This window comes from Rosa chinensis, chromosome 2 (assembly GCF_002994745.2).
Source record: "Rosa chinensis cultivar Old Blush chromosome 2, RchiOBHm-V2, whole genome shotgun sequence".
NCBI lineage: Eukaryota > Viridiplantae > Streptophyta > Magnoliopsida > Rosales > Rosaceae > Rosa > Rosa chinensis.
In genome coordinates, this window is record NC_037089.1 from 24,938,271 (window position 1) to 25,010,359 (window position 72,089).

General features: G+C 39.8%; 4 protein-coding genes and 1 long non-coding RNA gene across 5 annotated transcripts in view; 2 read left to right on the plus strand and 3 right to left on the minus strand.

Annotated features, from left to right (window-relative positions):
- Positions 1-13,125: 13,125 nt before the first annotated feature.
- LOC112185884 lies at positions 13,126-17,471 on the minus strand. Its single transcript, XM_024324214.2, has 2 exons — positions 16,645-17,471; positions 13,126-15,726 (listed from the first exon to the last, which is right to left on the minus strand). The coding sequence occupies exon 2, from the start codon at positions 15,670-15,672 to the stop codon at positions 13,405-13,407; it is 2,268 nt and encodes a 755-aa protein (XP_024179982.1). The 5' UTR covers positions 15,673-15,726; positions 16,645-17,471; the 3' UTR covers positions 13,126-13,404.
- Positions 17,472-25,254: 7,783 nt separating this feature from the next.
- On the minus strand, positions 25,255-37,486 carry LOC112185457 (linamarin synthase 2). The gene is made up of 2 exons (XM_024323712.2): positions 36,864-37,486; positions 25,255-26,467 (listed from the first exon to the last, which is right to left on the minus strand). The coding sequence occupies exons 1-2, from the start codon at positions 37,375-37,377 to the stop codon at positions 25,536-25,538; spliced, it is 1,446 nt and encodes a 481-aa protein (XP_024179480.1). The 5' UTR covers positions 37,378-37,486; the 3' UTR covers positions 25,255-25,535.
- Positions 37,487-48,862: 11,376 nt separating this feature from the next.
- LOC112185460 (linamarin synthase 2) lies at positions 48,863-51,708 on the minus strand. Its single transcript, XM_024323714.2, has 2 exons — positions 51,110-51,708; positions 48,863-49,897 (listed from the first exon to the last, which is right to left on the minus strand). Exons 1-2 carry the CDS (start codon positions 51,621-51,623, stop codon positions 48,972-48,974), a joined length of 1,440 nt encoding a protein of 479 aa, XP_024179482.1. The 5' UTR covers positions 51,624-51,708; the 3' UTR covers positions 48,863-48,971.
- A 902-nt stretch (positions 51,709-52,610) lies between these two features.
- On the plus strand, positions 52,611-53,659 carry LOC112185425. The gene has a single exon (XM_024323678.2). It carries the CDS (start codon positions 52,640-52,642, stop codon positions 53,657-53,659), a length of 1,020 nt encoding a protein of 339 aa, XP_024179446.2. The 5' UTR covers positions 52,611-52,639.
- Positions 53,660-72,070: 18,411 nt separating this feature from the next.
- LOC112183896 overlaps positions 72,071-72,089 on the plus strand; it is a 3,624-nt gene continuing 3,605 nt past the window's right edge. The window contains exon 1 of the long non-coding RNA XR_002929986.2: positions 72,071-72,089. This exon is cut by the window's right edge and continues 21 nt beyond it. This is a non-coding gene — a long non-coding RNA (uncharacterized LOC112183896).

Consider the following 72,089-nt stretch of genomic DNA (forward strand, 5'->3'; position numbering starts at 1 on the left):
CCAGGCGGCCTCTGGGCAAGCTACCCACCGAGCCACGATGGCACCTCCTCCGCCTCCGGGACCAGATTATGTGAGACATGATGAGGTAGAGGAGATGATCAGATTGGCAAACCCTAGAGCCCAGCCGGATGGGGTCTATGAGGGACCTTTCCCGCCACACATCATGCTCGCACCTTTCCCCCGAGGTTATAAGAACATTATTTTCTCTACTTTTTTAGGGGAGGACACTGAAGATGCGGCGACTCATCTGGCCAGGTTTAGGGTACAATGTGGCCAATACCAGAATGATGATGTCCTCAAGTGCAGGATCTTTGGCACTTCGCTGTCAGGCACTACCTTCAGATGGTTTTCTAAACTCAGACCAAGGACAATGGCGGATTGGCCGGCAATGGAACTACTTTTCCGTGAGACATTTGGGACTATTGAACCTGAAGTAGACCTAGCCTCTCTCACTCAGATGGCCCAACAGCCTACAGAATCGGCAGTCGCTTATCTTCAGCGCTTTCAAATCCAGAAAGCCAAACTGAATGTCATTCTGCCCGAGAAGGAGTTAGTCAAGTTGGCGGTCAAACGTTTGGAGCCCCGACAACGAAAGAAGCAGCATGGCAGCATGATTCAGTCGATGGGGGAGCTCATCACAGAGGTGGGCAGTTTCGAGCATCTCCTCAGAGAAACAGATGCGAGGAAGAATGCTTCCAGAGGGACGTACGTGCCAGGTAAACACTGTACTGTAGCGGCCCTGAGCTACCAGCTGGCCACCTACGACCCTTATTACCATCACAATACTGGAGAAGTGGCCCAGGACGATGAAGAGGACGAGGATAATGATATAGCAGCCTATGAGCTAACTGGGAAGAAGAACCCGTCCTTGAAGCAGTTGAAGATTTCAAAGGAGCCTGTTAAGCTCAAATCAATGGCCTTCACCAAGCCGGAGTTCGCGACATATACTTATGATGCCAATAAAGCTCACGAGATCCTCGACGAGATGATCGCTGCGAAGATGGTGAAGACTGATTTTGGGCCTTTTCCGCGACCAGAGCAGTTGAAAGGAAAGAAGTACTGCAAGTTCCATAATCTGTGGAACCACAATACCGCGGACTGTGTAAAACTCAAAGACCAGATTCAGGTATGGCTTAATAACGGTAGTTTGCAGGTAGAGGCTCCAGTCATAGCGGCGGCACTAGTTGACGTGGATCCCTTTCCTGACACCGGGATCAATATGGTCAATGTGGATTGGAACAAGCAGCAGCGACGGAAAATAATTCTTGATTTGGTTCCGAGCAAGCAGAATGATAGCTCTATCGCGGATGAAGCGCCAGCCAAGGGTAGAATTGAGTCAACCAACCAGGCTTCACCCGTGGTCCTATGCTCGCGATGTAAAGAGGAGTGCGGTATCCAAATACCGCACGAGGAGGTCGAGCAGATGTTTCACTTTGGCTCCTTACCACCAATCAAGTGGGCTTCCTCGTCACGGAACTATCAGCCTTCCAGTCCAAGAGAAAGGGAGAAGACAAAATCACCACCATCCCCCAAAGACTCCAACTTATTCATGAAGCTAAATGCAGCCGCGGTTGGTCCGAAACAGGAAGAGTCCAGAAGCGATTGCAAAGATATGCTGACCAAGCCCTATATACCACCTGCATCGGCTAACCCTATCAAGGAGGGCAGATGGTACACCAGGGAAAAGGGGAAGGCGGTGGAGATTAGCTCGTCCAGGAAACGAAAACTGCAGCGCAGGTTTGGAGAAGCCAAACGCGCTCTAAAGGCTTTAGATCAGGGCCTGATCAAACCTTCCCAACTGGTCAAGTCGCCCGAACAATACCAGAAAGAGATGGAAGCGCTGGCTGCTAAACCATTAAGACCTCCTTGTGGTTTTAACAAACAAACAGATTCACTAACAGGGGCCTCAAAGCCCAGTGTGTTTTGCAGGATTACAGAGGAGCGCTCACCACCTCTCGCGCGAATAGAGAGCTCGCCAACTCGGCATCCGCATGTTAGGCGCCGGCTATTCCGTGAAGCACCAGTGGTCAAAGCTTCAGTCTTTGATAGGCTGGGGGGCAAGGACAGGACTGATGACACCTTGCAGTGGCGACCTAAGAAAATCCAAAGTATGGTCATCTCTGCCTCAGAGGAGCGCTTGGAACCGGAAAGCGCTAAGCCGGTTGTTGTGGAGCAAGAACTGGAATCACAAGAGCTTGAACATTGCGAGGTAAAAGGCCTCACGGAAGAGTCGTTGGTAGATAGTTTAGCTAAGCAATTCCAGACTGATATCCCGGTCGAGGAGCCCAAGTTTGAGTTGGACGATGGCATGGAAGGGACCGAGACAGCTGACGTTTCTTGCAACATGGTTTATGTACTCCCCGCGAGATATGCATTGCCAGTTGCTGCTCAGGATTGCGTGGGGACAGAAGAAGAGGGTGTACAGCCATTGCAGGTCACTTCAGCAGCGGCAACACCTGCAGAAGATGGAGTCCAGCAGGAAACAGAAGAGATTCCGAACAAGGGGTCACTCATGCACTTCTCCAAGCCAACGCCAGCTATGGTCCAGCACAAGCGACCACTATACATTACGGCAGACATCAGCGGTGTCAAAGTTAGCAAAATCATGATTGACACCGGAGCAGCTGTTAATGTCGTTACTACTCAGACCATGCACTTGCTTGGGATTAAGCGGGAGAAAATCCAGTCCACGTCTCTTGCACTCAAAAACTTCGCAGGCACAGTGACAAAAACCTTAGGGCTATTGTTCTTGCGCATTAAGGTCGGCCCAGCAGAAGGGGTCTATGCCTTCTTCGTGACGGATTGCTATGCGGCCTACAGTGCCATTTTGGGCAGAGACTGGATCCACAGGAGTTACTGTGTACCCTCGACACTTCATCAAGAGCTGGTTATGTGGAATAGGGGAACAGATACGGCGGAGGTGGTCAAAGCAGACCCCCTTCCATTCCCGGTCTCCGCAAATTATGTAGATACCAGATACTATTTGGAGCCTATCACTCCATTGCAGGTTAGTGGCATCGATGATAAGGGCCGCCCCACAGGGGTGACGACCTCTGAACTGGCACAGTGGGGGCTCACGCTCGCAAAAGAAGGCTTGGAAAGGCCTGGCCATGCTGTGCCCAAACCCTTAACCGATTAACGGATTACGACCTCTCGGATGAGGGGATAGAGGCCTTCCACTCGATATATGAACGACTGTCATCATATATGGTGGAAAAAGAGGCTTATGATCGCATCGCGACCTTAGAGATCGTTAATGAAGAACTTTCAGATCCGGAGGGCGAAGATGAAGTCCGCATTCAACTTGCCCCGGCAGCACTGGACGATACACCTCCTAAAGTTAGAGACCCTACTGAGAAGGTCAATCTGGGCACAGTGAGCGAGCCTATGGAGGTATCTATCAGCGCTTACCTAGAGCCTAGCGAGAAACAGAGGCTCACTGACTTATTGCTAGAATTCAAGGATTGCTTCGCGGAGAAGTATGAACACATGCCCGGCCTGTCACCAGATTTGGTTTGTCATCAACTACCAACACTCCCTGACAAGAGGCCCGTCAAGCAGGAACCTCGACGAATGAATTCGGAGACCCAAATTCTCGTTAAGGAGGAAGTAGAGAAAATGCACAAGTCGGGTATTATAAGGGTCGCCAGGTATAATCAGTGGCTATCTAATATAGTGCCTGTCCGGAAAAAGAATGGCAAGATGAGAGTCTGCGTCAATTATAGAGACTTGAATCTCGCTACACCTAAGGATGTTTACCCCATGCCGGTTGCGGATATGTTGGTAGATGCTGTGGCAGGACATGAGTTGTTGTCCTTCATGGACGGTACTGCAGGATATCACCAGATTCCGGTCGCTGAAGAAGACAGACATAAGACCGCTTTCCGCTGCCCTGGCTTCGCGGGAGATTTTGAATATGTGGTCATGCCGTTTGGCCTGAAGAATGCTGGTGCGAAGTATCAAAGAGCCATGAACTTGATCTTCCACGACATACTGGGAAAGGTTTTAGAGATATATATAGATGACGTAGTCGTCAAGTCTCAGAAGAAGGAGGACCATATCGCGGATCTCAGGAAAGTATTTGAGCGCATGCGAAGACATAGACTCAAGATGAATCCGGCCAAATGCGTGTTTGGGGTCCAGGCAGGAGACTTTCTGGGGTTCATAGTTCATCAGCGAGGGATTCAGGTCCCTGAAGACAAGGCGAGCGCAGTTATCAACGCGTCTCCCCCGTAGACGAAAAAGGAATTACAGCATCTTTTGGGTAAGATCAATTTCCTAAGACGTTTTATCTCTAACTCTGCAGGCAAAATCCAACCGTTCTCGCCATTACTAAGGTTACAAGGGCAGAATGAGTTTGTGTGGGAGGCTAAACATCAAGAGGCTTTCGACAGTATCAAGGCCTATTTGGCAAGCCCACCAGTCCTTGTTCCACCCAGAGCCGGGATCCCATTAAAGCTATACATTTCAGCAGCTGAGGCCTCCATTGGCAACCTGCTCGCTCAAGACGATGAGGGAGGTGTCGAGCATGCTATATTTTACCTTAGCCGCACATTGACAGACTGCGAGACAAGGTACACCCCTATGGAGAAGCTGTGCCTCACTCTGTACTTTTCAGCGTGCAAGTTACGACACTACATGCTATCCTTTACCACTTGCATCATCGCTCAAACCGACCTGGTCAAATACATGTTGTCCCGGCCTATCTTGAGAGGCCGCATTGGCAAATGGGTATTGGCTCTCTCATAGTTTTCGCTCCAATATGTACCACAGAAAGCTGTCAAAGGGTAGGCCATCGCAGACTTTCTAGCACATCATCCTACGTTCGAGATACCCGCACTGAAGGAGTTAGAGATTGCCTGCACCAATACAACTCGACCAGATTTGGCGTGCATCCCTGAGTACCAAGCTACGGTCTCCCTGCAGCCTTGGGTATTATTCTTTGATGGCTCAAGAACGGACACACTGGCTGGCGCGGGGATTGTTCTGGAAAACCCGGCTGGTGACCGCTTCTCCTATTCTTTCTAGCTAACATTCTAATGTACTAATAATCAGGCTGAATATGAAGCTCTTATCATTGGACTCGAAGTCTTACTGGAAATGGGTGTACGGGACGTTCAGATTCGCGGCGATTCTCAGCTCGTTATAAACCAGCTCCAGGAAAAATATCGCTGTGCGAGTTGGTTGCTCGTGCCATATCTGAATCGCGCCATCGAGCTTCTGGACCAATTTACCGATGTCGATCTGGAACCACGCGAGCGTAACTTTGTAGCTAATGAGCTCGCTCAGTTGGCCACAGGAATCACATTGAAGTATGGAGTGCGCGAGCGCATTTTGAAAGTTGAGCGTCGCACATTACCTTCGTGGCTTGCCCGACCTGATCCACCAGATGATCCCGTAGTCGCGGTACTAGAGCCTATTGATGTGGATTGGCGAATCCCGCTGATTGAGTACGTCAAACAACCAGACCCCGGAGCTGACAGGAGGATTCGCTTCCTCGCATTGAACTACTTCCTTCGAGGAGATGAATTGCGAAGACGTGGGGAGGATGGTATAGATTTTCGGTGTGTCTATGGTCGCGAAGCTAAACGATTGATGTGCGAGGTGCACACGGGGATATGTGGAGCCCATCAAGCTGGACCTAAGATGCGTTGGCTTCTGCGACGTCATGGTTATTATTGGCCCAGCATTTTGAAGGATTGTATCGCCTTTGCCAAAGGTTGTGAGGACTGTCAAGCGCATGGTCCAGTCCAGCATGTTCCTAACATTCCGATGCAGCCTATTATTAAGCCTTGGCCTGCGCGAGGCTGGGCACTGGACTTGATTGGGATGATCCATCCTCATTCTTCCCTTCAACACAAGTTTATCATCGTCGCCACTGACTACTTCACTAAATGGGTTGAAGCAGAGCCTTTGAAGGAGGCTTTCGGTGCCACCATTCGCCAGTTCATTTTCCGTAACATTCTCTGCAGGTTTGGTATCCCTGAGGTGCTGGTTTCGGACAAGGGGGCAGCGTTCACGGGAGGCCCCGTCGAGGAATTGGTCAATGATTTCGGTATTCAATTCATACATAGCACTCCGTATTATGCTCAATCTAATGGTCAAGCGGAAGCTAGCAACAAGACAATCATCACCTTACTGAAGAAGATGTTGGTAGAGAACCCTCGACAATGGCATGACACTCTGTATGAGACACTTTGGGCCTATCGCACTTCTAAACGGAATCCCACCGCCACGACGCCGTATGTGCTTATGTTCAGTCATGACGCTGTCTTACCGTTAGAAATTAACGTTCATTCTCTACGCGTGCAAGAACAGCATCATTTGATTGGCGAGGATTATGTTCAAGCAATGTGGCAGGAGCACGACGATTTAAGCGAGCAGAGCTTGGCAGCTTTGGACAATTTGGTGATGGAAAAACAACATATCGCCCGCGCCTATGATAAGTGGACGCGTGGTCGTAGTTACAAAGAAGGCGACCTCGTCTGGAAGGCCATTTTACCCTTGGGTGAAAAGTTAACCGGTCGCGGTAAATGGACGCCGCTATGGGAGGGACCCTTTGTTATCCATCGGATCTTGGAGCGCGGAGCTTTTCACCTCAGAGACGTCGATGGCGACATCCATCGCAACCCTATTAACGGCCGTTTCCTGAAGAAATATTACCCAAGTGTTTGGGAGTTCGAAGATCCACCTGATCCTGTTCTTGCCCAGGCTGGGGGGCAACCTTAATCTTCATCGGCTCGCATCATTCGGCCTTTTCTCTGTGGCCTATAGTTCTTGTCTCTGCTTCGCCGATGAACATTGGGGGGCAACTCCATATCTAATAGGCCTTATCTGAGGCTTTATTATGTAACAGCCTATACATGAGGCTTTGTTTTATCATTATTTTATTCATTATCCAAGTTATCCCAGTTAACCTCAATTTTTTCAATTCAATTTGAAAGCGTTCTTGACAAAGTGTGTGAAGAATAGATGTGAAAAGCCTATACAAGAGGCTTTGTTTTAGACTAACAAATTTTTGCAGATTTCTGTTTAAAACAGGAATTTCATACATAAAGTGGCTTTGTGGCCAGAAGCATACAACAGAATAGAGCAATACAATTTTACATGCAATTACAAGGCCAAAGGTGGCTCTGACAGGAACGTAAAGTTTAAAAGTAACCGGATCTGGTTGCGAGGAGAAGGATCTGGGCACTACCTCAGAGCACTCTTCCCCCCTTTACTCAGATCCTCCTCCGATCTGAGTCGCCACTGCTGTCATCGGTACTAGAGGAAGGGGGAAGGAAACAATCCATCATATTCCTTCCTTAAGCCTTTCGAGGCAGGAGTTGGGGTCCGGAGCGAGCGCGACTCACAACCACATCTACCTCCTGGGGAAAAACAGAAGCCTCGTACCCAGGCCCCGGAGGTAGACCGCGGGAGAAGAACAGGTGGCCTCAACGTGGCCTTCCGCCCTTCTGCCCCATGCTCCTCGCGGACAGTCTGAAGAGACAGCCTCTTCAGAATCTGATTCTGCCGCGTTAGGAGCGTGGCGTGTTCTTCGGTTTAACTGAGACTGGCAAGTTCATCCAGATTTTCAGAAACCAAAGACATGCCACTGGACCTGAGATTAGGCCATGAGGCCTACCCAGGTCTTGAGATTAAGCCATGAAGCCTAAGAATTTGTGGCTAAGGTTGAAATCATGGAGGGAAGATTTTAGAAACTGAAGAAAGAGCAACAGATCTTGCGAGGGTATCTGTGGGAAAGACATGGTGGTTTGGTTATCGTTGTTCTTTGGAAACCGGTATTTATAGGACCAACTCTGCACCGCGCGATAAGCAGTTGTGGCACTTTCAACTCCATCAATAAGAGAATCAATGTAGTTAAATGCTATAATCTCGGAAATGGAAGATATTGAAAACGCGTGGGAAGCAGGGCAGTCTCCAAGGAGGTAACCGCCCAAATTGGGGTTATCTTTTCAACAGTTTTGCTTATCATTAATTGTCAGACTGTGAGTGATATTTGGGCCGAGCGAAGCGGGCTAAATATTAAACATTAAATGTTAGGTTTGTTCATACAAAGCAAAATGGGCCTGAGGTAAGAGGCCTAAAGTTTACGACCCGCATGGGTCAAGCGAAGTAAGTGTTCATCTAGACGAAAGCTAGCGTCAGCAGCAGCTCGCTCCACTTGACGGACTGCTTCGCGTGCTTGAGCCATGTTCTGAGTCATCGCTTCGAAGGCTGCTAAGGGTTGCTCTATCTGAGGTTCCTCTTGCTCGAGTTGGGCCGTCACCACCACCAACTGGGCCTTTGCTTCGATCAGTTGGGCTTGGAGGTCCTGAATGTGGGTCCGAAGGTGGTTCTGCGTGATCCGTGGGTCCCTGACGTGAATAGCTCGATCACCTAAGGAGTCGCGAGATGCCTCTGCTTGTTGTGCAACACCGCGATAGTGAGCCTGAACCTGCCTAGCCTGCGCGGCCGCGGTCGTTCTCTCATTAATCCGCGCAGGGAGATTTTGTAGGAGCTCGTATATCTCAACAAATTCAGCTTCGGTGATAGTGCGCTCGCGGCGAAGCACCATCAAATATTCTTGAGCTCTGGCAGGCACGCCCGGTAGTAAAATATCAGGACCCAGAAGCCGCTGCAGACCGTCCCTCGCTTCGTCTATGACTCCTGGAGGAGCCACTTCAAGTACGCGAACAAGCCTTTCCAGCCTGTTAGGAGGTTCGGAAGGAGGGACATCGGCAATAGCATTAGCGTCAACAGCGGCCGCGGCAGGGACTTCTTGGGGCTCGACGATTGGGGTCGCGACTGTTTCCTGTGCTACATTTATCTCAGCTCCTACTTCTAGAACCTGGGGGGCAGGTTCTTGAGCCACCATGCTTTCACCAGCGGGATCAGCGACAGCGACCTCCTCAGCAGGGACGTTACTCTACGATTGGAGAAAGTTTATCAGGATATACAGAGTCAATCAGCAGATGAGGCATGGATTTTGGAATAGGGGTTACCCGTGCAGCTCGAGGCTCGTCTGTAGTTGGTGTTGTTGCAGGTTCTTCAACTGCCACGGTGGGGTCAAGATTGAGCGATACGTCTGCCGGGGGTTGTACAGCGATCGGCTCCTCGGGCGGTGCATCTGGCAGGGGTGCATTCTCTTCCGGCTCGGGTGAACTGTCCTCTATGATCTGCACAAGAATTGAGGCCGAGTCGCCAACGGTGTTGATAGGAGGTGGAAGGTTTTCAGGGCCCACGGGCGCCGGCGCTTGTGAAGCAGTTGTTCCTTGATTAGCAGCTGAAGAGCCCTCCCCAGCGGTTCCAGACGGCCGGCGACGAACCTGAAAAGGAGAAGGTCATGGAAGTTTGGGCGAAAGTATGGATAATGCTTAGTACGAGCTTCTCGCTTCTTACCAATCGATCAGCCGGTGGTTCATCTTCTGCCCAGGGGTCAGCGCGAGGGTCCGAGCGACCGTGCTTGCAAGCTAGAGTAGCTACGACCTGTCAAAATCAAGGAGTTAGGACTTAACCCACAGAACGTGATCCTGAGGATAGAGGATTTCTTACGGTTTGTGGATCGTCGTCATCAGAAGAAGAAGAATCTTCGGCTGCAGGTTCAGCGAGCACTGCTTTCTGTTTTCCAGATTGTCCAGCGGCCGGGGAAGCACTGGTTGTGCGGCGGCCAGGGCGCGACGCACTCCCCTAGTACAAAGAAGTGTGAGTAAACGGAGTGAACAGTGAAGGAACTTGCAGAGGGTAAAGTTATAATACGTACCTCCGGCGGAGGTTCGCGAATTACGATTCCAGCCTGGGCCGGGCGAGGAACTCGCCGGTCGGATCACTTCAAGGGGCCGGGGCCCAGTAATGTCTTCAGAGAAGTGAGCGAGCATGTCAACATCGACAGGATAAGGATTCCTCAGCTCGCCAAAGATAGTTGCAAAGAGTTCGTCGTCTGGTGGGGTCCAGCAATTGACGGAGACTTCCGCCCACCAAATCTCATATCCTTCTTCAGTTCCGTCTACAGCGTCGATGACCTGGGCCCAATCAAGGAGATCGACTAGCGCGAGCGTGCTCTGTGCCGACAGGGGCCCTGAGGGGGGCCCGAATCTGCGCCAAGAGGTGTTGTAGTTCCAGGCGTCGTATAGAGGAACTGGTACCAATTGGACAAGGCCGAACTGACGGGCAAAGTGATTAGGAGCATAGAGCTCGTAGCTGAGTTCTTCGGCGGCGATCCTGATATCCGAACAAGAGATCGCACGGCGAAAAGCCAGGCGAGCGCGGTCGGAATAGCGAGGATCGCCAGGAAGAAAACCATATTCGAGCAAAGATGGGAATCTTCTGCTCAAAATTAGGTCACAGTACGGCATATCATCTAGCAAGTACAGATAAGAAAAACATTCAGAGTAAGGGGGAGATGAGTACTTGTCCTCACGGCAGAACCATCGACCTAAGAGTTGGTCAGCCGGTGGAAGTAGCGGGATATCTTCTCGGCGGAAGAGTTGAAAGTAAGTCTGGATCCAAAAATCTAAAATCCAGAAAGGACCAGATATGTTGGTCTCAAATGGATGCATCGTCGCCTGGTACAGCATGCGATAGAGGGCTCCCAGTACCGGTTGTCCGAGCCCAATGTTGCGGCCGTTGTAGAGGGCCGTTGCTAAGAAGGTCCAGGTGCCAGTGGGCTTACAGGAAGAGGTGCAAAATATGAACTTACACAGCCAATACTCAAGAAAAGCGATTCCACCGGTCGTGTTGTGTTCCCGGCTGTAATACGCCAACCATCGCGGATAGGAGCCACTGTGAGCGCTGCGACCGTGTTGGGCCATAGTCGAGGTGAAGTTGACAGAGTGATGCACATTTGACCAAATCTAAAGTCAAATGTGTTGGTGGCGGTATTCCAAAAACAGAGGAAAGCAGCGAGCGGCGAGCGATTACCACCGCAAGGAAGATGGAAACACAAGTCGATAGTGTGGGTGATACCTGCCGCGTTCCAGCGAGCTAGATCTCGTGCCCGCGTCTCGCGATACCAGGAAATCTCCTGTGCACTAATGGAAGATGGCCAATTCCCTATCTTGGCTCGTTGGTTCTAGGCACCCCAGCAGCTAAAGTCTCCAGGAGTCCTTTGGAGGACTGGAATGGGCCGGCGAATGGGAAGGCCGTATAGAGCGATGGCATCGTCCAGAATAACGCCTTGCGGTGCTGGGCCCAACCGGCGTGATGGTCGGGAAAACGAAGGAGTAGGGGTCGATGAATTGAGGTTTCAAGATGAATGCGGGCACCGATGCTGGTGCCCCAAGTCCGAGCAGCATTTTCATTTAATTCTTCTTCCTGATCGATGATGATTTTCTTAGGGGGAGCCATTTCTGGTTAGTTTGCAGAGAAGATGTTGGCAGAAATGGTTTTTCTGGGCTTAAGAGACTGGAAGGGTTTCTGAAGTGACAAGGTTGCGGCTGTGAGTTTAAATAAAGGATTTTGTGAGGGAAACGATGCGACAGAAAGCATTTCACAAACGAAAGGACGCGACCTTCATTAATGGCATCGTTTCAAGCGACCGGCACGTCTTTCTAAGTCCCCTTCAATCAGTTACACCCCAGCGAGCCTGATTTCGCGGCCTGGGGGGCAATGTTTGAGCCCAAAAGCAATTTTAGGCAAAATCCTTTAGTGGATTCGAACCAGCGGGCCGATACCTGCGGCCCAAAAATAAAACCACTCGGGTTTGGGTTATAGCTTCGCCCATTCCGTGTTTCATAAGGAGACGAAACCTTATTGAAATCAAGTAGTAGAGACTAAACAGGAAACTTCAATTAAGAGTCCTTCTGAGGCAAGGAGCAGTCGAAACCCTAGGGTATAAATACAGGGCTAAGCGATGAAATTTAAAGGAGACCTCTCTCTAATCAATCAATCCTAGCTATTACAAAGCCTCCCCGGAGCAAACCTTCAACCTCGTTGAAACCCGGTGATCGCCAGTCAGTCCTAGTCTCCTCGCGAGCCGACTGCTAGTACTACAGCCACCGACACACCCAGCGAAGCAAGGGTAACGCCCTCGCAACCCAGCGAAGCTAAAGTCACGCTTTAGCAAGACCCGTGCTTTCTCCAACTTCCCAGTGATTGCTCTGCTCAGCCTACAACGTTGAGTATCGATTTTGGTGACCGAAGAGATCACATTCAAAGTCCTTATCCGTAAGGCAAAAGTCCTTTTCCGAAAGGCAAGAGAAGAACCCTGTGACGAGGTTGGTGCTCTCCTCGTCCACAGCGCTTGAAGAAGAAGTCAGGTCAAGGGACTACCCCAACGACTGCACCCCGCGGTGCTGGCACGCCTGCGCAATCACTCGCTCAAAAGAGACAGTTTGCAAGCCAACTGGTTTTGGAGCCAAACAGAAGAATCGATAGCACTCCTGCAGGATGCCATAGACTGTAAACTACTTAATTCAACATCTCTATTTATAATTGGGTCTTAACAATACCAAAAACCACAATATTCTAAAAACAAAGTGCAACTGTGACTCACCTGAAACTGGAATCGGAGATATGGGGGGCAGCGACGATCTGGACGGGTTGGGCGGGTTGACAGGATAGAGTAATGGAGTAAGTTAACGGTGGTGACGAGTCAGACGACATTTTGCAGCTGAGGGATCCAACCTCAGTGGGACTAGACGAATGGGGAAGCCAACCCACGGATCCACCCCCTAGTGGCCGACGATGGAGAGAGAGACATCTGACCAAGAGATCACCACGAAGGGTTCGCCGATGGCGGGTTTGGAGCCGGGTTTGGATTCGGGTTGGGGTGGTGGCGGAGCGGTGGTGGTGGGTGAGGGTTTTTGGAGCTCAGGAGGACCGAGAAGCCTGGGAGTAGCCATGGCTCGATTTGTATGAGCTAGCTAGCTGTGAAACTAGGGAGGGAGAGAGAGAAAGGATTTGGAAGGAGTGAGAGTTAGTAATTAGGGTTCGAAAGTTTCAGAGAAAGTGAAAATAGTTGAAGTGTTGGAGGGAATGAAAGTTTAGTTCCCCCGTGTTTTTAAAATTTTTAACTTAGTCTCTCCGCATTTTTTTTAAAATTTTTTGAACGAAAGCTTACACATCGGTTAATTTAATGACCGTTGTTTATAACCATAATAAAAATCGGATACTTCATCAACTGATGTTAATACGTTCTTTTACATCACGTGCAATTCCAACCAACTTAATAGTGGTGATGTCTATTGACATAATTCTAGTAGTGGGAGGGTGACCTCCTAGCAAGGTACCGGCCGACCTCCACCATAGCGAGGTAACTCGGGTGTCGGACTACCGAATGCATGTCGTAGGCGGGACTAACCATGTTGCAGGGCCCACCAATGAGGTTGTTAATTGCTTATGCTTGGCGGTATATCACTTGTCACCTAATTAAAACTTGGAATATAATGCAAACGAGCAACGAGATATAAATTAATGTGTACGCTAATTGCTCTGGAATACATCAGGTTGCTTTTCCATGATCAGTTTTACTCTTGCTTGGACCTCCAGTACTTGGATGTCCTCCTCAATGCCAAAGCGAGCCATCAGTAACCAAACAAAAGTGACAAGCTCTCCACCTTTAGTCAGCAATTGCGCGTGGCTTTGTGCTCTGCAATGACTGGCAGCATATGATAGCAATTCCACCCACACCGAGCTTATTAATTCCCATTTCGAGTCTTCGAATTTCATCAGCTGCTTGGCCAGAATACATGCATCAAACAAAACAGATTTACTTCTATTCCCTTTGACATTGACAGGTTTAACTCCTGTATCTACATCAAGGAGTTTGTAACAAGCCTCGCCTAGTTTTCCCTCGCCTAGATTCACATTGGATCCCACTCGCCCTTTTTTAAAGAATTTTTTGGCTTCTGCAACCGTATCTCTAAATCTCTTTTGTCCAATTCCCGCTACAGAGGACATCAAAGCAGGTTGCATAATTAAGAGATATAGCAAATAATCAGACAACGTCTTACTATATTCACCATGCTCACCACCATTGCCTGTGTCAACTCTGTAATAGCACATCTCAGTAGCAATATGCCACATCAGAATGCGTCGGTCATAAGTAACATCAACAAAGCATGCTAGCAAGTTCTTGTACTCCGGATGCTTCTCATACTTTTTTAGGAGAACCCAATCCCCTTGGGACGAACATATTTCTCTACCAATTTTGGGATCATCAGCAACTTCTGAGGATTTACTTTTCAACTCATCAAAAATGAACTTCCACAAATTCTCATCCAGTCTCTTGCTGGATCTATACTTCATCTCATCTCGAAGATACTTGAGGCCAAAGAATTTAATGATTCTAAGGTAAAGGTGGCCCAGGAATATGATGATTCTATGGTAAAGGTAGCCCAAAAATCTGATGACTGTACGGTAAATTTCAAAAATGCCAAAACGGTACACAGGTCGGACTACTGATCTTCCACATTCTCGGAGAGAATAATCTATGAAGTTGAAACCGGAGACAGATTCACACCATCTTCGAAATAAAATCTTTCTGGTCCGCTCCAGACACTTTGGTGGAGTAGTTGGTCGCCATGATCTCTTAAACTCCAGGTACTTCATCATGAGATCAGTGACTACACAACACTTTTTACAGTACTTGTATACAACAGCGATCGTCCAATCAGATAATATCAGCATCGAAAGAGCTATTGAATCAAGAGCTACGGCACCAAAAAGCAAGGAATAAGTAATTCCAACATCAAAGCTGTGGAAGCCATGTTTCTCTAATCTATAGAAGAAAACAAAGGCTATGCAAACGGCGATGAAGGATGTAGCTCTCAACAAGTATCCCCGTCGAGAATGTACCACATAAACTTTGGTGTACAGAGCTTCATACATAAAATTGAGCTCAGTAGCAATTGATGTAAAAGCATCTCCTGATTCTAATTTGATGAAATAGGCACGGCTCTCTTTGCGCTGATGATAGTCGAACACAAGATCTATAATAAGACCCATGGAAATTTGAAACAAGTGATGAGCACCCTCCACTAGTGTAATATTATCAATGACGTCTCCTTCTCCCAGCCGATACGTCACATTCTTCGAATCTGAGCTACGACCTTCTTTGATTTCTATTTTAATTGGAAGATGGGCAGCTTTTCTTGAGGAGTACTCATCCATGTACTTTGCATAATCCGGTCCAGGTTCCGGTACTGCAAGTATGGTTTCCTTGAGACTTTCCAAGCTGGCAAGATATAAAGCACGTGTTCGCTCGCCGTACTTGACGAGTCCTGGTACAAACAGGAAGAGTGTTGGCCACAGTAGTTTGTTTTGGTTAGAGAACTGCATACCGAAGACGTACATTGCAGCTACAACCTGGAATATGAGACCAAGCAAGTGCCTTGGCCACAACGCATTGTCTTCCATAGCAATTGCAATTATGGTGTCTGGACCACCAAGGTGCAAAAGAAGAAAGGGAGCCCAGAATGCCAATAGATTACCATTCTCTGGCGAGCCTTGATCAGTGTTCGTTTGGCTGCTTGCAATTAATCCGATAGCGAAGTTAGCAGCCCAGTCAGCAAGCAAGTAAGCCAACCAGATGGGCACGATTACCCATTTGCTCGATGATCGCTTTCTCAAGGGTGCGAAGAGAATTAAGAAGGTCTGCAATGTGAGACTTAACATGATGAAGCTCCGGAGATTCCACTGATCCCAGATCTTCTTGAGGCTGTCAGAAATAGGAGCCGCTGAGGAAGCCATATCCTCTCTTGCCTTAACTCCCTTTCTGAGATTCAGAGAATGATCTCAAACTTTCTGGAAAGTAACAATCAGATCTCTTCTTAGAGAAATTTAAGAGTAGTTTAATTTAAAGAAGTTTCAAAAATGACACTCAGATTTATTTCATGCACAGATGGCACTTGTTATGAATATGTTACGGTAGTTTTGTTCATCACATGTGTCTGGGTCTTAAGGAATTCTATACTATCAGAAAAATATTGGTAAATGGTGAAATGGTGACTCTGGTGATTAATCAATTATTGGATCTTTCCAATTGCAATAGGGTGCATAATTTAAATGCTGCATGGGAAATGAGGTTACTTTCAAGGAACAAAACAAGAAAACTATTTGAGAAGACCTTAAGTTTATGCCTTACAGGAACTTTCAGGTAATTAGGCTTTATGATAATGTGAGATGTGCTATGTATATTTCTCTTAAGCAGAATTGTTATTAGCATTCTGGAAAGTCGATTTAGTCTCCAGTGGCAGTTTATTATGTAAGCGCTAACAAATGATAAAAATTTAGATTCCAATTATAGGTCGATAAACCTTTAACGAGTGTAATACCAGCTGAAAATAATCTTGTACTTATGGTTGGTGTTATAATCTAGTTTTGATGACATTGAATTTGAACTTTGAAGTAGTACTGTTTTGATTGCTTGCATTGTCAAAGAGGCTTGAAAAGAAATAGAGTAAAATTTGGTTAGTTGGAACTAGTTTGGATCCATTCCTTGCATTAGGTACTTGGCTACTTTCTACCTAGCTGGTTAGCTTTTAATAATTAAACCAAAAATTATACTATAACTCTTGCACTTTCTAAAAACCACAGCCAAAATAGTTATGTAGAGTAACCAGATCCAATGCAAAATATCAGATACCGGCAACATAAAGAACGAAGGCAAATCATAAAGAAGAAAGTATAGATAACGAAGAAACAGAGGAAAAAGAAACAAACCTGCCGAGAGGTTGGGCGGTACACAAAACGTAAAACACCGGGCAAAAGGCTAACGACAGTCTGCAGTCTGCATTCCAGTTCGTCAAGTTGATATAGAAGCGGAGAAAGGTGGATCCTAATTGAGGTTGTATCTACCTTCAACTCTTCAAGTTTTCAATGGAACCGAAATAACAAGAAATTTGGAGAACATCGTGGAGCTGTTAATATTTAAAAAGGGAACGAGGGAAACGGAGATAAAAAAAATATAAAAACTTTGGTTGGAGGTAGACTTGGATGGTCACTGACAGCTCAAGTCAACTACAGTTCTAATTTATAAATGACTTAAAAATCAACCCCCAAAAAAAATGATAATCAATGACTTTGCAAACGTTTAATTAGTCTTTTATATTGTTTTTTTTTATTATTATTACATAACAACTGACAATATAAAACATTAGCATGACTGATCCATGAATCGAATTCCCACTTATAATGAAGAAATTAATGTTATTAAACTAAAGTGAGAGAAAAGTATATTGTAGGTCCTCCATCTTGATAGCAGATGCTTTATTAATTAAAAATGAACATCCTATATAAGAGGGTAAAGTAGGTTATAATTTGATAGTGTGTATAAGAAAATATTTAAGTCACTGCATTTTGTGATAAAAATTATTCCTTCTATGCTGTTGGGACAATGGTACGTAGCTAATAAAAGGGAACCACACTTACTCACTTAAATCATTTTTAGCAGACTCTCTATTGTGGTTCTTTAGCTATTTTGGAGAGCATGTTTAGCTTTTTATCTATTTTAGCAGCTGCACCAGACTCCTAAGTGATTCTCTATTATAACTTTTAGCTATCTCGCTCTTAAAAATAGAGAGCAGAATGAGGCTCTCTATAATTTAAAACATTCATTTTAAGTTATTTTATGTAATTTATAAATACATTTAAACTATTTAATATTCATTTAAAAAATAATATAAATTCAAAACTAGCTAAAATAGAGAGCATTGATGCAGAAGTAATTTTAAAGTGACTAGCTAAAATGACTTTTTAGCTCCTTTAGCTAAAATTTGACTCAAAAATGGTTAGCATTGCTAAAGATGCTCTTAGTGCTTGAAGTTTTTCATTAGACCATTCAGCACTTCCTTCCATTTTTTGGTTAAATGAAAAAAAAAAAAAACAGAAAAAAAAAGAAGATAAATGACCGAATGGTCTAATAGAGGATAATTAATTTTGAATACCACATAGTCCTCTTTTATTGACTACTGCCCAAGTAACAATACAATACTTTAGGTACCACAAAAAATATACCCTTATACATTTATAAGATGATTAAGATCCATGCATGGCTGCATAACTATTTAAACCTATTTTTATTAGAAAAATTGTTACCAAATGTGTCTTGTACTTCTCCATAAACGACTTCAACCCAGGTAACGCTAAATAGAAGCGTATAACCCAGACGTTAGTGGGATTTTGACAGCTCCTCACATGATAATAGGCTGTGGACCCTTATGTTAATTGGGTTTCTGAGAGCCACCGATAGTTGCTAATGTTCCTAGGCTGTGGACCCCCCAGAGTTCAAATACCTTTGTCCAAAAAAAGAGAAGAGAAGAAGTCTATAACCAAATGAACCATTACCATTACTTTGAGAGCAAGAGAAATGCGACCTGCGGCTCATGTAACATTGTAACATTGGGTAAGTAGAAGTATAAAACTAAATTAAACAATACTTTCCGAGCAAGAGTCATATAAGACAGCAAAATCTATTATCACCACAACTTCTTGCGCTTCTAATTTCATCGTTGCAAGGGTTCAAACAATAAACCTCCGACATGAAGCTAGAACCATCTCCATTGCACCCACCTACCAAGAAAATAATCTTACCAAAATGGAATTATCAGATGCAATATGTCCAAATAATATATTGTATAGGTTAAAAGTGATTGGATGGCTGTTGCTCGGGCCATGTTGCTCACTACCTAATGCCCGGTCTAGAAGATTAATTAAGTATGACTTCGCAGATGCTGTCAACTAATAAGCCATCTTCTTACTAACACAGTAACACCCACCCAACAAGCAAAGAGGTAGCAATAATTGTATGAGACAAACCATCAATTACGACTAGGTTTGGGGTATGATTGGCAATCAGTATACGGGCAAAGCATATAAGGTTGTGAACTTTTGATCCCTCAGTTTTTTAATCATTAACAGTTGCCTTTTCCTTTTCTAAAAGCAAGGACTATAATACAGCTATTTTTTCTATACCATACATTATTCTAATTATTCAAGAGTAGCGAGACAATCTTGCGTGGGGTAACCTTAAAGCCACGTAATGGGGCGGATCAATTATTGCCCAGTAGGAGGCTGTTTTAGGTATTATACTTTAGGGAGCAGGAGTAATTTCAAAAAAGAGAAAATTTTCTTTCTTATGATTGGTTGGTCCTAAAACCACGTGGTGAGGAAACCCCTACCTAAGAATTTCTCTAAAGCAAAAGCCCGCCAAATTTGACAAGCTTAGTTGGCAAAGAGAAACAAAAAATTATAAAAAAAACATCCTCATGACTTCTTCAATTAATTATAAAAATTTATATTCATATTTTTATAAATAATTTTAAGGGTCATTTCCCGTATACCCAAAAAACTTCTGTATTGTGCCCAATTGCCCAACACTTTTGTATTATACTATTACTTTTGGAAAATACTAATAGGGATAGGTCTCTTCAAAATAATGCTTTTTGTATCCTATGTTGACCCGTGGCTTTAGCAATATTATTCGACCAAAAAAAAAATTTTGCTCTAAACGACAAAAACAAAAACAATACTAGCCTTCAACATGCCTAAGTTTTTCACCTAACGGCTACTTTAACAGGCGGAATCACTGCTGCTTGTCCTAATTTTTTATTTTAAAACTAATTTTTTCAGGTGAATAGTACAATTAGAACCTTGGATTTCTACAGGATGCATGCATCTAGATAGTGAAACATAATGACAACTATAATTAAGGAAATGTAATGACAACTATATTTGTTGAAGAAGTGGGTGAGCAACCACCTGAATTCATTTATTCAAATATACATACATGTTAAACATTCAGAGCCTCATTCTCAAGTAAACAACAAAAGACTGTTTAACTATCCATAAGGATGAGAACAGATACTTACTTGTAATGAAAGCACACTACTTTACACTGCGATAGGAAGGGAAGCACACTGCTATACTATTTGAGAGAAGACTCTTCTGCTCAATTTTCTAATTCTGTTTTTCGAATCTAGAACTGATATGGAAATTTTCGAATGCTCAACAACTGAAACTAAGGCTCCATATATAGGGAGCGGAACTCAAACTAGAATTCAAAACATAAAAATGTACAAAATAACTCCGTGACTTTTCAGCATTTCTGAGTGCTCCTGATGATGGAGGTCGATGGGGAAAGCAGAAAAGTGGTTGGTGAAGTGTCCTCTTCTTGACTTTTGAAAAAGCAAAAGTAGCTTTAGAAAAGTCTAAAGGTCTACAGTTGCAAGTTTGGTGCTGATTCTTCACCTGTAGCTTCACATGTTCTCTTATGTTTTAGAATTGTGGCCAAAGACAAAGGAGTTGTTGTTTGCCTGGGCCATACGAGTGGTTGTGACATTATCTTCGATATCTGTATCAACATACATCTTGTAGTAGTTGTCTATTTCAAGTCTTTCCACCCACTGAAAGTATGCGAGTGTCGAATCTATCTCTTTTCTGGTAAGGGATAGGAACAGGTCACTGCTGACTACGTCAGGATGATCGTAAGCAGTGATAATAATTTTTTTTCCTGCTACCAGGAAAGTATTGTTGATATCTTCAGAGATGATCTTTTTGATATATTCTAGAGCCATGGCTTTCATCCATGGAATGCTTGAGTTTGGCTGGCCATTGTAACCAACACAGACAGACTGAAGATATTTCCTTTGAATAATTCTCACATAATGATATGGAGAAATATACTCAACCTCACCGTTTGCCTTCTGGATCCATTCTGGAGGAGTGGATCTAAACTTCAGACGAAGCATGCAGTCATTTTTTCTAATATTCTTGACTGTGTTGACAATGATAGGGGGCAAGCCTTTGAGATCATCATTTGTTTTAGTCCACAGATTATGGACAAAACCATTTTCAACAAGCCAGAGCTTGTGTTCTTGAGGATGTTCACTCTGAACATTAACTAAGTATCTTCCAACATATGGTCCTGCAATAATGAAGAGAGTTGGAGGAATACGGTCCTCAGAATTATGACTTCCTATCAGACTATGGAATTCATGCCAATCTGATTCTTTGAGTGCTATGATAGGGACCCTATCACTTTCTGGATCTTCTAGGAAGTGAATTTTTTCTTTTCTAACAGCACTCTGCTGCGTATGAAGTTCTTCAAACTGTGGTCTGGCATTCTCATAGAGTTCTTCAGTAAGTGCAAAGAGAGCTGGGAACATTAGACCACTGCTTCTTTCCTGAAAAGCAAATAGGAGATTATCCAGAATTGCTTTCTGGTGATAAGCTAGTCTCCTGCCAGTTCTGAACACAGTAGCATCAAAAGTTTGAAGTTCATAATTGAACATATTTATTACTCCAGTTGGAGTAGGTTTGCTTTTTGGCAAAGCAACAGCAGTCAACGGTCTTGATGAGCCTTTACCGTCTGTCGTTTGAGACGGGCTAGCCAATCCTTTACCCTGGGATTGATCAGTTAAGGCTAGTCCTTTTGGGCCTAGCAGGAATCTTTTGAGGATTTTTTCTTTTGGATCCTCAGTAGTTTCATGTTCTTTCCCAGTTCTTCTGCTTCTGGGATTGCGACCTTCGTCGTCGTCTTTTCGACTGAACATTGCTAGTTCTCTGGTCAAGACTTCTGGAAGATAATTCTTGTTTCCTGCAATTAATTCAACAACATAATCATATTGGTTAAGAAATAATTGCCAGTTTGCTAATCTTCCTCTATCAGCAGCTTTATCAAGTTTGAAAATTTTGAAATTCTTTACTCTAGCACAATCGGTGCGGACAGTAAAGGGTTTTCCAAGAAAAGCTGGAGAATTTAGAATTGTTTTCTTAACAGCTAAAATTTCTTTTTCCCCTGTGGGATAATTTAGTTCTGCAGGGCTGAACTTGCCACTACAAAATTTGCAGATCTTTTCAATGTTAGTTGCAGGCGTTTTTGCCAGAACTACACTAGACCAATAATTATCACTCGCATCTGTTTGGAGGATAATTTCATCATTTTCCTCTGGTTGTTGTAGAGGAGGGAGGTTTTTGCAGAGATTTTTTATCTGCTTCACAATTTTTTCATCATCTTCTGTGAAGTTCCATTTTCTTTTGGAACTTGTCTTAGGACATAATATTGCTGTTAACCCTGAGATTTTGGGAATGAAATCTCTCCCATAATTTATGACACCAATGAATCTCTCTAGACTCTTAGCATCAGGAATTCTATCTGGGAATTTCCAGATCTTCTCAAGGATATGAGGTTGAAGTTTTATCACTCCATTTTTGATATTTATTCCTAGGAAATCAACTTCATCAAGGATAAAGAAGATTTTCTTTTCTCCTAGGATAATTTCATGCTGAACTATCAGCTTTACAACCTCGTGGAGGTGTTTCATGTGTTCTTCTTTGTTTTTGGAGAAGACCAGAATGTCATCTATGTAGACGACGCAGAACTCCGCAACATGTTTGAAAATGTTGTCCATCTTTCTCTGGAATATTGAGGGAGCTTGTTTTAGACCAAAAGGCACTACTAACCATTCGTAATGTCCTTGTGGTGTTCCAAATGCAGTGAGAGGTACACTCTCAGGATGCATCTTGACCTGCCAAAAACCCGACTTTGCACCTCTGAGCTGGTTGATCAATACTCTTACTTGAGCAATTTAATAATCGTCTTTGACAGTCTTCTTGTTGACATCTCTGTAGTCAATCACCATTCTAGCTTTTCCTCTTAGATTTTCTGCATGATTTCTCACTTAGAATGCTGGAGCATGATGAGGGCTAGTGGAAGGTTGAATTAATCTCTTATTTAGGAGATCTTCAATATCTTTTCTGAATTCTTTTTTGTCTTCCTCTTTGTACTGAGGAATGGTTTTGACATGACAAATGGCATTCATGTCGTGTAATCTTAATTCACAGACCACTGGGTCTTTTTCCCAAAACTTCTGAGGGTCTACATCGATATTCTATTCGAGTATTTTCTTGATTTTATCAAGAGTGGGAGCTTTCTGAGACTCAAGCTTATTCTGGAAGTGCTTGAGGTTATGCTCATGGATGAAACTAGCTTCTTCTTCTTCACTAGTTTCTTCTTCTTCTTCTTCAGAAGATTCTTCAACAAGTAATTCTTCTTGTTGTTTGATTTGGAGTATGGGTTCAAATTTGGGTTTGTAGAGAGTAAGATCACCTAGCCTAATGTACTGGACCAGACATTGCATTCTCAGTGAACTTGTTACCTAAATTTAGCTCAGCGCCAACGCAGCGTCACTGGAATGGTATCAAGAACATTTTCGATACCTAAAATGAACTTTTGACTTGGGACTGTTCTTTCCCTACAAAGAGACAAGAGGGACCGCAGATGGAACTGCAATCCCTAAAGGAAATATTGATGGCAAAAGTGCCACTCACTACACCGAAACGCCAAATGACGTTTTGGTTGGTTTTGCTGATACTGGGTATCTCTTTGACCCACATAAAGGTCGTTCCCAAACTGGTTATGTATTTACCAATGGGAACACGACGATATCTTGGAGATCAAGTGAATCAAGTAAGGTCTGAGGAGAATGTAGCAGATTTGTTCACCAAATCACTGCCTAAAGCCATATTTGAGAAACATGTGAAAAGCATAGGAATGTGAAGACTTTCCAAGCTCCCTTAATTAATGTAAGGATCAGGGGGAGGTGTAGACGTTAGAGGGAGTCTAACACACACATGTCATCCTCAAATGTAAAAAGTGCATTGTGCTCTTTTCCTTCGACCAATGTGTATTTTTTGTCCCACAGGGTTTTTATTGTTACTTGGCAAGGTTTTTAGTGAGGCAACAACTCATGCACCATTTCGTCTTTGACTTGGCACAAGGGGGAGTGTTAAAGGAAAAACACATTGTGTGCCTTCGTCAAAGCGACTGACAGAGAGGGAATCAAGGAATCCGTGATTACCATCAATCAGCGCAATTACAGATCAATCAGCATTTAGTATCATTAATGTAATTCATATTTCTGTTGTAATTTCTTCCCTATATAAAGGGGCTATGAAATGAAATGAGTAGACCAATTCCAATTGTCATTTTACTTTAACACCAACTGAGTTATTCACTTAACATTAGTTTCTTGACCATTAGAATTTACTCAGCCATCTAAAATTAAGCCCCCAAAAAGCATTTGATCTTTTGCTTTTGGCTTTCATTGCTCTACCTAAGTACGTACTACGTAGTACTCCTCAAATTTGAAAAACCAATCACTATTTTACAAAACGAAGAAAACACGATTAAGATTTTATTGTGAAATTTTTTTTTTACCTCCATTTTGTCCTTTTGCAACTGCTGGAGATCCAAAAAAGAAAACAAAAGGCAATTAAAGGCAAAGAAATTTAAAGAGCAACTAGCTTGATATAAAAGGTACCTCCTAGTTGCTTTCTTTAATTTCATTTGCTTCGTATCAAAACTGGACACTGGCGGTGGTGCAGCTCAGTCCCTTTGGGGATGGAGGAGTGGGCTTCTTTTCGGAGTTTCACCATCTACCGGTGCTTGATCAAAGTCCCGGAGATGCATACAGGAGGGCTATTTGATGTTTTCGGCAATGGAATCACCACATCATTGTTCGACGGCGGCGGCGTTCGGTGGAAGACATGATCTCCTCCACCGGAGATCGGTGATCCATCTAGGTTTAGGTTAGGACTAGTTCTAGTTGTAATGTTTCTTCGGCCTCTATGTTTAGACTAATGTTGTTTATGTTTCCACCGTACCCTTAGTGGGCTTCTATATTAGGCTAGGCTTTTTTACTTGTGTTTAATCAAATGCCCATGTTTACTATCTTTTCATTCTTTTGATTAAAATAATAATAATTAAACAAAATTAAAGCAACTCCAGATACAAAAGCGTGGTTCCGGGGCTTACTTTTAATTTTGGAACAAGTGAATTCACATAATGTTATGTAAAAGTGTAAAACACGCTGGTATTAAAATTAGAAAATACCCTCATAATCTCACATTATTTGATGATAATTTCTTATTTTTCTAAAAGTTAAAGTGACTGTGCCACATCAACAACTAATATGATTCTTTTTGAGGTATACCTAAAAAAATATTTCACCTAGGATTACTCATTTTAAAGTGTTTACTAGCATTATAATACTTACATGAATGATCATTGGATTTTTTGATCAAATGACTTCTTTATTTTGTAAGTTAAATACATCAAAAGGCAGAACCCCGTGGAACCATATACATACACTTATCAAAATGTAAAAGATGAAGGACATAAGAGGGAAACTGACTACGCCATATACTATTTTGAGATAATTCTAACATAGATTAGCAAAATTGTCAGCAACCATATTTGTCTCTCAGTAAATATGAGTGAAGAAAATACTGACAAAATGAGTAGAAAGATAATTGATATCCTCCAAAAGAATCTAGACTCTCCAAGCCACGTACCTTGCAGATACGTTTGATTATCTAAATTCATAATAATGAGTCACCTTCGATTTGAAGGTTTGATATCCAGACCCAGAGTAATCCCGTCTTCATTTTTGCTTTTGGGCTGTTATTAAATTTGCCAAAGCAATCTTGAGTTGATTACAAATACAAAGACAAAAATGAAAGCAAACATTGATTTTATTCATAAGCCAAAGATGACATCAAAAGATTTAATTGCTAAACATTTTCTGATCAGTTCTTAGAAATAAGGACCAGAGTTATTCCTTATGAAGAGCCACCTTAATCAATTTGTCAAAATTATTGTAAGATGATCCTCCAATAGCAGTAGCTTCACTTGCTTTCTTTTTCCATTCCTTTGCCTTTTGCCTCATCTTCATGCCTTTTTCCCCTTCCAGCATTTCCTTAACAAGTGCTTTAATCTCGTCGCGTTTAACATCATTGTTCACCTCCATACCTATTCCCCAATCAGTACACAGGAAACGACAGTTCGTCTGTTGCTCAGCAAAGAAAGGCCAGCAAATTACAGGCACACCCTCTGATATAGATTCAATAGTAGAATTCCAACCACAATGAGTTAGAAAAACCCCGACCGATGGATGTGCTAGAACTTGCTCCTGTGGACACCAACTTGCTATGTAACCCCTATCCTTAATCTCCTCGAAAAATTCTTCGGACAAGAGAACCGAATCCCCTTTTACCACATCAGGCCTAACAATCCACAAAAAATGGTGCTCGCTATTTGCAAGCCCCCATGCAAATTCTTTCAAATGTTGGTCTGTCATCATAGTTACGCTCCCATAATTCACATACACAACCGAGTCGGGTTTCTGTTTGTCAAGCCATTCGAGGCATTTTGTATCTTCTTTCCATAAGCCTGAGCTGAGGGACTTGACCAATTTGTTTTCAAGCACGTGCCTACCAAGCAAAGCAAGTGGACCAATTGTGTAAATGTTGGGAAACATGGCTAAGATTTCTTCTAACACATCATGCTCAAATTCGTCAAACGTGTTGAGGATGATTGCAGAGGATTTCAAACAGTTTTGTGCTTCGGTTCCCTGGAAGTCGAACATTATGTCATTGACATCAGTGACTCTGATAAAGCTAGGGATGTCCTTGAGCCTCATATTCTTCATGCCTGGGATCCAATCAATTGGCTTGTCGAGTGTACCATCTTGCATGAAATTTTCATCTGATCGAAATGCATGTAAAAATGTCAGTAGATAATGTTGCTGTTTTACGGGTAATTATAATAGTAAATTTGGACAACAAATAGAGTAGTCATTCGTACACTCTTTGCTAATTGGTGCTTGTTAGAATATATAGATTTTGTGGAGACTCCTGATATTATTTCAGGAGGTTCTCTTGATGCTTATTGTAATCTGGGGTTCAGGTTTTACGTCCCCCTCATGTATTCTGCAGTTTCATTAATCTAGACTTGAGGGCAGCTGCACAAGCCCAATTTCAAAAAAAATAATAGTAAATTTGGACAACAAATATCTAAATTCAAGACAGTTACTATTCAATTCATACTATATATCAACTTAGTTTTCAGTTGTAAACTTATATTTTATTACTTTAGAACACTTAAGTACATGCAAAGATGGTTATATGAGAGGGAGAACAGCTTGCTTCATTGAAAGCCAAGAGTAAGGAGCAAAACTTAGTAGAGACTACCTTATGTACGTAGAGCCGGCCATTAAGATCTACTCATTCTACATGACAAATGCCCAAGAACCCCCCACCCACGTCCCCTGCAATTCTGCAAATGAACCTTATTGGCCAGCTTTACATAGAGAAGCCTATCCAGTTGTACACTAGAATAAAGAGGATACGAAGTATTGTAATAATATAATGGGGCCGATAAGACACGACTGTATTTACAATCTTGAATTCTTGATCATGTATCCACTGCACTAAAAGTCTAAATCTCAATCATAGGACTGTTAATGATGTTATTTGTCGCTCTACTGGAGTACTGGTGCTTGTTTATCTCTAGCTGTTTTTCTTTTCTTTTCGTTTTCCACAAGGCCTGTTTTCGTGTCTCTATTGATTAGTTCACGAGTGGGATGAGATATTTTGTAACGGGTGGCTCTAGATCTGGTTCACTCAACCTTCCACGTATGACATTATAAGAAGTTTCGAGCCAAAAAAAAAAAAATCAATGTATATTACTAATCATACTGACTGTACACTAGATTAAGAAGATTAAGACTAAGTAATACATAAATAAATAAAACATAAACAAAACTCATTTGAAATTGTTCTTTGATTTGGGGGTCGTCTTGGGTACCTTGATGTATGACATACCCTTATTTTTTTATTTTTTTTACTTTTAGTAAATTAATATAGTGGAAACCTACTGAACTGGTCAATAGGTTACCTAATTAAATATTGACAAGTGTCATTTTTAAAAATAAAATTTATCATAATAACAATACTCTTTCTTGATATGTAACATTGTTAAAAATCATATAACAAGTATTGTCAAAACAATAAATTACACATAGTTGAACTACAATTACGACTTATGACAACAATTGTTGTGGTTATTGTAATTGAGTGGTCAAAGATGTAAATATCATATTTGGACAATTTTTATCAAATTTAGAACCTTGATTATCAAGTGGAGCATTTCCTTACAATACTGAGTTGTTACATATTTTTTGGTCTAATTTTAATTTTACCATGTTCACAGCACAAATGTTGTCGGAATTGTAAAATGGTTGGTAATCTTGTAAATGGTATAGTTTTTGAAGTAATTACTACAATCAGAACAAAAGTTACCACTTGTACACCAATAGTTTCGAGTTATGGTAAAATATGCAGTCATTGAGTAATTATTCCATTAATGATAAAAATATAACGATTTACCACTTTGACAACAAATTTGTTGTTGCACTTGTTAAATTGTCCATAAATTAGTACATTAGTTTAGGTTGAGTAATTACTATAAATAGAACAAAAGTTACCGCTTTTACATCAATTGTTGTGATTGTGGTAAGATGTGTAGTCATTGTAGTAATCATTTCATTAATGATAAAAATATAAAGATTTACCACTCTGACAACAAATTTGTTGTCATACTTGTTAAATTGTCTATAAATTAATACATTAGTTTAGGTGGAGTAATTACTATAATTAGAACAAATTAAACTTTTCTTTTTTTCATCAATTGTTGGAATTTGTGGTAAATTACGTCGATTAAAAGTAATTACTAATTCGACGATGGACATTACACAATATATTACTTTCATTACGCAAGGGATAACTTTATTACACAAATGAGGACGGGTAAAACTATGGACATTAACATTTCTCATACTGTTAAAGGAAAAACATATTGTGTGCCTTCGTCAAAGTGATTGACGGAGAGGGAATCAAGCAATTACCGATTAACATCAATCAGCATGGATTACGAACCAATCAGTAGTTAATGTCATCATTGTAATTGTTCTTTCCATTGTAATTCTCTCCCTATATAAAGGGGTTATGAAATGAAATAAGTAGACCATTCCAATCTCCATTTACTTTTACACGTTATCAGCACGCTCAGAGCAAATAGCCAATCAAAAAGAAAAGAAAAAAAACCCTAGAAGAAAAAATAAAAATAAAAAAATCCTTCGCTCCATAGCCGCGCATCAGCCCGGCTTCACCTAGGCTACAGACTTGCGCAGCAGAAGCAACCAATCACAACATCGCTGTCCTGCCCAGCCCAGGCCCAGTGCGCACGCCCCAACACCCCCCCCCCCCCCCGGTGCGCATCACCGACCCCTGCAGCGCATCAGCGATCTGCAGCCTAGCACCAGCCCCGCCACCATCTGCTGCAGACCCGCGCCCAGCAGCCTATCCCAGCACCGATCCGGCGATCCCTGCAGCACCAGACCCAATCGCTTCCCCGCGCAGATCCCGGCTCCGCACAGCAGCCCAGCGACTGCCCCGTCTCTGCGCGCATATTTTTCCTCCCTGCCCACACACAGCAGCCCGCCTTCAAGGTGTTACTGACGTCAGCCCACCAGTTCCCGGCGTCAGCCCATTAGCCGGTCAATTTCCCATTTCTCACCAGTTCCCGTCACCACTCGCCCCAATCGATCTACCCAACCCATCAGCAAACCAGAAGGAAGGAACGCAAGAGGAGGAAGAAGAGAAGAAAAAAAGGTAACTCGGGCCGAAGTAAGGACCCGGCCCAAAGCAAAGGGATCAGGCCCAGAAAAAAAAAAACAAAAAAAAAGAACAGAAGGCCCAGAGAGAGAAAAAAAAAACAAAAAACAAAAACAGAAAGAAAAAGAAACTCGGCCCAGACCGAAAAAAAAAAAAAAAAAAAAAAAAAAAAAAAGCAAAGAAAAAAAGAAACAGGCCCTGCGGCCCAGAAAAGAAAGCAGGCTAATAACAAAAAAAAAAAAAAAACAAAGCCCACTGCTGAAAAGGGAGAGGAAGCGGCCTAGTTTCATAAGCCCAAAAACATCGTTACGCACGTCTGCATCAACACGCGCGTGCGCTAGGATTGTTTTATTTTCTCGAAAATCAAGTATGTTTTCTTTATTTTATTTTTATTTTATGATTTTAACCAAGCATGCTTTATACTTTATTGTTTATGCTTTTATTTTATTTTGTTATTAAGCATGTTTAATTAGATAATTTTTGTTTTAAGCATGCCTTATTATTTATGTTTTATATCATTATATTTAAGCATGATTTCTAATTATGTTTAAGCATGCTTTATATTTTATTGCTTATGTTTTTATTATTCAATTGTGAGCATGTTTTGTGAATTTTATTTACTCTTATATAATTATTCCTAAGCATGCCTTTATATTATGCTATTGTTTACATTTTATTTTACGCATGATATATTATTGCTATTATTATGTGTAGTATATAATTTGTTGTATATTTGTGAAATTTGAGCATGCCATGTAGTTTATTTTTATATGCTATATTTAAATGTGCTATGATTATTTTTAATGCAACATATCAATACCGTTTGGCCATGATAATGAAAATTCATGCGCATTATACACACACTTACTGTGATAAAGTATTTTCACATAGCATCGGAAAAAAATGTGACCATTATGAATCTTGGTCTTGAAATCTAATTCATACGTTTGGAAAATAATTCACGTGGATGTCTTTATGACTGCGTAATTTATTTCTTCTCTCTTGTTTATGTAGATGGCTGATCCAACTCGACCTGAGTTTGACATTTTGGACTCAGACGGACTTGAGTACCACCGTTGGGTTTCCGATGTAGAAACTGCCTTTGTGGCACGAGACTACACTGCCACCATCAAAACTCCCACTGACCCCAAAGACGATGGACCGTCTGATAAGGTGAAAGCAAATGCCTTAATGTTTTTGAGGCGACACATTGATCCTAGCCAAAGAACTGTGGGATGCCCTTAAGGGACGTTTTGGGAACATTCTTGACACCTTACTCCCAGAACTGACCGTTCAGTGGAATGAAATCCGCTTGCTTGACTACAAAAGGGTCAATGACTTCAACAAGGACATGTTGCGCCTAAAAGCACGTCTAAATTTCTGTGGAAAGGAACTCACAGAAGATGATATGATCCAAAAGACTCTTTCCACTTTTCCTACTTCAGCAATTATACTAGCGAACCAGTATAGGCTGGAGTATGATAACAAAAGAATCACAACCTTCAACAAGCTGATCAACCTACTGCAAGTGGCTGAGAGGCATAATGAGGTTCTTCTGAACAACAATGCCAGGCATGTTGGGACAAAGAAAATTCCTGAAGCTAATTATGGCAAAGTGAAAGGTGGACAGAACCCCAATGCAAAGGGGGTTGGACGTGCTGATCCCTACCCACGTGACAATAATGCACCACGTGGCAAGGGACATGGGGGTCGTGATATGGGCCGTGGAGGCCCTCCCAATGTATGGCGCAGAGATGGTGGCGCTAGTGGTCATGGAAACAAGGTGCAAAGGGCACCTAAGAACCCTTCAGTCAAACAGAATAGAGTTGGCAATGAACCATGCTATAGGTGTAGAGTCATTGGGCATTGGTACAAGAACTGCCAAGCAAGCAACAGAGTAGCAGCCAATTACAAGAGATATAGGGAGTCTAAAAAACAAGAGGCTCACTATATGGAAGAAGGAGGCCATGACCCAGACGTCAACCTCACAATTGCAGACTTTAATGGCAACAAGGAACTTGCTCAGTCAACCGATGCCCCAGATTTTGACTGATCTGCTTTATTTACTTTATTTTCCAAAAACAGTTGTGAAGGCATAATGCTTCATTCTTAATTAGACTATTACTTGGTCTTAAAGTTTATTTCAATAATGGTTTGATGAATTAGAACAAGACCTTGATTTGATTATCGTTGGCTTATTAATAAATTTTGAATTTTATTCTGAAGTACTGAATTTATTCAAATTTATTTTCTATACACATATTTACATGGTTCGAAATTGCAATATAAAGATGTAAAGCAATACATCTAGAGAAAAAATTATTATTAGAATGAAAAGATTATCATTCTACTAAAATAGCATTACTCTAAAGAATCTGAGATATATATTTAAAGTCAAAAACGCTTTGTATGCACCAAGAGCTAATCGAACCTTGTTAATGTTTCAAAGCAATTTGTGCCAACGGTTATCATGTAAAAACACACCGTGAGAATGGAACTGAATACCTTGATATTACATCTAATGATTGTGGAAGGAAACACATCTTAGAGAAACTTATGAGTCGATTTAGTGGACTGTACCTCACTACGATTCGGATCATTGAATCCTATACTGTCACCAACAATGAAATGTGGGACACTGACTCATACAGGCTTTTTCATGACCGCCTATGGCACCGAGGTCGTGACATGATGATCCGTATTTTTCAAGAACTCACACGGACATCCTTTCTTTCGAGTGAAAAATGGGAGAAAAATCCGCCACACTGCAAGGTGCCGATTCTAGGATTGCTCAAATGCAGTCATTGCTTTATGAAGTACCAGAAGCAATACCTCCCTCCCATTATGCCTCATTGACTATTTCAAAGGCACATCACTCATTTTGCAAAGCCTGCTCTTTAGCAAAAATAGGATCGAGACCTTCCTATGCTAAAGATACAAAACAAAACATTCCATTCTTACAATGGATATAAAGAGATGTCTGTGGACCTATCCATCCAGAATGCGGACCATTCAAGTACTTTATGGTTCTGGTGGATGCTTCGACAATCTGGTCACATGTCGTTTTATTGTCCACAAGAAATGCTGCAATACTCCTAGCATAGATTATATGTTTAAGGGCTCACCACCCTGATCACCCTATCAAGTCTATAAGGATTGATAATGCTGGAGAGTTTACATTAAAAATATTTGATGATTATTGCATATCTATTTGGATCGATGTAGAGCATCCTGTACCCCATGTGCAAACACAAAATGGTCTCGTAGAAGTCACCATCAAAAGACTACAGATGGTGGCTAGGGCATTGGTTATGCGCACCAACCTGCCTATATCTGCATGGGGTTATGCAATATTGCATGCAGTTTTACTTATTCGTTTAAAGACCCACAACTAGCCAACCATTTTCTGCGTACCAGTTGGTAACTGGATATGAGCTTGACACTTCACACTTACGCATATTTGGTTGAGCAGTTTATGTGCCTATTGCGCCCCCACAGCGCACCAAAATGGGTCCTCAGAGACGATTAAGTATTTATGTTGGATACGAATCCCCAACAATTATCCGCTATTTGGAACCCTTGACAGGCAATCTCTCTACCGAGAGATTTGCGGATTGTCACTTTGATGAGACAGTCTTCCCGTCGTTAGGGGGAGATAGGAAAAAGGAGTTTCCAAGGGAACGACAGGAATTGTCGTGGTTTGTCCCCACTCTGTCTCATCTTGATCCCCGCACTTCATAAAGTGAAAGTGAAGTGAAAAGAATAATCGATCTTCAGAACATAGCAGATTCGATGCCTGATGCGTTTACTGATATCGTAAAAGTGACGAGATCACATATACCAGCTGCAAATGTGCCTGCAAGGTTAGAAGTCCCCAACAAGGGGCACGGTGCCGCAGATAGAGGCACTGCAACCGCACTTAGTGGAGGTGTGGTTGAGGCCGTGGCTCCCCAAGGAAGAGGGGGAGGTCACTTGGTTCGATTGACACTCACCCAAGGAAGAAGAGGGTGAGTAAGGCACAAACCAATCATCAATGTATAGAATCCCTCTCATGAGATTGTCTCTGATTATAGTTATGTCCATGAATCAATACTGGAGGACGCTCCGATGTTTAAAATGATTCCAGAGAACAAAGAAATCTCAGAAGATTTTGAGAGTGCGTATGAGTTGATAGAAAGATCTTCCATACACACTGATGATATATATACTGTTGCTCAAGGAACCATAGAGCACGATGATATCGAACCACGCTCTGTTGCAAAATGTCAACAAAGAGCATATTGGCCTAACTGGAAAAAAACAATCCAGGCAGAATTAGATTCTCTGACAAAGAGACAGGTATTTGGTCTGGTAATGCTAACCTCACCAAGTGTAAAGCCTGTAGGACATAAATGAGTCTTTGTCAGAAAGCGTAATGAGAAGAATGAAGTCCTGAGGTACAAGGCTCGCCTTGTGGTGCAAGGTTTCTCACAACGCCCTGGAATTGACTACGAGGAGACATACTCTCCCGTAATGGACGTTATAACGTTCCGCTACTTAGTTAGCTTAGTAATTTCCGAAGGACTGGAAATGCAGCTTATGGATGTGGTTACTGCATATCTCTATGGGGATCTAGATTCAGAGATATATATATATATATATATATATATATATATATATATATATATATATATGAAAAGTGCCTAATGGCCTTACATTACCCAAGTCAAGTGACTCTAAACCACAGAGTGCGTTTGCAATTAAGTTGAAACGCTCACTTTACGGATTGAAACAATCCAGACGGATGTGGTATACCCGTCTAAGTGACTACTTGATTGGGAAGGGATATAAGAACGATGAATTATGCCCCTGCGTATTCATAAAGAAAACAAGTTCCGGATTTGCAAATTGTAGTAATACATGTCATAACTGGTACTCTTGATGAAATAAGAGAAACCGCGAGCTACTTGAAATCCGAATTTGAGATGAAGGATCTTGGGAAAACTCGATTCTATCTAGGTCTTGAACTAGAACACCGAGTTTGTGGAATATTAATCCACCAGTCTGCATATGTCCAAAAGTCAGGCGATATAACATGGACAAAGCACATCCTGCTAGCACTCCCATGATCGGTCGAAGTTTGGATGCAAGGAAAGATCCATTTCGTCCAAAGGAAGATGACGAACAAGTGTTGGGAGCTGAAATTCCCTATCTAAGTGCAATAGGCGCATTATTGTACTTAGCCCAATTTACTCGACCAGACATTGCATTCTCAGTGAACTTGTTAGCTAGATTTAGCTCTGCGCCAACACAGCGTCACTGGAATGGTATCAAGAACATCTTCGATACCTAAAAGGAACCATTGACTTGGGACTGTTCTTTCCCTATAGAGAGACAAGAGGGACCGCAGATGGAACTGCAATCCCTAAAGGAAATGTTGATGGCGAAATGCCACTCACTACACTAAAACACCAAATGACATTTTGGTCGGTTTTGCTGATGCTGGATACGTATCTGACCCACATATCGTTCCCAAACTGGTTATGTATTTACCAATGGGAACACGTCGATATCTTGGAGATCAACCAAGCAAACCCTTGTGGCTACCTCCTCGAACCACTCAGAAATCATTGCTCTATATGAGGCGGTTCGTGAGTGTGTATGGTTAAGAGCTATCATTGCACATATTCGAGGGACTAGTGGTTTGAGTTCTACCACTGAAGAGCCTACTTGCATTTACGAACACAATGCAGCTTGCATCGAACAGATGAAGCTAGGTTATATTAAGGGTGATAACACAAAACACATATCGCCAAAGTTGTCCTACAATCAGCAACAACAAACTCTCCTCAAGATTCAAATGAATCAAGTAAGGTCTGAGGAGAATGTGGCAGATTTGTTCACCAAATCATTGCCTAAGGACACATTTAAGAAACATGTGAAAAGCATAGGAATGCGAAGACTTTCCAAGCTCCCTAGATTAATGTAAGTATCAGGGGGAGGTGTAGACGTCAAGGGGAGTCTAACACACACATGTCATACTCAAATATAAAAGGTGCGTTGTGCTCTTTTCCTTCGACCAAGGTGTATTTTTGTCCCACAGGGTTTTTATTGTTACTTGGCAAGGTTTTTAGTGAGGCAACAACTCATGCACCATTTCGTCTTTGACCTGGCACAAGGGGGAGTGTTAAAGGAAAAACATATTGTGTGCCTTCGTCAAAGTGATTGACGGAGAGGGAATCAAGCAATTACCGATTAACATCAATCAGCATGGATTACGAACCAATCAGTAGTTAATGTCATCATTGTAATTGTTCTTTCCATTGTAATTCTCTCCCTATATAAAGGGGTTATGAAATGAAATGAGTAGACCATTCCAATCTCCATTTACTTTTACACATACATGTTTTATTTTATATAATATTTACCACTCTGAGGACTCATGTAATCACTTTGAGGGTACATGTGGTAATTAGAAAAAAAATCCTCATTAAAGTAAATAAGGTCTTCGTTAAAGTAAAGTTGGTTATCATTTGAGTAATTAAGTCCTAAAAGTGGTAATTGTAATAGGTTCTCATTAGAGTAAAGTAAATTCTCATTTGAGTAAATAAGTCCTAAAGTAGGTTCTCATTTGAATACATTTAAAACAAATATTATTTATTTTTACACTAATTGTTGTGGTTGTCATGAAATGCATGTAAAAAGAATTATATTTGGTTAAAGAAACTACTAATGATATAATTAATTGGTAATAAAGACTACTTAACTAATACTAATTTTGTGAACTTAGGTTAGAAGGTTTTGTTTTTAATAGGGAAAAAACATAATTTTCAATTGTGTAATTATCCATTAATAACAAGCATTAATCAAACATTAATTCACTAATAAAAAAATTAATTAGTAATATAGACTATTTAACTAATAGTAATTCGGTAAACTTAGGATAGAAGGTTCTTTTAATTTTTTTAAAAAAAGGAAAAATCATAATTGTCAATTGTCAATTGATAATCAAACATTAATTGGCTTTATTGTTTTCAATTCAATTAGTAGTTTATGTTAACATCTTTGCTTATTGGAAATGAGTAGCATAATTAGAAAGGGTAAGAGCTAAACAAGTTACCAATTTGTTAAATATTTTAAACCATAAGATATATTACTAATCCAATGGTCCAAAATATTTAACAAAATGAGGGTATGGCAAACACCAAGGTACCCAAGAATTCTCATACTGACTGTACACTAGATTACTAATCATACTGACTGTACACTAGATTAAGAAGATTAAGACTAAGTAATACATAAATAAAGAAAACATAAACAAAACTCATTTGAAATTGTTCTTTAATTTGAGTTTAGATTTTATATAATTGATGGTGATATACATCTCTTTTTCATCATCCCACATTCCCTTTATCTCAATAGTCAGGTTTCAGAAAGAAATGAAGTACCTTTAAATGGCACAATGCCTCGTTTGACGAGTTCGCTGTATTGCAGGTACGCCATGAAGCCACAAGCAGAAGCAGTCCAAAACTGAACCTCAGGAATCCCTAGTTCCTTAGCAACTTCCCTCCCAAATCCCGTGAGGCCATCAGAAACTATACAAGTAATCTGTGGCACTTCAGATGAGGAATTGAGCTTAGTCACCAGCTCCTTGAAAGGGCCTTGACATGTTTTCCTGGTGGAGTCACATATAGCTGGGACATCTTGTGTTGCATCTTTATCTGAAGGTGGCAACCCGTCCGGTATGGTCTCGAATTGGAAGTCCGGTAGTCCCTTGACAGAGTCGGAACCTCTGGATCTGATTAAACGCCGGTGGTTGAACTCAGTGTTGACAAATGTTATGCGGAATCCCCTGGAGTGCAGGAGCTTGGCTAATTGCATCATGGGGTTAACATGGCCTTGTGCTGGGAAAGGGACGCAGACTGCATGCAGTTCTTTGGCTCCTAACTGTGTCGAACCCATCGTAATTTATGAAATATGAAAGTAGCTTGGCAAATCTTGCTTTTATAGCAACATTTCGATTGCCAAGGAAAAAAAAACAGAAGCTTTCCGAGCTTAACTTTGGTTTCTGGTTACATTTACGATTTATGTTAATCTCCCAACTACGTACGCACATTGCAAGATAACAAGACGACAAAAATGCAGTCCTATGTTTTGACCAACCTATAATTTAGTCATCCTCAATGACTATTTGTCCAACGTACTAGCTGTCTTATGCACAATATAATTGAGGAAGAGTTTGAAACGAAAACAACCGATGATTTTGTGTGAGATTTATTTTTTATCACATTTCTGCATATATTTAAATAATTGTATGTAGATTATTTATGAAAATTTTCAATCAACTTAAAAATCGTTAATGCATTTATAATCGTGATTAAGTTATAAACATGAACGTTCATATTTGACAGATTTAGTTTCATTAATTTGATATAATTCGATACCTCAGTTATTAACAATTTGGAAGAAGTGATCTACTCATCTACTCATAGATATATGAACATCTAAAAATTGATCTACTCATAGATACATAAACATCTAAAGGTTGATTTACTGTAATGTAATCGAAAAGTAAATCTCCCAAACTGTTGATTAGAAAGTCTTAAATCAGTCTTCATTTTAGTGATTCTCAATAGAAGTACTCCCTATAAATTAATATATAGATATAATTCAACACAATATTCATTCACTTACAAACTAAAACATACATAATACAAATTGAATCGAGTTTATTCATTGTAGACAACTTGGTAAGCAAAGTTAAAGTTATTTTCAATAAATCAATTCAAACGTACTAGACCCGACACAAAACTATTATTGTCCGAAAATCTTGAAGAACTCAATCAACCGGATCCGGGTGGCACAGAGGAAAAGCTATGAACCATTCACATATCTATCGATGGAATTATCAATCACATGTGTACTTGACTGATTCTTAAGCACAATAGTTGATGATGTGACTCCACAAATAATTGATGAGACAAGAATGAATTGTCACATTATCTTTGCCAATCTCAGTACGTTTCTGTTAATATAGTAGTTAATACTTGCGGGTCCAAATTCAGGGGAGTTGGAACGAATTGAATCTAAAGGACCACAGTGAATAAATATGGAGTTGCTGCCTTCAACATAAAGCGCTAAATGTGGTTGCTTACATTGAATTCAAGTGTCAGCTTCTTCATCGATCACTTGGCTTTTAATTGCCTAGCTTTGCCCAGATGTACGCTCTGATGCTGAATTCAACAACTCTCTTGCCCGGTCACCACATCATCATTCCATGCTTTTGCCCGGTCAAACACTGGACTTGCTCTCAAATATACCTAACAGATAACAAGGTTTTCCTTGGTAAAATCAAAATGATAACGTACTATTGCATATAATAATCTACAACAACTAAAGAGCATACTCGTCAAGCTAGAGGCGGCATTCAAAAGTAGTAGCTAGCCAAAAGTGAACGGAAGTTGTACCTGGTCAACCCCTGCAGTTGGAAGGTACAAATTAAACTCTGATGGAGCTTTGGAAAACAACGGTGAAAGAAGAGGTTTAGGTGCAGTTATTCAGAATGAGTTTGGCCAATTAATGGGAGCGATTGCTCACCCAATTAGGGGTCACTTTTTATTTTATTTTTATTTTTTTTATAACTGATAAGGGATTAGGCGATATTAGTTCATCGGAGATAGACAACGTAGGGAACAAGTCTCACCCTCAATCCCAAACGAGAGGGGCCTACCACACTCTGGGAACCCACCACCGGTCCCCTTATTGTAAAATTTTATTAATGAAAAAGCTAAAATTACAAAAATATGGGACAAAAAAGTACCCCCAAGGACAATGTAGAAAAATAAAAGATGGAAAAACTGAATTCCATCTGCTACTGTAAAAAGGTTACAACATAACCATAAACATGTGGTGCTGTAGTAAATCCTTGCTTCAATGGAACCATGAGTCCACCAACTTTTAGGAATCACGCTGATAGGGAAAACCCAAGTCATCCATTCGAAGAAAAAGAGAGAGAGCAGGCGGTGGAACCTCATGCCATACCAACGAAGAAGAAGCCAAACCCAAGTTCGCCATTCTGTCTGCAACAGTATTCCCTTCACGAAGAACATGAGAGCAATAAAAGGACATCAATCGGATGCGTGACCCAATTAGGGGTCACTTCTCTCCTTTAGTAACTGAACTTTTGGCACTGAAAGCAGGCATTTGTTTTGCTCTTGAAGTGGGTATTATTCCACTTGATATCGAAGTTGACAGTAAAGAAGTAGCTTGCCTAGTGAATTCTGTTGAACTTTGTTGGTCTGAGGAGGGTACTTTGGTAGAAGACATCAAGACCCTCATGCACGCCTGCGGTACCGATAAGGTCGTTTTTCAACGCAAAGAATGCAACATAGTAGCTCATGGTTTAGCTAAGTCAATTTTGTATGAAAATGCTAGTCTCTATTATAGGGCCGGTCCTGAGATTCTAAAGTCCTGAGGCGGAGAATTAAAATGTGACATTCTATATATATTGTTCCAAATAACATTACAAAATCATATGTTTGAATAAAAGTAAATATATAATTAATAAAAAAACAAAAATTTACGAACACTTATTCATACATAAATTTATGAAATACAAAAATAGTTAAACATAATTTTTTTTTTCTGGCTTGAACCAAATAACAGTACAAAATTATATGTTTTGAATAATAGTAAATATAGAATTAATAACAAAAAGAAATGTAGGAATATTTATTCATACATAAACATAAATTTTTTTTGATGGCTAGAACTAATGAAAATTGACTTAAGGGAACTTCTATTCATACCTCCAAAATTGGTATTTGAACCTCTCACTTTTTCCAAGTAATAGTTGACTTTGTCAACTCATGTCAAATTACCAATAGACACAAATAAGGGAAAAAAAAAAATCTTATCTCTACGAACAGTAAGTCTTCAACTTGGGAAAATTTTTCTCCTCCAATGTAAACCCTAAAATATATATCGCCAAACATTATTTAACATTGAAGTCAAAATTTTCTGAATTTGACTTTGTCCTCGTAAAGTGATAGACTTCCTTGCTCACATAACTGACAATTTACAAGATCTACCATTGCGCTGTAAAAAATATATATAAAATAAAAGGAGAGAAAATGGGAAATACAAAGACACCTCAGTTAATGAAGTGATAGGAGCATTTTAATGTGGTATTTTAATAGTTAATTCCTCACATTTTGCTTAGTTAATTCCTTAACGAATCGATTTTTAACTCAATTTCTATTTTTTAGGTACATTGGAGTAGATGATGATGAAATGAGCTGTTTGGCCCCAAAATGAGCATTTTGGCCTGACAAAGCGTGTCTTGGAGAAATTGAGCCAATGAGAAAGCGAGCTAGACAAGAAATGAGGAGTGGCAGACTAACCATCCGAACTCCAAATGAGTTGAAACTTTTTAGATTCATTCTAGAAAGCCCAAGGATCATTTCTTATGAAGAGTGCCAGAGAAAACTATGAGTGGAAGGCCTTCAAACAATCAGTCCAATTTTCTACAGAAGCAAAACTGGAAAACTGGACCTGTAAGAGGTCCAGCAGCATTTTCGGCCCAACCGCATGGAATAAAAATCTGAAAATTTGTCAGGATGATTTACACGCATAGTGGAACATTTCATATGAAGAAGTCGAAGGAATATAATGAAGTTTTGTTGGAGAAATAATTGAAGGAATAAAGGGGCAGAAACTGACCTAAAAACAGCTCAATATTCACATGTTCATGTTTCCTACCCACATGAAGAAAGCTAGATGCTTTTCTCTTTTTCCTTGGATATATTTTTCTTCTACAATCTCTTTAATAGATCATCATCACTTCCATGTTGCTGCACCTTCATGCTTTGCTTTCATTTCATCATTTCTCTATCTTTTCCATATTTTACAAGTGAACTTAGATCCACTTTCATTATTTTTCTTCCACTCATCATTTCACTCTTCTTTTTCTTCCCTATATAAACACCTTCTCCTCTCATTCTAAGACACATTCCTTCATCCATTCCATCTTCTTTGTCTCTCCATTTCCTCATCATCACTTCCATGTTGCTGCACCTTCATGCTTTGCTTTCATTTCATCATTTCTCTATCTTTTCCATATTTTACAAGTGAACTTAGATCCACTTTCATTATTTTCCTTCCACTCATCATTTCACTCTTCTTTTTCTTCCCTATATAAACACCTTCTCCTCTCATTCTAAGACACATTCCTTCATCCATTCCATCTTCTTTGTCTCGCCATTTCCTTTCCATTTTCCTACACACATTCCTTCATCCATTCCATCTTCTTTGTCTCTCCATTTCCTTTCCATTTTCCTATACACATTCCTTCATCCATTTCATCTTCTTTGTCTCTCCATTTCCTTTCCATTTTCCTTTCCATCCTCTAGTTTCAAGTTTCTGCATTTCCAAGCGAAGAGAAGAAGAGAAGAACAAGTCATGAAGCCTCCTAGCCGTCATCATCCACCTTGTGCCGTGATAGTGAAGTCTTGCTTTCAAGATTCAAGATCAACGTCTCAAGCTTTTCATCATCCACTCCCTTCATGGTGTAATTCTATCTTTTTCCTTGTAATTTCTTTTGGTTTTATTTTTTTTGGATTTCCAAACTATGAGTGAGTAATTTTCTTGTTAAGAACTAGTATGAAATCCTAGTTATGTGATGGATATTTAGCTTTTGAAACTCTTTTTCGATTACAAGGTTTTGTGAATGCTTTGTTTGGTTTTGTTTTATAAAATCTTTTATATGTTTATGTCTTAGATTGATCACCTAAAATATGAGCATGTAATTGGAGCTAGTTTTCAGGTGCAGTGCGTTCACGGTCTTAAAACACTCAAGTAGTAAAGCCTACATGTTAGGTGAAATCAAACAAATAGAATGCATGCTAGGATGGCGTTCCTCACTAGTTTTGTACTCTAAAATCAATCTTTCCAAAGAGCTTAATGTGTTTATGTGTGCTTAATGAGTTAATTTGATAGGGTAGCGTTCTACACCTTGATTGCATATAAGCAAGCTTAGGATGCAGTGCGTTCACGGTTCTAAGTAATTTTGGGAAAAATAAGGCTTTAGCGGCGATCCTAAAGTTCTTGATTGGTTTCATTCACATGCCTTAGTAATTGAAGATTAGGTTAAATTGTCTTTCTCTTATCTTAGCTAGTGGTGGATTACGAAGTTCTCAACGTCCATACATCTGATTTGGAATCCCTAAAAATTGAAACATTTTCTTTCTTTTATTATTGTTTGCGTTTTGAAAACTCCAATCCCCCCTTTTTACATTAACTTGTATATATTTCTATTCTTTGTTTTATTTTTGTACATAATACTTTTTACTTTATTATTTTAATTCTTTATTTGTTATTTTTGTACATAAAACTTTTTACTGTTATTAATTTATTTTTGCAATTACAGGTGTACCATCAATCCCCGGATTGAACGATCCCTACTTATCCTATACTAACAATTGTCTTTTGCAGGGTAATTTTGTGCGCTTAATTCAGGCGTACCATGAAGCCCTACTCATTTTAATGCAATCAAACATGTGAATGAGCGGCGACAAAAAGCAGTAGTACTCCAGCACGTTTATATGACAAACGCAGCAATAGGTAGTTGTCCACAAGATCTTCCCACACATCATCAGTGCAAAGCAATTTTATGTGGAACTATTCTATAGATATGATGAAAAATTCGACCCTTTGATATAAATCTATGGAGAATGCACTAGTCCTGACAGGACCCGCCCCGGATTCCACCCTGGAATCCGAAGTGGCCCTGCGGGACCCACTTTTAAAGAAGGTTTACCAAAATTTCGGCATAACCTCCCTTAAAATTGACAACCCAAAAACCTGTGGAAAACAAATTTCACTTCTAAAAATTTCCAACCACAAACTCTTGGAGCCACCCTGCTCCCATCATTCAACCAACTCAAGCCCAAAAATAATAACAGTGTATCAAGTATTTCAAGTCTAAGAAACTCCAAGATTTAAGGTACTACAATTCACAAAGTTAGGTCGTAGACCTCAAATATAAATTCCATACAAGTCTGGGTCACAAATCCCATAGTAATCAGAGCAATCTAGGAACGTAAATTAACATACAGTACAGTAGGCTAAACAGGTAACCTACAAAATATGATGACGGAAGCGGATGCGGTCACTATGGCTCACTCCTGAACGCCGAGCAGCAACACTGAAAACTGGGCATTTGAAACCAAAGGGCCCAGGGGAAAGTACATAAAAATGTTAGCGTGAGTGGACAAAAATAAACAATTTTAAACCAAATGGACTTTATACTTTCCCACATTTATTTCTTTTTAAAAAAAATTCCAGATGCATGCAAGGATTAACGAAAATAAAACAAGAGGAGTTCCACTCATGAAAACCGACTAGCCCCGCTAGTCACATACGATTTAAAAGAAAAAGTTGGAATTCTGATACTCAAGGAAAAATAAGACTAGCCCCGCTGGTTAAACGAAAATCGAGCTAGCCCCGCTAGCCTAAGTAGTAAAGTGAGTAGGGGAAGGCGATAGCCATACGAGTGAGCCTCCCAGGCTAAAATACTCTCATTACTCCCGTAATATACCCTTACGCCACTAAGTGTAGCGATAGGATACCGGGCTACAGAATTACTGTCACAGAGACAGTAACTTGCGCCACAAAGGCAGAAAATCAATGCTAGCAATGATAAGTCACCCAAAGTATGGCAAAAGAAACCCGAAAACCAAGTAAATCCATAAGTACATAAAGCTTCCCCATCTCTCGTAAATGAATTTCCAACGACGTGTCCCACACGCCAAGATAATCTCAAGTTCAAAATAAATAGGAGATAAATAAATATAAAGATTTACTCCATCGAAATCTCATTTCGAAAATCTCATAAAAATCTCAAATTGCCGAATATAAATATAATGTAAATAGTATAAATCCGGAAATCACATCGGAAATAAATAAATAAAAGAAAATAAGCATAATCCAATGACGTGACCCCGCACGCCATAAAACTTTCAAATAATCAAATATCCAAAACCATTCCTGAAATTAACCATATGCTCGGGAAATTAATACGATAAACAAATTATAACCTCGGAACCAATTAAATAAATGCATGCATCATTCTTTGAAAAATAAAAGTCCACTCACAGTATATGATCAATCCTGACGTCGCTCGGTATTTTCCTCGTACGAAGACTCCTCTCGTCCTGTACGAATAGCACTCGTAAAAATATATTTACAGGACGAAAATTAACTTTACGATAATTAGAATTTGAAATTCATAACGTTCCCCTTCAAAATCCAACTCCTTAATTCACAACGAATCCATCGATAATATTCCAACAATATTCATTCATCGATATATAAATTGTAAAGTGAATTCGAAAGAATTTCGGCGATCGAATTCACGTAAATCGATAATTATCAATTTATACTCAATTCGTAATTCCTCCAATTTCTACCAAACTTCATGTATAAAATTCTACAATCGTTAAGGGATTTATGGAGCCAAAACAGTAAATAAATTGTAGCTCCACGCGCCACCCACAGTGGCCGCGAGTGGGGCCCACGCGCCACCGGCAAACCACCACCAATGGCCACCAAATTTTGGCAGCACCACCTACTCAACAGACCCAATCTCTTTCTCAACTACAACAAGTTCCAATTTTACCTGGAAGAGCTCCAATTAATCCGGTGAAAATTTTCCAGAAAAATTCAAGAACCCTAGGATCGGGTTTTAATCGATTCGTCCTCCACATTGCAAATTGGAATGCAAGCCTTAGGGGAAATGATCTCCAGCAAAAACCCGACCTTCGACTCCGGTTTGGTGACTGGAGAGGGCCGGAATCGTCGGAAATTGGCAAAACTCGCAAGTTGCTACAGTAACCTTCCCAGCAAGAAATCGAGATCCTCCGGCCAAATCTCCCCAAAATACCACCACAGATGCGTCAAGGGGGAGGAGACGAGCTTGGGGATGGCTGGATTTCGTCGTGGGTCGGGCGGAGAGGGAAGAAATCGAAGGGAGAAAAATCGGGCCGAAAGGGGGAAGAAGTCGGGGGAGAAGAGAGGGAGAGTTACCGTGGGTTTCCGAAAATGGAAACTTATAGCGGTAACCTTCCATATATATATTTTTGTTACCATGAACAATAACTTCCACATTTTAAGCTATAACTTTCACATACGAACTCCAATTTTTACGTACCACATATGCACGCGCTCGGTTTAACGTCCTCTACAACTTTCATGAAGGAAATTTTCTCAAATTGTTAACCCATAAAAAGTCAACTTCTAGCCACCCCCCTAAAAGATAAAACTATAACCGCGAATGGTAAAACATACAGTGATTCGTGTAACTCAGTAAAAGGGGTAAATCGGATGTGGGGTGTAACAAGTCCCATGGTTGATTATTGTAATTTCCTCCACTATCCCATACATATCTAAAACAAAAGGACCATGCATGTTCATTTCAAGTTGATATAGAAACAAGTAGGCGAGAATTAGTTTAGGGACAATTAATGACACCTAAATGCAATGAAAATAATACTTGAAAAACATATTTGTATGAGATGATGAGAAAACATGGTATTGTTGCCTACTCTAACCAAGAGTCGACAATTCATTAAAAAAGTGCTAGCACCTTTGTTACTCGTATATGGAGGATGAACTTCCAAAAAAAAAAAATTGCCTTCCAAATCTTCAAAAACTGAAAGAGATCCAACTATTGATTTTGAAAGTACGAATAGAATCTTAAAAAATAAGGTATTTTATTGATTTTATTGGACGATGGGCATTATAGGAAAATTAGAGAGGTGTAAATAGCAAATTGGTTATTTGTAAAAGTAAGTTAGAGGTCTATTACGTAAGGAGGTCCAAATGTCAAATTTGGAGGTATGAATAGAAGCTCTCTTGACTTAAAAGGAAAAGGAAAAAAAAAGTGAAAGGGAGAGAAGCAAGGTTCGAGTTGGCCCCTTCTTGACTCAACTGATTGAAAAGTAAATACAAAAATGTGAAAGAGGAAAGCAGGATTCGAACCTTGGATGAAGAGGTTGCGAATTAAACTGGCTTCCGCTGCCGCAAAGCAACAAAACTGGTGTGATAATACAAAATAGCTATATATACTATATATAAGCATAAATACAAAACGAAATCCTCCGAGGCCCCCGGAAACCGGTGGCTTGAGACCCCTGCCTCAGGTGGCAGCCCTCAGGGCCGGCCCTGCTCTATTATATAGAGGAAGAGCCAGAATGGCTAACGAAGTCGATTGAATCCGACTTACTTAATTGTAACCTTTCTTCACATTAATGAATGGTTACTGATTTAATCCAAAAAAAGAAAGAAAGTAGTAGCTAGCCTGTATGGCTGCATGTAAAGGTTCAATGCGCTCTTCCTAGATTCATAAATCATAACCCTCATGCCAGCAATTTGGCCGGGTTGTCATTGCAAACTAGGTTTTAATAAATTATCAAATATATGAATACATTGTTTAGAGGCTAAAATTGGATATTTTAGGTTATCGATGTGACGTATCCAAAGGGATGCAAGGTCACATTATACATACATCTAAAGCCGAATCACTGTTCCTCGCACTGTTCATTTTGAATGGGCGGTTTTGCTCTGGCTTGAAATTTTTTTGCACCTCTGCCACTGACTTGGATATGTCATGTATTCCCGTTGATTTCCTCTTTCTTCTACAGTCCTGTAGTCATCTTTTTCAATTGTCAAGAACAAGAGAGAGAGAGAGAGAGAAATCGGGTGTGTTTCTTTGCTCTGCATCAAGAGATAGAGAGGGAAATTGAAGGCAAATCCCTAAAATGCATGTAAAAAGAATTATATTTGGTTAAGAAAACTACTTATGATATAATTAATTAGTAATAAAGACTATTTAACTAATACTCATTTCGTGATCCTAGATTAGAAGGTTTTTGTTTTTAATAAGGAAAAAAATGTAATTGTCAATTGATAATCTAGTATTAATCAAACATTAATTGGCTAATGATAAAATTAATTAGTAATAAATACTATTTAACTAATTGTAATTTGGTGAGCCTAAGTTAGAAGGTTTTTTTTTAAATTTTTTTTTTTTTGAAAAGGAAAAAACGTAATTATCAATTGGTAATCAATTGGCTAAGGGCTAAACAGGTTACCAAACTTTAAATATTTTAGACCATTAGATATATTACTAATCTAATGGTCCAAAATATTTAACAAAATAAGTGTATGGTAAACACCTGGGTACCTGTTTGGGGATATTTTCTAAATACAATGCCTCTCTCTCGAGAGCTCTCTCCTTCGCCTCCTCTCTTCACTGGCAGAGGCAGTGTACTTTCGATCTGGAAGGATGGAGTTGCCTCCTTCTATGGTCCAATCTGTGGTGGTGAAGATGGGCCTCTCCGTCGAAACCTGCCTAAAGTTCTCTTTCAAGCTCCTGATGGCGGAATTGACGGGGATCTGATGTTTGGTTGGATCTACAGAGGTGTACTCGTGGGTGGAGCGAATGGCGGCGCTTGGTGGCTGCAGCTGTCCAGGGCTGTAACGTCTAATTCGTGTTGGAGAGCAGATGGATCTGTTCGAATGGATTGCAAGAGGATGGGTTTTTCGTTCGATGGTGGCACTCTCTGGCGTGGCTGGGATCGGTCGTTCCTGTTGAAGGACAACGGGATCGGTGGTGCTCTCGACTCTCCTTCACCGGCAGTGGTTGCCGGACTGGAAGTGGGTTTCGAGTTTGGTGGTGGGTTTTGTTATCGTCTACAGGATGATGCTATCAGTGAGGGTGGTCGTGCAGGCATCAAATTCCGGCGAGTGATGTATGGCGGCGGTGGTTTGACAACAATCTCATCTAGGGTTTGTCTTAGGTGTTTTGGTCGGGCCTGGAAGTGGGCTGTTTGGTTTTTGTCCCATTCCTCAGCTTGGTGGGCCGGCTGGGCTTGTTTAATTTTGGAAGGGATGGAAGGTGACTTGTCATCTTCCATTCCTAGCTTTTAGTTTTTTATCAGGTCTCAAAGATCACATTCTCTGAGGATTCATTTTACTATTTGCTTCGGAGGATTTTTGATCTTTGTTTGAAATAAAGGTGCGTTATTTTCCTCAAAAGGTGGGTGTACTAGGGGTGGCCTGGGGGCTTGTTCTTGTAATCGAATAAGTGTTTAGGGTTCCCTAAGGAACGATTCTTTCTGTCGACCCCATAGGGGTGTTTCGTTTTTGTACTGCTTGCTGAATATATATAATGGGCTGACCTCTTTTTATCAAAAAAACACCTGGGTACCTAAGAAAATTCCATGACTTGAGGCGGTCAAATTTGACAGAATGAGACCAGAAATGTCATCCACGATGGATTTGAAGGATGGGTTACGGAAGATGCGGGCTGTCTTTTGAATCCGTGAAGCTCCACGGTGGATTTTGACACCACCGTTGGAGATGCTCTTATTTATAGGGCTATCCCATCTAGAGAAACAATTGAGATCCGATTCATATATGACTTTAAAAGAAAATGCTAGCTACACATGAAAAAAAAATAATAAGAGCATAGTTCATAGACACAAGGGACATGTTCCTTATTGAAGAGCCTCCTTAATCAGTCTCTCAAAATTATTGTATGATGATCCTTCAGTGTCAGTAGCCGCTATTGCTTTCTTCTTCCATTCCTTTGCCTTTTGCCTCATCTGCATGCCTTTTTCCCCTTCCAGTATTTCCTTGACAAGCACTTCAATCTCATCGCGTATAACATCATTGTTTACCTCCATACCAATTCCCCAATTGGTACACAGGAAACGACAATTCGTCTGTTGCTCAGCAAAGAAAGGCCAGCAAATTACAGGCACACCCGCTGATATAGTTTCAATAGTAGAATTCCAACCACAATGAGTTAGAAAAACCCCGACTGATGGATGTGCTAGAACTTGCTCCTGTGGACACCAACTTGCTATGTAACCCCTATCCTTAATCTCCTCGAAAAATTCTTCGGACAAGAGAACCGAATCCCCTTTTACCACATCAGGCCTAACAATCCACAAAAAATGGTGCTTGCTATTTGCAAGCCCCCATGCAAATTCTTTTAAATGTTGGTCTGTCATCATAGTTATGCTCCCATAATTCACATATACAACTGAATCGGGTTTCTGTTTGTCAAGCCATTCGAGGCATTTTGCATCCTCTTTCCATAAGCCTGAGCTGAGGGACTTGACCAATTTGTTTTCAAGCACGTGCCTACCAAGCAAAGAAAGTGGACCTATTGTGTAAATGTTGGGAAACATGGCTAAGATTTCTTCTAACACATCATGCTCAAATTCATCAAACGTGTTAAGGATGATTGCAGAGGATTTCAAACAGTTTTGTGCTTCGGTTCCCTGGAAGTCGAACATTATGTCATTGACATCAGTGACTCTGATAAAGCTAGGGATGTCCTTGAGCCTCATATTCTTCATGCCTGGGATCCAATCAATTGGCTTGTCGAGTGTACCATCTTGCATGAAATTTTCATCTGATCGAAATGCATACAAGGCAAAAATGTCAGTAGATAATGTTGCTGTTTTACGGGTAATTATAATAGTAAATTTGGACAACAAATTGAGTAGTCATTCGTACACTCTTTGCTAATTGGTGCTTGTTAGAATATATAGATTTTGTGGAGACTCCTGATATTATTTCAGGAGGTTCTCTTGATGCTTATTGTGATCTGGGGTTCAGGCTTTACGCGTACGTCCCCCTCATGTATTCTGCAGTTTCATTAATCTAGGCTTGAGAGCAGCCGCACCAGCTCCATTTTAAAAAAATAATAGTAAATTTGGACAACAAATATCTAAGTTCAAGACAGTTACTATTCAATTCATACTATATATCAACTTAGTTTTCAGTTGTAAAACTTATATTTTATTACTTTAGAACACTCGAGTATATGCAAAGATGGTTATCTGAGAGGGAGAACAGCTTGCCTCATTGAAAGCCAAGAGTAAGGAGCAAAACTTAGGAGAGACTACCGTATGTACGTAGAGCCGGCCATTAAGATCTACTCATTCTACATGGCAAATGCCCAAGAACCCCCCACCCACGTCCCCTGCAATTCTGCAAATGAACGGATGAACCTTATTGGCCAGCCTTACATAGAGAAGCCTATCCAGTTGTACACTAGAATAAAGAGGATATGAATTATTGTAGTAATATAATGGGGCCGATAAGACACGACTGTATTTTAAATCTTGAATTCTTGATCAGGGATCCACTGCACTAAAAGTCTAAATCTCAATCATAGGACTGTTAATGATGTTATTTGTCGTTGTACTGGAGTACTGGTGGCCTGGTGCTTGTTTATCTCTAGCTGTTTTTCTTTTCTTTTCGTTTTCCACAAGGCCTGTTTTCATGTCTCTGTTGATTAGTTCACGAGTGGGATGAGATATTTTGTAACGGGTGGCCCTAGATCTGGTTCACTCAACCTTCAATGTATGACATTATAAGAAGAAGTTTCAAGCCAAAAAAAAAAAATCAATGTATATTACTAATCATACTGACTGTACACTAGATTAAGAAGATTAAGACTAAGTAATACGTAAATAAATAAAACATAAACAAAACTCATTTAAAATTGTTCTTTAATTTGAGTTTAGATTTTATATAATTGATGGTGATATACATCTCTTTTTCATCATCCCACATTCCCTTTACCTCAATAGTCAGGTTTCAGAAAGAAATGAAGTACCTTTAAATGGCACAATGCCTCGTTTGACGAGTTCGCTGTATTGCAGGTACGCCATGAAGCCACAAGCAGAAGCAGTCCAAAACTGAACCTCAGGAATCCCTAGTTCCTTAGCAACTTCCCTCCCAAATCCCGTGAGACCATCAGAAACTATACAAGTAATCTGTGGCACTTCAGATGAGGAATTGAGCTTAGTCACCAGCTCCTTGAAAGGGCCTAGACATGTTTTCCTAGTGGAGTCACACAAAGCCGGGATATCTTGTGTTGCATCTTTTTCTGAAGGTGGCAACCCGTCCGGTATGGTCTCAAATTGGAAGTCCGGTAGTCCCTTGACAGAGTCGGAACCTCTGGAGCGGATTAAACGCCGGTGGTTGAACTCGGTGTTGACAAAAGTTATGCGGAATCCCCTGGAGTGCAGAAGCTTGGCTAATTGCATCATGGGGTTAACATGGCCTTGTGTTGGGAAGGGGACACAGACTGCATGGAGTTCTTTGGCTCCTAACTGTGTCGAACCCATCTTAATTTATGAAATAATAAGAAAGTAGCTAGGCAAATATTGCTTTTATAGCAACATTCCGAGCTTAACTTTGGTTTCTGGTTACATTTATGATTTATCTTAATCTCCCAACTACGCTCCCTTAAAACCGTACATATTGCAAGATAACAAGTCGACAAAAATGCAGTCCTATGTTTTGACCAAGACCTATAATTTAGTCATCCTCTATGTCTCTATGACGCTATCTATGCAACGTACTATGTGTCTTAGAGCATCTCCAACAATAGAGTCATAAGCCAAAGTCATATGCAAAATTTGACTCCCCTAGTGTCATCACTATTCATTCAATTTTTCCATCTCTAACCATGTTTAGTCAAAAGCCAAAGTCATTTAATAAATTAATCATTTTAGAGAATTAATTAACTACAATATGAATTTATATATCATACATAATTATGTTATATAATATATCGTCATTAATTGATTAAAAAAAATTTATTTATTTATTTTTGGGAAGAATATATATAGTGCCACGTGTCAATGCTATTCGGATCCGATATCTTATCTCTATCTCGGTTGAGATTTTATTTATCACGTGATAAGATAAGATTTTCTATCTCAACTTTATTACCGATTCTAGTGCCACGTGTCAGTCGTTGAAAGGCTGGTTAGATTACGTTTTTGATTTTTATCTGCCACGTGTCGTATCCTATCTTCAGATATCCTTTTCCAACCCTCTATAAATACGGAGTCATTCACTCCATCATAGCTCACCAATTCACAAACACATCTCTTCTCATATCAGAAGCTTAGAAATTCTGAACTTCCTTTTCATTTTATATTTTTGGTTCCTTGTTGCAATGAATAGGTTACGGAAATTGCTGATGCAAGAGGAAGAAGATGCCATTACAAGAAATCGTCAAAGAGCCCTGGTGATGCAGGCAGCTTCCTCTCATATCTTGAGGATCCAAGAGGAAGAATCACAATGGGGTGGTTCACAGCCCGGGCGCCAGTACATCGCAAGAGATCGAGAAGCTATGGATCGACGATTGAAAGATCTATACTTCACTTCGCCGTGCAGGTTCCAGGGCGATATATTTCGCAGAAGGTACAGAATGCGACCTCATGTGTTTGACCAAATGATGCATGATGTCACCAACCACTATCCGTACTTCGTGCAAACTGATGATGCCTCCGGCAGAGTTGGTTTGTCTACCGAACAAAAGCTGACTTGTGCTATGAGGATGCTTGCTTACGGGCTTCCGGCTGACCTGTGTGATGAGTTTCTAGACGTAGCTGAATCTACAGCTTTGGAGATCTTGTCGCACTTTACTAGAGCAATCTGGAATGTGTACCACGATCATTACCTTCGTCGACCAACTCCGGCAGATTTGCAGCGGTTGCTCAATGTTGCTGAGAAAAGGGGGTTCCCCGGAATGGTGGGAAGTCTCGATTGTATGCACTGGCAGTGGAAAAACTGCCCATCCTCATGGCAAGGGCACTTCACTGGTTATAAGGGAAAACCCACAATCATTCTGGAGGCGGTCGCATCATACGATGCTTGGATTTGGCACGCCTATTTCGGACTTCCAGGTTCCCTTAATGATATTAATGTACTTGGAATGTCTCCATTATTCAACGAAATATGCACAGGTGAGGCTCCTCGAGTTTCGTACTATGTAGGTGATAGAGAATATGGCCAATGCTACTACCTAGTCGATGGGATCTACCCTAAATGGGGATCTTTTGTGAAAGCAATTAGAAATCCAATTACTCCAGAGCAAGCTCATTTTACAAAGATGCAGGAGTCATACAGAAAAGACGTGGAGAGGGCTTTTGGCATTCTCCAAGCTCGTTTTGCAATAGTAAGAGGACCCGCCCGTGGATGGGATAGGGAGGATTTATCATACATCATGATGACTTGCATTATTTTGCACAACATGATTGTCGATGATGAGCGTGAAGAAGATGAAGAGTCGCCTTTTGACCCCGATGATATCCCCACCAGACCAAGGAAAGCACAAATATATGAGAGGTATGAGGATGATCATGGTTGAGCGCAACCGTCCTGAACTTGAGGAGTTCATGACCCGTTACCAGGGGGTTAGATGCCCAATTGTGCATAGAGTCCTTCAAGGAGATTTGGTTAATCACCTCTGGAACATGAAGTTGCAAGCAGAGCGGAACCGCAGATGAAGAGATTGTATTTTCACGCTTTCAATAATTGGCAATGTGGCCATTATGTGGTTTGATTGTTTGTGTGTTTATGCTTTGTAATGTTGTGTGGTTTTATTTTATTGTCAGTGTGTTTATGCTTTTGTAATGCAGTGTGTTTTATTGTTATGAATAAAAGTGAGATAAAAACAAGTTTTTGTTTTTATTTGTTAACTATAAAATATAGCAACAATTTTATTTCATAATTGAAAAACATAAGTGAAAAAGTACAACCAATAAAATATTTCTAATTTCTCCCCATCCATTGAGTCTCTTGAACTGGCACGTAGAGGTCCAAGTTAGAGTCATTTTCACTATGTGGTGTATTTTCTTCTAGAGAAAAGGAGGGTTGACGAAATGCACTAGCACTAGAGCTTTGTTCCTCCCTCTCAATAATCTGTGCTTGCTTCCTCTCCCAATAACTCCTTTTTTTGGGTGTGAAAATTGACGGATCCACTTTCATTGTGCGAGCATCATCCGCGTGCTGCTCAGCTAATTTAGTCTCCTCCCTCAGTCGCAGCCTGTATTCGAGATCGCGCTCTCCTTGGTCTACAATCCTTTGCATTTGCAATAAGAGTTCACCTGTTTCGTCTTGCCTGGATTTTTTCTTAGCAGCCTTTTGAGCTTTTTGACCTGGGGGGCGTGCATGCACATTTGAAGAGCTTGGGGACTCACTTGCAGGAGTGCCGTCATCCTCTAAGTTGATAGAGGTAGAAAAACTTGAGCTACCGACATTCATGCCCGGAGGATTGCTAAACTTTTTTGTATCCTTTAATATTGGCCAACAATGCTCAAACGCAAACTCCTCTCCTTTAGCTAAGGTACGATAGATTGACTTGGCTTGTAATATCTATAAATAAGAAGATATTAATCATGTACTATATATATTTATACGAAAGTCAATATACATAACATGTTAAAATAACGGTAAAATTAATTTTAAAAATAAGAATAAAACGTCAAGAATAAGGAGGGTTACCTCGTCGGTGACATTATCACCACTTCCTCGAAGAAGTGCCGCTTTGTTAAGAGCTTGACGCCATCGAGCGCATGCCGGTCTAATCTTTTTCCAACGACCGTCACACCCTCCTCCCAATCTAACCACGCCTCCGGCAGGCTTGCAAGTCTCGTATACTTCATGTATACGCTCCCACAATTTTTTTTTTCTCTTGACTAGTACCCTTAGAGCCGTCTTCACCAACGGTAACTACAGCTATGCACAAGGCTATATCTTCGACGTCCTTCCAACACTCTTGTCTTGGGTTAGGCATCTTCTAAAAAAATTGAAAGCTAGCTAGATGAAGAACAAAGGTGAAAAAGAATGAAGTTTGGAGGAGATTGGAGATGTTTTGGAGTGAAAAATTATGAAGAAGAGGGTTGGTATTTATAGAATTTGTTAAAGTTACTGTTCCAACGGGCAAAAAACATTTTTCTGATTTTTTAGAAATTTTTCTTTTATTTTTTCAGTTTTTTTTTGGTTTAAAACACATTTACTTTATTATTAACCGTTGATTTTAATCCACACAGTTTTTTGAACCGTCAGATTAGATATTCCCTAAATTTATATTTACTTTTTGATTTTTAGAACCAATTAATCTCAGCCTTTCATTTTAAATTGAATTAATGAATCATGAATCTCAACCGTTGGTTTTCAGTACCGTTGGAAGCCCCAACGGCTTCTGTCACTGGCGGGGCCCAGTGTCGGCCCATGTCTTGCCCATGTATGGCGCGTTTCTCCCCCTCCAGCCGTGATTTTGTCCGTTTGCGCGTTTGAGGGATTCCTCTGCGCGTTGTCTCCGTCTTGCAAAGAAAACCCATGTGCAGCTGGGGCCCACTCGATTCCTTCCTTAGCCAATATGGCTTTCGTTCCAGCTCCCTTCGTCAAAATGACTCCCATTTTGACTAATAAGCCAAAATGGCTCAACTGAGTGAGTTGTTGGAGATGGCTTCCGGAAAAGCCAAAGCCAAAATGGATTTTGACTACAACCGTTGGAGATGCCCTTATGCACAATATAAATTGAGGGAAAGCTTTCAATCAAAACAACTAAAATGCGAATTAGTTGATGACTTTTTTGTGAAACCCACTTTTCAATCACATCTTTGTTTATTTATATGTAAATCATTTATGAATTTTTTTAACTAAATTGAAAATTGTTAATGCATTTATAATCATGATTAAGTTATGAACATAAACAGGTCATGTTTGACAGATTTGGTTCCATTGATTTGATATAGTTAGATACCTTAGCAATTAGCAATTTGGAAGAAAATTTTCAGAAGTAATCTATTCATGGATACATAAACATCAAACAGTTGATTTACCGTAATGTAATAAAAAAAGTTGGTATCCCAAATCATTGATTAGAAAGTTATAAACTAATTTTCATTTTAATAATCCTTCTTAGAAGGGCTCCTATAAATTGATATATAAATATAAGGATTCAACACAATATTCATTCACTTACAAACTAAAACATACATAATACTAATTGAATCGCGTTCATTAATTATAGACAACTAGGTAAGCAAAGTGAAAGTTATTTTCAATAAATCAATTCAAACTAGACCTGACACAAAATTATTAATGTATACAAATCTTGAAGAACTCAATCAACTGGATCCGAGTGCCACAGAGCAAAGGCTGTGAACCATTCACATATCTATCGATGGAATTATCAATCACATGAATACTTGACTGATTCTTAAGCTTAATAGTCGTCGATGTGACTCCACAAATAATTGATGATACAAGAATGAATTGTCACATTATCTTTGCAAAAGCCAACCAATCTCAGTACGTTTCTGTTAATATAGTAGTCAATACTTGCGGCTCCAAGTTTAAGGGAGTTGGAACTAATTGAATCTGAAGGAACACAGTGAATAAATATGGAGTTGTTGCCTTCAACCTAAAGCGCCAAACGTAGTTGCTTAAATTGAATTCTAGTGTCAGCTCCTTCATCGATCACTTGGCTTTTAACTGCCTAGCTTTGCCCAGATGTAGGCTATGAGTGCTGAATTCAAGTCCATGCCGAACACTCGAACAGATAACAAGGTTTTCCTTGGTAAAATCAAAATGATAACGTACTATTGCATAAAATAACCTACAACAACTAAAGAGAGTAGTCGTGAAGCTAAAGGCGGGCATTCAATCAAACGTAGTAGCTGGCCTGTATGGCTGCATGTAAAGGTTAAATGCGCTCTTCCTAGATTCATAAATCATAACCCTCATGCCAGCAATCTGGGTTGTCATTGCTAACTAAGTTTTAATCAATATATATTTGAATACGTTGTTTAGAGGCTGAAATTGGATATTTTGGGTTTTCGATGTGACGTTTCCAAAGGGTTGCAAGGTCGTTTTAGCCTGAAGGCTACTGAACAATATGATGCGGCTTTAGGATTGCCCTAGCAAGCTGGTTTTGGTTCAGCGCAAAAAATTATAGAAAAGGATGGACAACAAGTTGCCCAGCATTTACAGAGAGATGAATCCAACTGATCAGTAAAGTTCTAATTGAGGAAGTGATTGAAGGTCCCTTTCCACTAAAATCTTTTGTACATATATTCTTAGAAAAAGTAACCAGAGAGCACATATATACTAGAATGAAAAGTGCTCTTGTATTATGTATTAATTAGCTTGGGTTGATTGCCAAAAAATTGAATGATTACCAAAAAAAAAAAAAAAAACAACAACAACAAGGAACTTGTATTCACGATGCGTTGATGTGGCTATATGATGTCCTAAACACCTAAACGCTCAAACTCTGTTGTGTATCTTTCACAGTTTCAATTGTTTGATGTGAAGGCCATGTAAGGCTCATAAGTTCAGAGATTTAGGTTGAAAGATTTTAATGGTATGCATGGCCTTATTCATGAATCAGGATCAATTATTTTGGAAAAAAATTGCATAAACTTAAGGCAATCATGCATGTAAAATCTTCTTCTCATAAACCGAGTCACACTAAATTCCAAAGTCTCTAATTAATGTTCTGTCTTCTATCATGTCTATATGACGGAGACTAATGTGATTAATATAAGATGTTTTTATATTAATCCAAACTATTATATAACAATTCCACGTAGTAATTAAAGATCACAAAGTAAGGAGGGTGAATTTCACACTCTCCGTTTTACAATCCATACTTATTGTTTTATTTTTCTAATTTCTTAAAGAGAAATTTTAAATACACACCCCAAACTACTTAATACACATCCCTATTATTTATATTTTAAATATGATTTTATAGATAAATTTAAATGACCAAAATAGACATTTATGTATTAGAAGAAAAATAATAATAATCATATCTTCCTTATATTATTCACTAATTATAAACGCAATAAATTTCTATACATGGCATCCTCATTTAAAATAAGAATAAAGTTAGAAACCATCTAATTTAAATTTTCCTTAAATAAATTGTAATTAAATGGGGTGAGAAACCATATAATTTAGAATTTCGACATCAATGGCATTAAATGTTTTTAAAACATATCACTTTACTCCCACTTTTTAGTTCAATTTTTTTAAAAAAAAAATTATGATTAGTCAGTTTATTATCTATTATAATACATCACAAGTATAAAACTTTGTAATTGTAAATTTGTTTGACCATCCAATGACAACTTTGTAGTTCCGCCATTGTGAAGAAACTACTGATACAGTTTTGGTTGAATGTTCGACTCAAAATTTTATACTTGATCAATAGGGTGTTTGGTGGATGAGAACTCAAATAATACCAAACCTATTTCTAAGCATCTATTTGAAGGAAAAAATAATGAATAATGTAGTTAAATAATTATTTCATAGTTTTTTAGTTTAAGGATATTTTAGGTAATTTGGGTTGTATATGTAGTAATATTAGAATGAAAAATTAAACGGTAGGTGTATTGAGTAAAGAGTGTGTATCAAGTAATTAGGGGTGTGTATTTAAAACTTCTCTATCTTAAATTTTGTCATTTTGTAGTGTAGATTGTAAAAATGTGATGTTGAGATACTAAATAAAAAAGGAAACATGGAATGTAGATGGTAAAATGGAGAGTGTAAATTTTACTCCCCCAAAATTATTACTCATAATATTTTATCAACAATTTTAACAGATGAAATGTCTCTCATCCTACTCTAAAAGTATGATTGGTTTCTCGATCAATCATCTTAGTGTCTGAAGTTCTGAACTTTATAATTTTCCAATCAAAGTAGTCCTCTACCTTGGATGTACTACTAAGGAAGAACTAGCAATGACTAACTCTATAGTCTATTATGAAAATAATTATATTTATATTTCTTAATATACACGTATATGTATTGAAAACTAGACTGTATATAGATAATATTTAGATAATCGGTAGATTCACTATTTAACAAAACAAAACGAACTTTTTCGGTAACAATCAATTTCGGTTTTATTGATTTCGATTACCAAAAAATCGATTTACTAAACCTGAAATATTAGTTGGTATTTTATCAGTTCGGTAATTACCAAATTAAATGACGGCTCTACTTTTAATACAGAGATTGTGATTGTCGTGTTCTTAATGATTGCATTAAAATGATTTCTACTAAAGGATAGAATATATAATATAAATATAAAAAAAAAAAAAAAGCAAGAAAAAGTACTCGTGACACTCAACTATTCATTACATGAAACTGACACTCTACGCAAGCCTATAATTAGATAAAAATTTAAGCAATACATATTTACTCTCGCGTCCAACTCAATATACCGTTAAACATAACACTTTCACATTAAAATCACATAACTAATGACTTTGATGTGAGAGTTAGATCGATACTCATGAGTTTAGCGAGGAGGGATCCCAACAATTATATGATTTTTGCTTTAGGATGAGGTTATTTGGGTATTTGGTGATAGAGATGATTTTGGCAGAGAGGAAACTCTTGATCTTTTGTTTGAGGTTTTGTAGGTCATTTTTGGCTCCTTCTCCCAGTATAATGCAAGAGGGAGAGAGGTTATGGTAGAGACCGAAAGTTTTGAGTGAAACCCTCTTAATAATTCGTGGAGATGTGTATCAAGTATGTTACTTTCCCTCTTATTCGAGGTTGTAAGCTACCAGCTGTTTAGACTCCACCATTAAACAAGCCTGCGTTTGTGTATGAACCTTTACAAAACAAGCTTGTGCGTGTGTCATATCACGAAATCATCATTGCAATTAGTTTCAAGTTTCTCTAGTGGCGCAAGCTTGCTTTGTATTTTCTTTCATACTTGTGGCCTTTTTCTAGTTCTTTTTGTTCTACTCTATTGATGTCATAATCAGTGGTAGATCCAGGATGTAAGCTTGGGGTGGCCGCATTTAAGGCTTGCTCATAAGAAATTTCTTTTTTCTATCAATAATGCATCTAAAAATTTTGAGACTAAATAAATTTAAAGAAATATTAATAGAAATTGTTGTAACTAAAGAAAAGAAGGGAGTAGAATGGAAAGAGCAAAAAAAAAAAAAGGCAAGAAAATTTTAGTAGGAAGAGAAGAAGGGATATAAAAAAGAAGGGAAAGAGAGAGAGAAAATAAAAAAGGAACAAAAAAGAAAATGATAAAACAACCAAGAAAACAGGCATTAATTGTTATTGACAAGATTCAAACTAAGGTCACTAGGGAAACAACTAGTCACTTTGCCAGCTGAACCAAACATGATTATGTGAAATCCTAGCACTAATAATCAATGAAATATTCAAAGAATTCTAGGTTGGGCTATAGCCCAACCAGCCTCCTACATAGATACGCCTCTGGTCATAATTTGGTTCGACCAATTGTTTTGACTTTTCAACCCATTCCACGTAGGACATGTTGAAATATCAAAGAGTCTACATAAGACTCTGACCTTTCAATGCACTTAAACTTTTCATCGAGAAAGAAAATAATCTTTAGATAGAAATAACCATGACTGGTTAGCAAGATGCCTAACTTTGGTACTCCAAATATTCAACCTTGAATCTCTACCCTAGATCTTGGATGGTCACCAAGTGATTGACTCAGCATCTTGGACGGTCGGACCAAAGCATATCATGACCTGACTATTAGAAAAGCATAGTTTGAAGGAATCAAGAGCTTCAACTCCCAAGGCTTAGAAGATTTAACCCCGAATTAAGGATCATATCAACAACCTTCAAGGATAAAGCTTTGACCCTCAAGCTTTCTCTTGAAGCACATGCAGCCCTTATAAAGAGACATGGTCACAAACTATGCCAAGTGTCAAGCCCTAGCACGAAGCATGACTCTTAAGCATGGCCTAAGAGTAATTCAAGGAAAACAGAAGCTCAGATAGCTGACACCTATCAACTTACCCTTCACTAACCTTATCAGACTCATTCCTTGGAGTGTCAGTGAGCAGAAGGTATGGGGCTGACACCATGACTTTTAGGAAGAGAACCATGATTACCTTTTCCATCTCAGCCACCCTTCTACTATAAATACTCAACCTCCACAAGGTGGAAAGAGGGATGTTGCACAATAATTTTGTCTACGTTGTCGACTCGATTACCCACAGATAAGAGAAGAAACAATCGAAATCCTTGTGTAAGAGAGGACTGGTGTGGTACTGGCTAAGGGGGCTCCGATGGTCAAGTCAGTATGAGAATAAAAGTGTTTAGAGTTTGTGCAGAGTAGTTTAGAAATTCAAAATGAATTCCTTAGTTAGATTTCGTTACCTCCGAATGGTGAGAATAGGGTGTATATATACATAATGAACATGCCGGATGAAAAACCCTAGGAGGCATGCAACCCTAATGGGCTTGCCCTATTGTCACGCCCAGATTTTTAACACAAAAATAAAAATCGATATATATAATCTCATAATTATACATGCGTGATGATTCAGCCATCAATACAAATACCTGAAAAAAAAAATTTCCTTTTAAACCAAGTACAACTGATGCCCTAAACCCACAAAGTCAATATATACTCGCTCCACAGAGTCATATATTACACGAGTTTACAAATTAAATTGCCACAACAAGATAATAAGTAAATGCTCCTCAGAGCTTACTACAATGGGAAGCCAGTCACGCCCTGATTTTTAACATAAAAATAAAAATCGAGGCGTGACACCTATCATCCAAGTTCAAATTTTTTGGAGTGAGATAATATATGAAGAGATCGAATCCCTTTGGAGGTTTAGCCGTAGTAAAGGTTTTGACGAGATTGCCTTCCTCACTTGGCTTAGCAGACTTAGCGTATAAGTCACCACATGCTCTGACTTGTTATAGAATCTTTTAGTCCAGATTAGACAGACTCGATCGAATAGGATTGGCTTATTCTGTATTGAGTATTAGGGTTAGCACCGGGCTTAGGTTATTCAAAATGTGACGTGGTGTTTGTCTGTTGAATTTGGTCCATATCCATTATGGATTGGGCTTGAGAACAACTTAGTGCTTCAAAAGGATGAAACTACCCTTAAAGGAAATAGGCCATGCCCATAACGAACCAGGAACCAAACCTGGTCTGGATAATCTGGAAACAATATTCGGAGCGTCTCCACTAGACATGGGCTTCGGCCCACAATCAATCGCAATGAATATGGACCAAGTCTAATAAATAAACACCTCACCAGCTGGGGAATGACCAAGGCCCAGCGCTTTGGTCTAAAAGCTAATGAGGAATCTATGGTTTCCATTTGCGTCTGTCCAATCAGGACTAAAGGCCTTAAAATGGGTCTGTGCGTGCAGTGGCCTACTCAGCGTAGGTCCGCTCTACCAAATGGGCTCTGTACAAGACCTATTACGGCTAAACAATTAGAGAAGCCCAACAAGCTTTCCATGGGTGCCAAGCCCACTAAGGTTTCACTAAACCCTACAAGGTCCTCTATATAAAGCATTCTTATGCTTTGTCTTCAGGTATTCATTATATTCCAACTCCAGGTAATAAAACCCTAGACCTTACTTGGTCTCCTATTGTAAAACATCCGTTCTAACTCTTGACCGTCTAAGGACCCTTGGGCAGTACCACACCAGTATTGTCACAAAGCAGAGGGTTTCTCTTGTCCTTCGTTATTGTGAGTTAATCTAGTCAACAACCTTGAAAAAATCATGCTGCAACAAGATGCATATACACCATTTATTCTTCCCCCATCTGCATTCATTGTTTAAGCACTTTACTGAATTGGGCATCGAAGAGTGTTTGGTCTGTCTTAAGCTAGTCTTTCTGATAACCTCTGTTTCTTCACATTTAGAGGTCCTTGCCATGAGGTTCTTCCATCTTGAGATGGTGGACACCCAACGTCAAGTGAAGGAAGCCTGAGGCTAGACTATCAATTTCAACCAACAAGGGCGCAAACAACAATTGTTATACTTCCATTTCCTCTCAAGAATGAAGGACCATGGCCTTCCACCTCACTTAAGAAGAAAGGAGCGAGAGTCCAAGACCAAGTTTCCAATCTCACTCAAGGAGAACGAAGGGAGAAGACCATGAACACCGTGACTCTAGTAAGAGAGTGTGACGACTAAGAGTCTAAGACTAAGCACAAGACTACTGAGGCCATATCTTCAGTCATAGAAACTAGATGACCAAGGCCATACATAAAGTCAAACCAAGAGAAGGAAAAGATAGGCCCACTTTAAGAAAATAACCGCCACCACTTTACACACTGAATTTCAAAGAATTCTCATTGACTCCTTGATGCCAAAATTGGCAGCACAACCTTCACCATTATAATCTGCTTCCATTATCCCAGTCAGTTAGAAAAGGAAAAGAATTATGTAGGCATCTTCTAGCCTTGTATATATTGCTGAACCACCTTGTATATATTACTTCCCTTGTCCTTCTTTTAACTTCATTAATTCTACATTACTTGCTTTATAAATAGATTAAGAACAAGAAGATTCGACAAATGTGATGAACGGGTAAGTCTTTAATTACTTCTATACTCTTTAATGAACACTCTAGAGAAAGTTCCACGTCTACACATGTTTCTGAAAGTTCTAAGGCTACTACTTGATCTCCAAGCACTTCATAATTATACTTGTTCTCCGAGTTCTATATCTCTCTCTAAGCATGCCCTAAGATTTAGTTCATATAGGAATCAAGCTCTCTGTATAAATACTGTAAAATATGATCAAAGCCTGTGCTATTGATTTGATTCATTTTGTTTCTTATACTCCCATTCTTATTTATCTTTTACCAAGCTGAGTTTGTCCACTATGCAAATAAGAACCTAACTTCTGACATGTAGTCTGCATCTATTGTGTTGCAAACTAATTCAAGAAAGCTTGCTGATTGTCCAAACAAATGTTGAATCGATCGATTGCAATTTGATATCTTTAAGCACATTTCCCCTACTGTATGTACAATACTATCCAATTTTCTTTTATTTAATTACTTGAGTACGGTACTGACTATTTTTTGTTCCAGCCCTAGTGTGCTGATTTTATCTTGTTCAAGATAAAAATAGCAATATTCCACAAGGCGGAGTTATTTGAATGGAAGATTCTGCTACCGCAAAGTGTTTGATGAAATGCTAGCTTGTGTTTTGATTTGTGTAGTCATTGCTGCATTCTGAAATGTCATGTCTAGTGGCTCAGGGGAATTGTAAGACTTTTCTCTATGGATAATACTTGGCTAATCATAGTTGGTTAGCCTTGGATAACTATAGCCTATAACAAGAGGACACGTTTCCATTTAAAGAAGATAATACTAATAATTTATTGTGGTGAATCTTCTTCAAATTCTTGTCAAACACTTTTAGCTAGTTATTGGATATGTGTCTTTTTGTTATTGGTTATGCTTTGACTAACCAGACCTGGTTAGCCAAAGTATTATCCTTTCTCTGTTATTCTTAGTATAGTTATGTAATATAGACTCTGTATTGAGGGAGGGAGGGATTTTGGCTGTTCAGGACAATGTTGTTTGGCTACAGGTATCTTGTAATTGTAGTAATCATGAACTTTCTTTTCATAATACTTCTTTTATGAGAGTGAATATTAGCCTTGGAATAAGAATTACTAAGCAAACAATTCATGTATTGGTTAACTGTTTTTGCTAGTACATCATCTTTTTCATCATTGCTTATTGAATATTTAATTCACAAAATATGATTGAATTTTTATGGGAATTTATCTTGTCTCTATAGTCAGCAACAAAAGCTGCGACGTCATGTGTTATTTAAGTTATTTAACCGGAAACTTCTGATATCCCCCTTGGGTGGTTATCCAACTGGGTCTCTTTGCCATTGATTTATGGCTGGAATCATCTTAAGCTAATCTGGCCGTAGAACTTCTGTTAGTGTCAGTTTTTTTTTGTCGAGAATCTGTTAGTGTGAGTTTGGAGTTAACGTTAGTGTGGGTTTTTGAAAAAAGAAAAAAGAAAAAAAGTGGGACACTGAGGGATAACTATCCATCTCCTCGTTTATGAGGCCTTCAGCCAAAGCAAGATTTCACTCATCTCCAACTCTCCATCCTCTCCTTCTCCTTCGCCAAAACCATCACCACACCTCCTTCAGCCAAAGTAAGATTTCCAAGAGCATCACTCATCTCCATCCTCTCCTATTCCTCCGCCGAAACCATCACCAACAGATCTTTTGGTTAAAAAGCTCCTCGCATCAAGATTGGCTGGTGTATGTCTTTGTGCTCATAAACTGGAGAATCTCGTTTATGTTCTAGTTGATCGACCTATAATCAAGATGTAGGGTCTGAAAGACTGAATATTGTTTCTTAATTTTGGAAAAGTAAAAAATCATAGCCTAAAACATTCACATATACACAGTGATACAGATTCTTAGCTCTTGAACTTAGACTGGACACAAAATCATGAGAGTCTACTACTAAAATAATATCACAAACTTCAATTTCAAAACGATGCAAGAAACAACTACAAAAACATGATCAATGAAAAGCTTTGAAATCAATTTGATATCAAAGAAAGGAAAGTGTTCCACACATAAATGAAAGGCCAAAAATGAGAGGTCGAAATCAATGTAGATGAGGATTATCAGCAAAACTGCCGCTGGAAACAGTGGCCTCGGCGGTGGCCGAAAATCCCCAGACACCCAAATCTTCAAACTTAACCGAAATTGAAAACTAACTATACCACGACGTATATCTCGATGAGTAAATGATGTTGGATACGTCATGAATGGCTAAATATTACCGGAGTCACCGGAAAATGCTTGAAAACCGTCAGAAAGCCGGAAGATTTGAAGGTTCAATTCTCCTTGCTCATTCGGAGATGGGATGAACCAAGAGTAGACAGAGGTCGGCGATAATGAGACGAGTTGAACAGCACTTGTGAGACATCGCGAGGTCTCCTATCACTAGAGTTCTGGTTAGTCACTGTTGCGGGTCGGCAAGCCGAAGAAACGGGTTGAAAAGTCTGCGTTCTTCTGGATCGTCCGATCAGACTTGGTAATTTATAGGCCATCTATAATTTCAATCAACAAATCAGATAAAGGGTTCATATCACACAATTTCAAAATTCTTTTCTAATAAATAATTTCTATAATTCCGAAACTTCTAAAAATCGTAATAAATGGCCCAGGTGTCCGAAAAATTTCTCGAAAATTCTCAAGGAATCATCATGGCGCGTATTTTATTATCATGTCCCAAAAATTGTGTTCATTAACGGTCTTACAATTGGAAGTAAGGTGTTAATATAAATAACAAAAAAGCATTAATCAATTGACCAAGTGGATCAAAATTGAAATATAGACGAAATTGTATACATTTTGAACCAATAGCCTAAAATAATGTAATTGTCACGTAAAATGAATAATGTCTCGAGTGTACGATCCAATGATCCCCTTGCTGTTTGAAGGTTGTAGTGAAAAAAAAAAAAAGGGTTACTAAGATGTAATCCATTGACCGAGTGGATCAAAGTCATAACTATGTTGGATCCAAATTATGAACCCGAAGCCTAAAATAATGTACTTGCCACAATCTAATGGATGGTGTCTCAAGTGTACCATCCGATGACATGTTTACCTTTTGAAGCTTGTCTAAAAATAATAATAATAAATAAAAGATTATGAAGCTTTAGTCGGTTGACCGAGTGATTGAAGTCCCAGCTATGACAGAATTGTCCGAATTTTGAACCCGAATCGTAAAATAATTTACTTGACACATCTAACAAACAGTGTCTCAAGTGTACGAATCAATGACACCCTTGCTCTTTAAGGCTTGTAGTGAACTAAAATAGGTTATTATACCTTAATCGGTTGACCAAGTGGATCGACATCATAACTATGACGAAATTGTCTGAATTTTGAACTCGAAACCTAAAATAATGTACTTGTCACATCTAAAGGTTGGATTCCCAAGTGTATGATCTGATGATGCCCTTGCCCTTTGAAGCTTTTAGTGAAAAAATAGGATTACTAAGTCTTAGTCAATCAACCGAGTGGATCGAAGATCATAACTATGACGGAATTGTCTGAATTTTGAACCTGATTCCTAAACTAACGCCCTAAACTAACGTACTTGGCACATCAAACGAATGGTGTCTCAACTATACGATCGGATGACGCCCATGCCCTTTGAAGCTTGTTGTGAAAAAAATAGGGTTACTAAACCTTAATCAGTTGACTGAGTGGATCGAAGTTATAACTATCACAAAATTGTCCAAATTTTGAACCTGAAGCCTAAATTAATGTACTTGTCACATCTAATAGACGGTTTTCTAAGTGTACGATCTGATGACTCCCTTACCCTTTGAAGCTTGTAGTGGAAAAAAAAGGTTATATATTAAGCCTTAATCGGTTGACCGAGTAGATTGAAGTCGTAGCTATGGTGGAATTGACCAAGTTTTGAACCTGAAGCCTAAAATAATATACTTGTCATATCTAAATGTCGGTTTCTCAAGTCTTTACCCTTCAAGCTTGTGGTGAACTAAAAGATGATTATTAAGCCTTAGTTTCTAATATACCATAGATTAGAAACTGGACATCGAAAGTAGACGTCGATAAATTTGACATTGCACATCCATTTATAGCGTATTAATAGATATTGTGAAAAAAAATTAACCTAATCCGCTGTCATTTTGACATCAAACAAAGCTGTCAACCCTTTATACACTTATACTTCCCTAAGGGAAGCTAAACCACAAGGAGATAAACTTTCCAAAAATTTTACATTGGTTGATATAGCTCATGCCCACTAGAGTGTGAGAGCTGACATATCAAAAAAGAAGTTGTGAATTAGCGGTTATGAGCATATTATTTTTATGTGGTATTTAGGGTTTAGGATTGACATAGTAGATCGAGATCCAAATGACGACGAAAACAGCTAAAATTTTTACCATAACAATTTCTTCTAATCATGATAACATCCAAAGGTCGATTTTGATAAAATCTATCTCCTCTACCTTGTTGCTTACGAAACATATATTTTTTTATACAACTAATAAACAAGTTAGACCACATTAGTAGGCATGTAAGGATTTTGTGTGATCTAAAAAACAAAAAATGGAAATCGATAAATTTGACATTACCTGTCTATTTATAACATATTAATAGGTACTATATAAAAAAAATTAACTAGATCCGCCATCATTTTGGCATCAAACAAAGCGGTCAACCCTTTATTAACTGAACCATGAGGAGATAAACTTCTCAAAATTTTTACATTGGTTGATATAGATCATGCCCACGATAGTGTGAGAGCTGATGTATTGAAAAAAGAAGCTAGTTACAAATAAGCGGTTATGAGCACATTTATGTGGTATTTAGGGTTTAGAGTTGACCTAGTAGATCGAGACCCAAACAACGATGAAAATTTGAAATTTTGATTGTAACCATTTGTTCTTATCATGATTAACATTCAACGGTCAATTTTGATAAAATATATTTCCTCCACTGCAGATAAGGATTTTGTGCGATCCAAAAAACCAAAACTGAAAATGGATAATCTTGACACTACCAATTTATTTATAGCGTATTACTAGGTACTATGCAAAAAAAAAAAACCTGATCAACTGTCATTTCGACATCAAACAAAGCAATCAACCATTTATACGCTTATATTTCCCTAAGGGGAGCTGGATCACAAGAAGATAAATTTTCTGAAAATTTTACATTGATTGATATATCTTATACCCACGAGAGTGTGAGAGTTGACAGATCAAAAAAAGAAGTTGCGAATGAGCGGTTATAAGCATATTAGTTTTATATGGTATTTAGGGTTTAGGGTTGACCTAGTAAATCAAGACCCAAACGATGACGACAATAGCAGAAATTTTAACCACAACTATTTCTTCTTATCATGATAACATTCAACGACTGATTTTGATAAATTGTATTTCCTCCAACTTGTTGGTTATGGAAGATATACTTTCATATAACTAACAGCAAAATTCAGCTACCGTCCCTAAACTATGCTGCCAAGGCCAATTTGATACCCGAACTCTCAAAAGTATCAATTTGATACCCAAAGACGTATTTTGACATCAATGTGATACCTCCGTCCAATATCTCTGACGGCGCCGTCTGTTTGCCGACGTGGCAAGCACGTGTTAGACATGTGATATTTTTGTCAATGGCAGAATAGTCTTTCACTACTAACTAATTAAAAAAAAAGAAAAAAAACATTAACAGAGCTCTCTCTCTCTCTCTCTCTCCTCGCCCCTAACTCCCATTCTTCTTCTTCTTCTTCCGAACACTGCCTCCCACTCGCAGATGCATCATTTTGCTGGGTTTCACTAGATGATCTCAACCGCCATCGCTTTGTTAGGGTTTCGCAATGCCAAGCAGCTGAGATTCTTGGGGCTGAAGCTCCCAATCGAATGCCGAAGATGATCAACGACGACGTAAATGTCGTCAGCGAAGAAGACGGCGACGACGATGAAATTCGGTATAGTAGTGACGATGGGAGTTGATCGAAAGGTAGTGGGTCGAAAAGGGAGTACACGGTGGAGGCGGCGGGTATTGGGTATAAAGTGGTTGGGCTGCTTGACAAGACTGATGGGGTTTTCAAGCCCTATGAGCCCATTTTCGCTATCATTCAGGTTCAGATCTTATGTTTAATCACTAAATCATTTGCAATTGGATCAAATTGTTAAGATGGTAGTGTGGGGTTGTGCCGGAGCGAAAACGGTGAGCGGCGGCGACTGGGAGGTGACGGAGTGAGAGGCGAGGTCGAGTGCGAGGGACATGTATTTGTAGCAGGAATTGGATAGGATCTTGGCATCATTGGTGATAGTTTGGGCGGAGAAGAAGGAAAGGAGAGGAGAGAGAAGAAGAAGAAGAGTGAGGTTGAAGAAGAAGCAGAAGCCCAGAAGACGGTTGGTGGTTGGTGGCTGATGATGTTGTCAGGTAAGTAAGGAAATGTGGTGGCGGAGCTTGCGATGGAGGCTGCGGCAGTTTGGCCAGAACAAAATCCTAGAAGAAGAAGAAGAAGGAAAAAAAAAGATTCACCAGTAGTTGTCTTTGGCGGTGGAAAGTTGGCTAATGTTTTCTCATGGAGGGATAAGAAGTTGTCGGGAGGTATTCTTGGTGAAGCAACAGTGATGTGGGTTCTCTCTGAATTGCTTGAATACTACCTGCTAACTTTGGTTGCACACCTCTTGATTGTTGTTCTTCTTGTGGTCCAATGCTTTAAATTCAGTCTCCACCCAAGATTCCAGATATTCAAATTCCAGAGAAGCCGTTTGCACAGATTGTCTCCGCAATTACATTTAAGATCAACGGGGATTTTGTTGTCATCAGGGATATAGCTTCAGGGAAGGATTTGCAACGGTTCCTCTCAGGGATATTAGTACATTTAAAAAAGAAAAAGAAATGAAAGGGAAAAAAAATGAATTAACAAAAAAAAAGGGTAAATTGGTCATTTCACTTTTTTTAGGGGCCCACGTGCTTGTCAAGTCAATAAACAAACAGCACCGTCAGAGATTTTGGACGGAGGTATCACGTTAATGTCAAAATACGTCTTTGGATATCACATTGATATTTTTGAGAGTTCGAGTATCAAATTGGCCTTGGCAGCATAGTTTAGGGACGGTAGCTAAATTTTTCTCTATAACTAATAAACAAGTTAAACCATATTAGTAGGTATATAAGGATTGTGTACAATTCAAAAAATCGATATTGGAAATGACAAATTGATAGGTTTGATATTACCAATGTATTTACCATGTAGTCTTAGATACTATGTAAAAATTAACCCATTTCGCAATTATTTCGACACATATCAAAACGGTCAACCCTATATACTCATACAAATTCAATTTGTGAATTTGATGATATATTGCGAGATCGCGCGGATTCCGTTTTAATTTTTTAGAATTTTTCGAACATCCGAACTATTTATTATAATTTTCTGAATGTTTTTCAATTTAAAAATTATTTTATGGAAAATGAAAATCCATGCAATGCAATCTAAGCCGTCTATTTGTCTATTGCTTGATCAGGCCCTTAAAATTAAAATAAGAGAAGATTATATATATGGCTTAGATTAGATAAATGCATTGGAACACTTTCATATAGGGCCGGCCCTGCCCAAAATCAATGGGCTCGGGCTGAGTCGGGCAGGGCGACAACAAATTTTTTTAATTTTTCGAGTTGGCTTCTCTTAAACATCAAGGTCCAGGGTGGGCCTTAATGGTTTTTTAGGGCCTGGTCGGGCTGGGCTTTTTGGGTGAGCAGGGCCGAGCCCGTTTTATTTATGTGTCATGTTCTTTTATTAAAAAAAAAAAGCTATCAAAAATTTATGTTATGTTAATGATTGAACAAAATAAAATATAAAATTAAAGGAAAATATGGCTTAAAGTAATAATTAGTTCAATAACTATATAAAAAAAATATTAATACTTGAATTGAATGAGCTTTCGAGCTGGGCCTATAAGGCCGGGCAGAGTGGGCAAGGCTGGGGTTGGGCCTGGGCTTTGAACCCTCCACTCTTGCCCTGCCTCACGCCTAATGGGCAAGGCCGAGATGAGCTTGATGCGGGCCCGGCCAAGCTTTTCCCCACAGGGCCTAGCGACACCCATGGGCCACTACAAAAAAGAATTCAATTAGCTACAGCAAAGGGCCACGGCGTAGATTTGCCGTAGCTAATGGTCATCCTTTAACGACTGCAATTACTGCCGTCGCGAACTCATAAATAAGATGCAACGGCTTTGCATTCCCGTCGTTTCTGTTCTTACCAATTGCGACTGCATATACATGCCGTCGCATGTACTTGTGTCAATTGTGACAGAGCTAACAAGCCGTCACTTGTTTTAGGCATTAAGATTCGAGTATGAGGGGAAAAAAAAGAAAAGAAAGAAAGAAAAACGTAAAAGCCAGATCCAGATCTGGTTTCCTCTCTCGTTCTCTTCCTCTCGTCACAGAGAAACTCATTCCATT

Coding starts and splice junctions, on each gene's coding strand:
- LOC112185457 (XM_024323712.2), bottom strand. CDS start 37,377: ATGGGTTCGACACAGTTAGGAGCCAAAGAACTGCATGCAGTCTGCGTC. Junction 26,468..36,863: donor AGGCATTGTGCCATTTAAAG/GTACTTCATTTC, acceptor CATTTCGATCAG/ATGAAAATTTCATGCAAGAT.
- LOC112185884 (XM_024324214.2), bottom strand. CDS start 15,672: ATGGCTTCCTCAGCGGCTCCTATTTCTGACAGCCTCAAGAAGATCTGG.
- LOC112185425 (XM_024323678.2), top strand. CDS start 52,640: ATGGATCGACGATTGAAAGATCTATACTTCACTTCGCCGTGCAGGTTC.
- LOC112185460 (XM_024323714.2), bottom strand. CDS start 51,623: ATGGGTTCGACACAGTTAGGAGCCAAAGAACTCCATGCAGTCTGTGTC. Junction 49,898..51,109: donor AGGCATTGTGCCATTTAAAG/GTACTTCATTTC, acceptor CATTTCGATCAG/ATGAAAATTTCATGCAAGAT.